The 69,581-nt window shown below is 40.0% G+C and overlaps 4 protein-coding genes and 1 non-coding gene across 5 annotated transcripts; 2 read left to right on the top strand and 3 right to left on the bottom strand.

Annotated features, from left to right (window-relative positions):
* On the bottom strand, positions 13,097-14,188 carry LOC109838886 (myb-related protein 315-like). The gene has a single exon (XM_020407315.1). It carries the CDS (start codon positions 14,186-14,188, stop codon positions 13,097-13,099), a length of 1,092 nt encoding a protein of 363 aa, XP_020262904.1.
* LOC109838885 lies at positions 17,381-19,622 on the top strand. Its single transcript, XM_020407314.1, has 3 exons — positions 17,381-17,621; positions 18,062-19,114; positions 19,246-19,622. The coding sequence occupies exons 1-3, from the start codon at positions 17,381-17,383 to the stop codon at positions 19,620-19,622; spliced, it is 1,671 nt and encodes a 556-aa protein (XP_020262903.1).
* LOC109838883 lies at positions 23,990-25,090 on the bottom strand. Its single transcript, XM_020407313.1, has one exon. It carries the CDS (start codon positions 25,088-25,090, stop codon positions 23,990-23,992), a length of 1,101 nt encoding a protein of 366 aa, XP_020262902.1.
* Positions 25,960-26,764, top strand: LOC109838882 (glutathione S-transferase T3-like). The gene is made up of 2 exons (XM_020407312.1): positions 25,960-26,247; positions 26,327-26,764. Exons 1-2 carry the CDS (start codon positions 25,960-25,962, stop codon positions 26,762-26,764), a joined length of 726 nt encoding a protein of 241 aa, XP_020262901.1.
* Positions 28,939-29,012, bottom strand: TRNAT-AGU. Its single transcript has one exon. It is a non-coding gene; the product is annotated as a tRNA-Thr (tRNA).

Raw genomic sequence — 69,581 nt, 5'->3', positions numbered from 1 at the left:
GCATGATGTATGGTCTAAATTTGACCACCTCACTACCAAGTTCAATGAAAAAACTTGGTACCAAGTTTCCCCATATTTCTCATATATATCACAACGCTTGAAAATATCAAACTGCTAATATAAAAATCAGTACAATAGTTTCTTTATGAGCTCAAAGCAATCCAGAATATAGTACTTGAAAATAAAACAAAACTGCTACTACAACTAAATCTCACTGATCATATAGAATCAAAAGACTCTAAAACACCCATACTAGATACATGTTCCTTGAAGAACCCTGGAGAAATTTCCTTGGTCAAGGGATCAGCATCATTAACTGAGTCGGCAGATGAGGAACCTCAATCAATCTTTGTTCGACCTTATCAAGGACTAACAAGTACTTCACACAAGTTCTTATTCTTTACAAACTGTACGACTGCCTGATTGTCACAATACAACTTTACTGGTCTCTGAATGGAATCCACCACCTTTAATTCACTGATGAAATTCTTGAGCCAAGAGGCATGCAATGTTGCTTCAAAAATAGCAACATACTCCGCCTCCATGGTGGATGCCGTCACTAAGGACTGCTTGACACTTTTCCAGGAAACTGCTCCTCTAGCGAGCAGAAATATATAACCTGATGTTGATTTTCTGCTATCAGCACATCCTGCAAAATCTGAATCTGAATAACTGACGGTTTCTAGATTTTCAGACCTTCTGTAGACCAACATGAAATCCTTGGTCCTTTGCAAATACCGCAAAACCTTCTTTATAGCTTTCCAATGAGCTACACCATGATTTTGCTGAAACCTGCCTAATATTCTCACGATATAACTGATGTCTGGCCTGATGCATGACACCGCATACATTAGACTGCCAACTACAGAGACATACTCCTCAGAGTTCACGAGCCTACGCTCAACTTCATTTCGCGGGCATTGAGATTTGTTGAACATATCTCCTTTGATAACTGGAGCTTCACCTGATGCACAAAACTTCATGCCATATCGCTGAAGGACTTTCTTAATATAAGCCCTTTGAGATAAGCCCAACAAGCCTTTAGTCCGATCTCTATGGATCTTGATGCCCAAAACATAATGAGCATCTCTGAGGTCTTTCATATCGAAATGCCTCGAAAGAAAATCCTTAGTCTCATGTAGGAGATGAATATCGTTGTTGGCAAGCAATATATCATCTACATATAATACTAGAATGAGAAATCGGCTCCCACTGATTTTAAGGTATATGCAGTGATCAATAGGATTCTCTCGGAAGCTATTTGATGTTATCGCTTGATGAAATTTTAAGTACCACTCTTTGAGACCATATATTGACTTCTTCAATCTGTAGACCAGATCTCCCTTAACTGCAAACCCTTCAGGCTGCACCATAAAGATTTCCTCATTCAGATCTCCATTCAAGAATGCCGTCTTAACATCCATATGATGGAGCTCAAGATCAAAATGGGCGACGATTGATGATATATACATCTGTCTTCAATGCCTCACCCCAAAAAACTTTCAGGCAAATCAGAATGACTCATCATACTACGAATAGCATCTTGATAAGTACGATTTCTTCTTTTAGCTACTCCATTTTGCTACGGAGAACTTGGGAGAGTGTACTGAGGAACAATGCCTTGTGACCATGAATGTACCATCCTGATCGCTTTTACCATAGAATTCCCCACCTCGATCGGAACACACGGATTTAATCTTTCTTTCTAACTATTTTTCAACTTTAGCTTGAAAAATCTTGAAAACATCCAGTGCCTCATATTTATGGTGAAGAAGAAAAATATAGGCATTGCGCGAAAAATCATCTATGAAGGAGATGAAGTATCGTTGACCATCATGAAAGGGAGTGGGAAAAAAAAGGTCCACAAATATCTTTATGAATGAGGTCAATGAGACCTTCACTCCTAGAGGCTTTAAATTTTCTCAATTTAGTCATCTTTCTCTTGATACAGTCAACACATGTACCAAAATTAGAGAAATCTAACTGTTCAAGAACACCAGACTTTACTAAGGATTCCAATCGTTTTCTTGAAGCATGTCCCAATCTCCGATGCCAAATTGTGGAAGAATTGTTATTAAGCCTAGGACGCTTTGTACCAGAAGAAGAAGAATTCACAGACATACAGAGAGGGGAAAGCAAAGATGCATCCAAATTTAATCTATAAAGACCGTCAATTAAGAAACCATGTCTGATAACATCCAAATCATTTCTGATAGAAACAGAATTATTCTCGAAAACAAAGCTAATGCCTAGAAACTGAAATAAAATTCCTTCTCATAGGAGGTACATAGAAAGTGTCTGATAAAACTAAGGAAGCTCCAGAATCCAAGCGCAGCCTGAAAGTCCCAACGAGCTCCACCTCCAAAGGCTGTGAGTTTTCCAAAAACAGTTACTCATTTGTCCTTGCCTTCCAACTGTGGATTATTCCCTCCCTTCTTCTTCAGCCACTGCTTATACTTCAGACAGTCTCTCTTCATATGACCAGGTTTCTTGTAGAAGAAACATTCAACCTTTTCACTTGCTGAAGAAGTGCTAGAAACAATGGAAATTTTGTCGAAAGACTTCTTCCCCTTATTGTGCCCTTGATTCTTGAAGGATTTCTTTCCTGCCTTATTTGGTCCAAGCTTGCCATGTGCCAGATTTTTCATCTCAGCTTTTCCTATTTTTAGCCGCTCTTCCTCAGCAACACATACATCAATAAGCTCATTCAAGTCCCATTTCTTGTCTTGAGAACTGTAGTTCACCTTAAAAGTGTCAAATTTGCTTGGTAGAGAAGCGACTGCAAAATGAACCATCAGATCATCCTCTAACCGAAGTCCTAACTCTTCCTGAGACGAATGATCAACTGAGAGACCTTCAAAATGTGCTACCGAACATCACCACTTCCATCATATTTCAGATTAATGAGTTTGACTAGATAACTGGACTGTCTCACTCTAACGAATCCCTCAAACTGCTTCTTGATGGTCTCAAGCAACTCCTTAGCACTCTCGCAAACCAGAATCCCTCCACGAATAGTCTGGTCCACCGATGCTCTAATGATCAGCATTGCAAGCTTGTTGACTTTGACCCACTTAGCATGATATTTCTTTTCAGATTGACTTGATGACTCATCAGGCTCTTTTGGCTTATCTCAGTGAGAACATAGCCGTAGTCAAGACACCCAAGTACTATTTCAACTTGCATCTTCTAGTTGCCATAGTTGGAACCGGTGAGGGGCTCAATCCCAGTCAGATGCTTCTAGATAAACTGTCCGTCCATCTGAATTAAACCATGGATGTAAAATCGAATGAGACCTTTAGTTTTATTAAGTTTAATATTTTCACATCCAATTTAGGGTTAGAATGGATGGGTTAGAGTGCTTTATGTATGCAACCTTCCACTCTGCAGGATAGGCGGATGCATCATCTCATCACACCTTTGGGCAAGTGATTTGACATGCTATTCGCCCCCCAAATATGATATATAATCACCTACAGAACTAGCCTACATAGTGTCAGTTTGATTTGAACACTTCCTAACCTTTGGGTAATAGGGTTATTCTCCTCTCACTGACCTGTTTCAACTATCATGCACCACTTATCCCGTAGGGGATTTCCTAGACACCTTTGGACAAGACTAGTAGTCCACCCACAAGTAAGTGCAACCTTCCAGTCCAAATGAGACTAAACTCAACCTTAGAAAATTAGGGTATTATAGGTTGGTCACCTTTGGACAAGACACTAACCTACTCTACCATAATTTCCAAGTGACTGTTTTACTGATCTTTCTTAACCCCATAGGTTGATCTAATATTGTAATATGTTTTATCATGAACCCAAATATTTACCCCACCTAAATTAATGATATAATCAGGGTAAATCAATTATCTTTATGTGCATACAATAATTTTTTATGAATTGTCCAAATTGCTGTATTAAAACTTTATGAAATTAAAATAAAAATTGTATAGTTGAAAAGTACACAAAATAATCTTTCCAACGACTATTTATGGGCTCAAACCGGACTTAAAATGAATATGTAGCCACCAAAATAAAATGAATGGTCAAAACTGTAATGGGTCGGGTCTGGAAATTAATGGGTCTGACCCATTTCATAATGGGTTGGGTCAGAATTTTAATGAATCTAATTCATTACTGTAGCGGGTCGGGTCTATTACATACTGGATCGGGTTTGGCTTAATGGGTTATAGGGTTATATAACTCAAATAATAAATTAATCTAATTATTTACTAATTAAATTAATTAATTAATTAACTAAAACCCTAATAAAAACCCTAACCCTAACCCCACCTAACCCAAGCAGCCTTCCGCCGCCATCACCCAAGCCTCTTATAGATCCGGCCCTCCGTCGCCGACCGCATCCCCGTCGCCGCGATCCTGGCCGACCTCCTTCTTAAAGTTGGAGTTCGTGAGGAAGATGATGTTGCCTTCATCGGCGAGCGACGACGAGATGTTTCTCAGCAAAAGTTGATCACAAATATTAAAAGCAATCTAATTATTCTAAAGGAGATGCGGCCATGGCTGGAGTTTTCTTCATCTAGTAGCAAAGATGAAATTATTGTAGATAAAAAAGAACTCCAGCAACAAAGATTCATCCGAAAAAAAACTTTAATTAATTACTATTTCAAGTTCTAGATCAGCAGCAATATCCTTTTTTTTTTATCTTTGCTGTGACCATGAGTTGATGCGGCTGTGGTTGAGCAGCCATGGTTGAGATTGATCTTTTTCTGTGAGGATCTGAATCCTCTGGTAGCTCTCTTCGCACCATTTGTGGCCATGATTGAAGCTGGAAAGAAAATTGAGAAGAGTTTGTATAGGAGAGAATTGAGGGAGAAGGTTGTAGGCTGTCTAAAAATCACAATAGATAGCTTATACCCCATCAAATACTGATGATGGAAGTTACAATCTGACGACTTCCAGAAGGCTACAATTTGAAGACTTTTACATAGATCGCTGATGGTTACAATCTGACAACCTTCACGACAACCAATGAGAGCTCTAGTTCAACAGCATTCACAATCAACATCGGGAGTTACAATCTGACGACTCTCATATTCTCAAGGAGCCAAGACGAAGATTACAGAACAATGATCTTTGCAACGCTATGACAAAAGAGATTACTTATTGATAATCTCTCCAAAGCAAGACGCGGAACTCATCACCGCGCTCTAAGACCAAAACACGGAGATCCTCCCCATGTATCAACACCAAAACACGGAGGTCCTCCCCGTGTGTCAACAGTAAAACGCTGGAGTCGGACCCGCGTCACAACATCAAAACACGAGGGTCGAACCCACATTACAACATCAAAATGCTGGAGTCGGACCCGCGTTACAACATCAAAACGCTGGAGTCGGACCCACGTTACAACATCAAAACGCTGGAGTCGGACCCGCGTTACAACATTAAAATGCTGGGGTCGGACCCGCGTTTTTCAATGCCCAGCGAGTACCCAACTCCGCGTCTCCATTCTAAAACGCGGAGTTAGGGTCCTGAACGCCGACGTGGGCGTTTGACTCGTTCAAACACGAGCTGAACGGTTGTAGGAACCGTTTTCCCTCCACGATTTGAGGGATTTCCGCCCCACTTAGGAGCGGATTAAGGGGGCGGTTACACCCCTTAATTCCCTATAAATATGAGTAAACTTAATGGAGTTCAGGCTGGCTTTTTGGATCTGAGACTTGGCAGCGAGGTTGGGGTTTCTTGGCTCGGATTGATCCTCTCTTCAGCAGCGAAGAGGAGATCTTTTGGCTTGGCAGCAAGGGAGAGATCGACGTTCATCCTCAGCAACGATCGACCACCGGAGCTTTCTTCTAGCCTTGGCTTATTAACCGATCTTCGGTTCAAATCAACTCTTTCACAGAGTTATTCTAAACTCGTTCAGAGTTCTCAAACTTGCCACACAAGTTCTCCACAGCGTCTAATCGTGAGGAGAAGACATCGTTCCAGTGAAGCAAAACGTCGGATCGTCAACGGAGAGCAAACTTGACGCAAGCATTCGAGGGAGGCACTCCATCGCTACCGTGAAGAACCCAGTTTTAAACAAAGGGGAGAATCAAATTCATTCTCCTCTCTTTTGTAATCGGAATCCAAATTGTAATCGATTTTGAGAGAATACAAGTCAATTTTTTCTTTCATTATTTTTTTTACATCAAATTTTCCACAAACAAAAGATGGCGACTCCGCTGGGGACTAGCTTCTCTGATGAAGAAGTGGTGACGCAATCCGACGTCAAGCTCGCTGGAACAACGGTCGAAACTCTCGTGGTAGAGTTTGATCAAGCCAAGTTTGAGAAGGCCCTCTCCTCCGGATCCCTTAGCCTCAAGGCTATGCGCAAGATCCACAAAGTCTCTAAGGAGACTAAAGCTCCAATGGTTGCTCCTATGCCAAAGGAAACCCTTTCCTTTAGCCTTTGGCAACCCTTTCCTTTAGCCGAGATTGCTCGAGCAGCCCCTCCTCCGAAGGAGCGGGCTCGGTTTATGCCAAACGCACCCCTCAGTGGCGCGTTGTGTAATCAAAATGCAGCCTTCAGAGGTGCGTTTCAACATCAAAACGCAGACCTCAAAACTATGTTGATCTGGCTGAACGCAACTCTCAGGAGTGCGTCCCAGAACCAAAACACAACTCTCAGGAGTGCGTTCCACAAACTGAACGCAACTCTCAGGAGTGCGTTTCAGAATCCGAACGCAGATTGCAGGACTGCGTTTCACTAGCAAAACGCAAACTTTGGTCTTGCGTTAACCAAGCTAAACACGACCCTCGTGTTCCTTCTTTGGAACACGATGTGATTCGTCGTGTTCAAAATGATCAACATGGATTTAAAATTCATGTTTGCCAAGAACTAGTCCCATCCTTTAACAGACAGGGGGTTCCATCTCTACCCTCACGCTCTGTGAGAGGTTCATCCCAAGTCTCTGACTTGCGGGAATTGCTGTTGATGTTCAACCGACCAACGAACGTCGTTTTGCTCAATAATCGATGACATTCTCACAGGAAGAAGACTTTAGAGGATGAATACCTTGGAGTCACTGCTCAATAATCGATGACATTCTCACAGGAAGAAGACTTTAGAGGATGAATACCTTGGAGTCACTTCTAATATGGTTGGCAGAGGGAGATCATCAATCCCTAGTTCTGACGAGTCAGAGACAGATCGTTCTCCAAGCGTCAGAGCAATCACTAACGAGTTTGAAGGAATCTACCAACGTACTCGGACTCGAACAGGAGCCATTCCTCCTATCAACTATCGGAGTTTAGCTAGAGGAACCAATTCTGATGATGAACACTCAGCCATTACAGAGTCCCAATCATCAAGCTCTTTTGTTGAACATGAGAGCTTCGCTTATATGACGGGAAGCCATGAAGATCTCGCGAAGAGGCTTGATGAACAGGAGGCCATGCTCAAATCTCAGCAAGAGGCCATCAATGAACTCATGGCCCTGTTGACTTAAATCATCACAGACAAGGCCAAATCTCAGGAGATAGATTCGTCGCTTAGGCAAGAATCTTCCCAGAGGAGAAAAGCGTCTTCATCCTGACTTCACACAAGCAAAGGGAAGGAAAAAGTGATTGATGACGCTGCTTCTGACAAAGAAGCTCATAACCTAGAATCTTCCTCTGATGAAGGAAGAGAGACGGGGAACGAGCAAAATCTCCAATCTGCCAAAATGGAAGAATTGGAAACCTGTCTCAACGTCATTGCCAACAGAAGCGATCTTCAAGACGAGGGAGTTGTCAGGCCCTATCCTGCCGAATGGGATACAGCCCCTTATCTTCTGAAGTTCGAAATCCCGACGTTACAAACTTTTGACGGCACGGGATTACCGAACCAACATATCTATCATTTCAAGTCACAGGCTGGAAATGTGATATCAAATGACGTCATACTGGTTCGATTGTTCATTAGCACCCTCTAGGGAGTTGCCTTTGAATGGTTCAGGAAACTGCCTACCGGATGTATCCAAAAGTGGGCAGATCTAGAGAGACTATTCCTATCAAGATTCTTTGAAGAGGATACAGAAGTCTCCATCCATACCCTTCTCGCCACTAAGCAGAAGAAGAGGGAGTCCATCAAAGCCTTCGTCAAAAGGTTCCGAACCATGGCTCTCCGATGTTCGTCAGGTATGACACAGTCTACTTTAGTAGAGACCTGTCGACATAACTTGCAGACCGACCTCCTAGCCCGAATCGGAGTTGCAGAATGCCGTTCCTGGAGACAACTAATCTCTCAAGGCGAACAGGCTCAAAAGATTATTGCCAGGATCGAAGCTGAAGAACAAAGTAGGCATGATCAACCTGAGCAATCGGACCAAGCCCAATCTCCTCAGTCAGAAGGGGAAGATACTACGGCCACTGAAGCTAATCCTCTTCAGTAGGATGCCGGGTCTCCAATAACTATTACGTTAACAATTACCTCTGATAGTCTGACTCGTTAGATAGTGGCCTACTAGGCGATGTGTCATGTCTACTCCTTTTCCCCCCTGCACTTGTTCAAGACTGGGGGTTGGTTTATTTATAGTTCATTGGATTATGAATAATAAACTTTCTGAGTTATCATGTTCAATAGAATACCTTTGTCAACCATAAGATCCACAAAACTATCACGTTAACAGTTACCTCTGATAGTCCCTCAACTTGCCAATCCTCTTCAATAGGATGGCAGGTCCACAAAACTATCACGTTAACAGTTACCTCTGATAGTCCCTCAACTTGCCAATCCTCTTCAATAGGATGACAGGTCCACAAAACTATTACGTTAACAGTTACCTCTGATAGTCCTTCAACTTGCCAATCCTCTTCAATAGGATGGTAGGTCCATAAAACTATCACGTTAACAGTTACCTCTGATAGTCCCTCAACTTGCCAATCCTCTTCAATAGGATGACAGGTCCACAAAACTATAATATTAACAGTTACCTCTGATAGTCCATCAACTTGCCAATCTTCTTCAATAGGATGGCATGTCTAAAAAACTATCACGTTAACAGTTACCTCTGATAGTCAAACTCATCAGATAATGGCCTACCTGGTGATGTGAATCTATTCCGACTTTATGGATAGTGCCCCGCTAGGTGATGTGCCTTGTCTACCTCTTTTTATTCCCCTGCTAAGTCTTAATCAAGACTGGGGGTTGATTACTTGGAATCCACTGGATTAAGAGTAACGAATCTTTCACATCGTCGAGTTAACATTACACTTCTGACGATCATCATCCCCACAGAGTATGTATTCAGTTTGCATCACTCCCAATTTGTCACGTTAACAATACACCTCTGACAATCAACTTATCAATCCTTGACAATAGGATGATAAGTCCTCAGAATTGCTCAAATCGCAATCTTCCCCAGCAAGACACTAAGTCTTATACTATCGCTTCTGATGATAAACTCACCTAGCAAGTCTCCCCAGCGAGACGCTAATCCCCAAAATCTTGTGCAAGTCACAAGTACACCCCAAATTCTTGTCACGTTAACAATACACCTCTGACAAAACCCACTTATCAATCCTCGTCAATAGGATGATAAGTCCCCAAAGTTGCTCCAATCGCAACACATTCCTGTCAAGTTAACATTACACCTCTGACAATTAATTTATCAATCCTCTTCAACAGGATGATCAGTCCCCAAAGTTGCTCCAATCGCAACACATTCCTGTCAAGTTAACATTACATCTCTGACAATCAACTTATCAATCCTCTTCAACAGGATGATAAGTCCCCAAAGTTGCTCCAATCGCAACAAATTCTCGTCATGTTAACACTACACCTCTGACAATCAACTTATTAATCCTCTTCAACAGGATGATAAGTCCCCAAAGTTGTTCCAATCATAACAAATTCTCGTCATGTTAACACTACACCTCTGACAATCAACTTATCAATCCTCTTCAACAGGATGAGTCATGTTAACACTACACCTCTGACAATCAACTTATCAATCCTCTTCAACAGGATGATAAGTCCCCAAAATTACCCCGATCGCAAATTCTTCTTGTCACGTTAATATCACACCTCTGACAAAATCCACTTATCGACTCTCTTCAATAGAGCGATAGATCCACAAACCCGTCAAGTTAACACCACACCTCTGACGACCAAACCAGCTTATCGACTCTCTCCAATAGAGCGATAGGTCCATAAAATACTATTAGGTTAACATCACACCTCTAACAGTCAAACCCCCCAATGAACTTGTTAATTCTTTTTTAATAAGAATAGCAAGTTTTCATTATTAAATCCCCAGTGGATTAAAGATTTTCTGGAATTATCCTAATGATAGTGAAGAAAATTTCTAAATTTCACTCTAAGTGAAAAATCATGCCAAGTTAATACTACACCTCTGGCACTTCCATCTTTCTTTCAGTGTTTCAAGTAACACGGGAAGAAACAGCACCAAAAATCCATCCCTTGTACGCATGGAGGACTTTATCTCGATCCTTAATTAGAGATAAGTCTACGTCTAACACGCGTTGCCGGTTAATCTTTCACCGTGAAAAAGACATCAGGATTCATCCCTGGGGGAATTTATCTCGACCCCTAAACAGAGATAAGTCTGCATCTAACACATGTTGCCGGGTAGCCTATTCCTGCAATAATGGCAAAGTCTACGTCTTCAATATCGTAGCAGGTTGTTATTAATAACACCAGAATCCATGCCTTACACGCATGGGGGACTTTATCTCGATCCCTAATTAGAGATAAGTCTACGTCTAACACGCGTTGCCGGTTAATCTTTCACCGTGAAAAAAACACCAGGATTCATCCCTGGGGGACTTTATCTCGATCCCTAAATAGAGATAAGTCTACGCCTAACACGCGTTGCCGGTTAGTCTTTTCCCGTCAAAATGACAAAGTCCATGTATTCAAAATCATAGCATCAAGACTAAGAGAGTTCATTCTCTTAGCACAACGTTACATGTGGAACGGACCTAGATAATTCACGTGCTAGCCCGACTCAAACGGTAGTCGGTAAAGGCTTATCAAATCTGTTGATGGCTGAGGGTTTGCCAAAAATCCTATGAATGTTGGCGGGCCCATCAGCTGAATGGATGTGAGCCGTGGCGTGGCGTTTGAGAGTTTCTGCTCATGAGTGGCTTGTATCGTCGCAATAGTTTCTATTCGAAGCTCATCCTCTCATAGGTCCTGCGTGTCAAATCTCTTCAACCAAGATGCCTTTGAAGCGGGAGCAGAGGACAACTCCTTATGACAAGGAATCAACAGCTCCAGGATCAGAGTTGAGATCCAAAGTATTCCGAAAATTCGTCCCAGTCAACCGTGAATTTTCGAAAACTTTGGAGGGGTTTCTGTAGGCTGTCTAAAAATCACAATAGATAGCTTATCCCCCATCAAATACCGATGATGGAAGTTACAATCTGACGACTTCCAGAAGGCTATAATTTGAAGACTTTCACATAGATCACTGAAGGTTACAATCTGACAACCTTCACGACAACCAATGAGAGCTCTAGTTCAACAGCATTCACAATCAACATCGGGAGTTACAATCTGACGACTCTCATATTCTCAAGGAGCCAAGATGAAGATTATAAGACAATGATCTTTGCAACGCTATGACAAAAGAGATTACTTGTTGATAATCTCTCCAAAGCAAGACGCGGAACTCATCACCGCGCTCTAAGACCAAAACGCGGAGGTCCTCCCCGTGTATCAACACCAAAACACGGAGGTCCTCCCCGTGTGTCAACAGTAAAACGCTGGAGTTGGACCCGTGTCACAACATCAAAACGTGAGGGTCGAACCCACATTACAACATCAAAACGTTAGAGTCGGACCCGCGTTACAACATCAAAACGCTAGAGTCGGACCCGCGTTATAACATTAAAACACTGGGGTCGGACCCGTGTTTTTCAATGCCCAGCGAGTACCTAACTCCACGTCTCCATTCTAAAACGCGGAGTTAGGGTCCTGAACGCCGACGTGAGCGTTTGACTCGTTCAAACACGAGCTGAACGGTTGCAGGAACCGTTTTCCCTTCACGATTTGAGGGATTTCCGCCCCACTTAGGAGCGGATTAAGGGGGCGGTTACACCCCTTAATTCCTTATAAATATGGGTAAACTCAATGGAGTTCAGGCTGGCTTTTTGGATCTGAGACTTGGCAGCGAGGTTGGGGTTTCTTGGCTCGGATTGATCCTCTCTTCAGCAGCGAAGAGGAGATCTTTTGGCTTGGCAGCAAGGGAGAGATCGACGTTCATCCTCAGCAACGATCGACCACCGGAGCTTTCTTCTAGCCTTGGCTTATTAACCGATCTTCGTTTCAAATCAACTCTTTCACAGAGTTATTCTAAACTCATTCAGAGTTCTCAAACTTGCCACACAAGTTCTTCACAGTGTCGAATCGTGAGGAGAAGACATCATTCCAGTGAAGCAAAACGTCGGATCGTCAACGGAGAGCAAACTCGACGCAAGCATTCGAGGGAGGCACTCCATCGCTACCGTGAAGAACCTAGTTTTAAATAAAGGGGAGAATCAAATTCATTCTTCTCTCTTTTGTAATCGGAATCCAAATTGTAATCGATTTTGAGAGAATACAAGTCAATTTTTTCTTTCATTATTTCTTTTACATCAAATTTTCCACAAATAAAGGTGAACAAAGGTTGAAGAAGAACAGAGATAAGAGTTGAGGAAAAGAAAACTTCAGATTTCATTCATTCCTTTACTGATCATTACAACTCACTATTTATACAACTCAACAATTCAATCCTCTCTCAAAGAAACGTGCACTGTTTGTGCACGTGCACACAGTTTAACTGAAACAACAAAAACAGAAACATTTATACAGTTGCTGAGCTGGACACTTCATATAGGACCCTAGTAATTATAAGTGCTTGCAGATAGCTCCCTAGGCTTTACATATCAGACCAAAGCTTCCAAGTCTTCAGCTTCAGCTCCAGGTTCTCAGCTTCCAAAGCTCTCGACTCAATCGACGGGTTCCCATCCAAAATATTAGCTCCTGACAATTCCCTTCCCCTTAATTTGGACCTTGTCTCAAGGTCAAACGTAGGAAACCTTTAAAAAAAATCCCAATAAGATTCCCAATAAGATCCCAACTATTGATTGTTGTTGTACACATCATACTACGGTTGTGCTTGTGTCACAGGATTAATGTATGGAAAATCTGATGAACCTGTGAAATACACATCCTGTGCATTTTTATGAACAAGTCGGTCATCATAACTCTGAATCCCAGTCCTATTAACGTAATCATTCAGCGTCCTATTTCTTTGCTCCAGGAATTCAGGCTGGCATGAAGAATAAGCATGTGCAGGTATAGGTGCATGATCTAAATCATCAGACCCCCCAGCAAGCAAAGGACTTGTATTTTCTTGTATGGGAATCACTGCATTGCTGTTGTAGATGCCATATTGATGTCGTTCCTGTAGCGCAAGATAACTGAAGTTGTTAGAGTTTATCGACTGTGTTGGATTTGGATTTAGATTCTTCAGATGTTGTAATTGTCGGTTAAGGTTGATGAATTCTCCACGAAGAGCATTGTAGTTGATATTGTAGTCAACATTGGAGGTAGAACATTCTCTCTCGATATATGTGATTCGATATACTCCTTTTATCGAGTTCCAGTAGCTCCTTATTTCTATAGCGCTCCGACCAGGTAGTTGTTCGGTGATGGCAGACCACTTGTTTCCCAATGTATCATGCAAGCACCTGATGGTTTTGAGCTCCTCGTCAGTGAACGGTCCCTTCTTACGATTGGGGTGAAGATGAACCATCCACCGATTTTGACAGCTCCCGCCAAAACGTCGCAATCCAGTGTTCTTCCTCACGGCATTCCACTTTCCCTCTCCATACTTTTTGACATAATCTTCAAGAATCTTGTCCTCACTCGGAGTCCACGGCCAATGGCGTTTATAGTTGTCGTTACTATCGTCAGTGATTATTGGTCCCTTCTTAAGATTATGGCGAACATGGTTTGTCCACCGATCTCTACAGCTCTTGCCTTCATGCTGTAATTCCGTGTTGTTCTGCACCATATTCCAGCTTCCCTCTCCATTCTTTCTGACATAATCTTCAAGAACCTCATCCTCGCTCTCGGTCCACAGCCTCCGAAGGTTAGGACCAACGTCTTTACCATCATCCCTCTGACTCCACGGCTCTTCTGGAAGCTTACGGTCACCGTCGTTACTGTCGCCAACCATGTCTTTGCCAGTCATTGCGGATGGTATCGTTGATGATTTAGTTGTCATTGATCTTTTTTTTGCCTTTCTGGAGAACCATTGTTTTCCAATCTCCACCCATTTATTCTTGACTGCTTGGGACGAACCAATCTTGAAAATCTGACCACCAACTTTTTCCTCGAGCTCGGCCCTCGAGATCCTCTCAGGAGACACCGCTGAAAAAACCTGAGCCTCCGGCGATCCGTTCAAATCATACAACTTTGTCTTTTTAGTCTTCTTCTTCTTGCTTGAGATTGGCCATGGTGGGTTCTTGAGCTTTGGCTTTCTTTTGTTTGAGGATGGCCATGGCGGTTTCTTGAGCTTTGGCTTTCGGTGGAGACGAGAAGACTACGGCTTCTTCGTCTTCTTCTTCCTTTCATCAGATGTTGGAGATCGATGAAGACGTGAAGATTGCGGCTTCTTCGTCTTCTTCTTCCGTGCAGCAGATGTTGGAGAGAGATCAGCATCTTCTTTAGGCGATCGATTCCGGTTCCTCCACGAATGCCTCAAAGACCCCTACAGGTTCTTGGTGGATCTCAACGGCTCACTGAGGCATTTCGTCGAACACCTTTGTTGGGTTTTCTTGGAAGAAGAAATCTGAGTTGAATTTGGAGAGACTGGGAAAGATTGGAGATGGGTTTCACGGGAAGAGACTAGGAAAGATTAGAGAACACCAGTGAAATCAAACTTCCTCTAAGATTGATGGTCATGTTCATTGACTTGATCCCTAACGCCTGATCCCATAATTCCACGGTCGCTTCTTGATTCTGAGCTCAAGATTCGCCGATCGTTCTTCATCCCAGCACCCAAGATTCCTTGGCCCAGATTCTTGGTGCCTAGCCCCAATATTCCCCGATCACTTCTTAGCTCCGAGGTAAAGACCCTTCGTTCATCTCTTGCTCCTGACCCTGTGACTCCTTAGCCCTGATCCTTGGAATTCCTGAGTTCTTGGAGAAGTTTTGCATTCTCTTCCAGCTGAGAAGATATCCTACTCATTCTTGTCGTCCATTGTTGATCGAATAAGCTCGGCTCTGGTACCAATTGTTAGGTACCTATGCTTGTTAGGTACCTAAGCAACTTGGGGAACCTACCCTTAAAAGCTAGCTGTTAAGGGGGAAGAATCAAGCCACTTAAATACCCTATCAAGCACCCTATATTACTCGATGTGGGACTTAGGCATCCCATACTACCCAAGTCCCTATCATAGCACCGTCCCTGAAAGCCGACGTCTCGATGGCTGCACTCTATGACGCTTCACTCGGCGGTGCTTTACTCGGCCTTTTCCGGTCAGCCCCTCCGCCGGTCAGCCTCTCCACAGGTAGTCCTTTTCGTAACGCTGACAACCAGCTCTGATACCAATTGTGAGGATCTGAATTCTCTGGTAGCTCTCTTCGCACCATTTGTGGCCATGATTGAAGCTGGAAAGAAAATTGAGAAGAGTTTGTATAGGAGAGAATTGAGGGAGAAGGTGAATAGAGGTTGAAGAAGAACAGAGATAAGAGTTAAGGAAAAGAAAACTTCAGATTTCATTCATTCCTTTACTGATCATTACAACTCACTATTTATACAACTCAACAATTCAATCCTCTCTCAAAGAAACGTGCACTGTTTGTGCACGTGCACACAGTTTAACTAAAACAACAAAAACAGAAACAGTTATACAAATGCTGAGCTGGACACTTCACCCTAGTAATTATAAGTGCTTGCAGATAGCACCCTAGGCTTTACATATCAGACCAAAGCTTCCAAGTCTTCAACTTTAGCTCCAGGTTCTCAGCTTCCAAAGCTCTCGACTCAATCGATGGGTTCCCATCCAAAATATCAGCTCCTGACGTTTTCCCTTTTTTAATCTTTTGTTCGCTGGCCATGGCCACAGTTTGACGGCAAATAAAGAAAAAAAATTATAGATCTATTCTGACCCATGATGAAATTTCATGGCCATAGCCGCAGAACTTGCAAATTGTTGAATAAATTTTTTTAATCCGAAAAAAACTTTAATTCTAGATCAAAATTCATGCACAAACTGAGCTCTGATACAACTGTTAGATAATTTAACGATCTAGGCATGAATAGTTAAACCAGAAAAATAGATCTAAATTACCGTTCACCGACGAAAAATAATGGAAGTCTTCTCCTCTCTCCTCCAGTAGCCAGCGATGGGAATTTGGTCTCTTTTCTGCGTACGGTTGAGAGGAGTGACTCCCACTCTTAAATAGATATTTGTGATTAACCCTACCCGTCATGGTTTAATCACAACCGTGGGATTACACTCTGGTTGATCCTATCCTTTAGATATTCAAGATAACCACCCAACTTGATAAACATGAAACTGTCTAACTAGACCATGTGGATAGCATCCGGATTCTAATTTGAATCGATGACAACTTTAAATCAAACCAAAAAACGAGTAGGTTGGGCCATATGGGTTCGTTGGATTAATCGAACCCAACAAATCTTTCCTCCAAATTTTCAGTTCCCCAGTTTTTCTTAGGATATAACATGTCCTAATTCATTTCATATCCATTTTCTACGTTTCCCCCAATTTCTTATAAAAATTAGAGACACTTCCGCAATGTCTTTCTCTATTAATATTTCAGTACCATTTTCTTCCACAAAGGAAATCAAATTAGATATTCTCTTGCCATTAGGTATATGATGAAAATAAGCACTATTACTGTCTCCTTTTTTAAGCCAGAGAGTTTTTAGATCTTTATTTCCATAAAGTTTACTGTGGCGAAAGAATATTATTCAACTGATTACATAACTCATATCTTTTAGTTTTCTGTCACAATTTTATTCAAATCTCAATTTTCCTCCAAGACATTAATTTCTAAAATCTCCTCTAGAATACTCTTTTTTATGATACTATGAAAATTTATTGAGGCACAATGTTTCATCTTTTTTCTCAAAAAGCTCAGCTTTGCAATAATATTTCTTGCAGCAGAAAAACACATAGGAGCCTCATTCCACCATTTATGAACATTTTGATCAAAATTATCATGTTGCATCTAAAATTTCTCAAATCTAAAAATCTTTCTCCTAGAAATATCATATTTGATTTCTAAACACACACAAACATGATCTACAAGAGTGCTAGCATAAACAAAAATTTGTAACTCGAGGAGCAGTCCGTGGTGCAAGTTAGCGGGCGATCTAGATGTTGCTAACTTGCACACCTGCTGAGATCAAATGGTGAGGAAAAAGAGAAATAATGGGAAAAAGATCCTTAGCATTGGTCTTAGAGCTGCAAATCCAAATTTAGCTACTCCTGGTGATCATTTTGATACCGATTTTGTTGAAGATGATGAAGAATCTCCCTCTAGTATAATGGGTTCAACTGGACCTAAGGGAGAAAGGAAGAAGAAGATAATGGCGGATATTCTTGAATCTACTACTTCTCTGGGATCTCAGATGATGGATCCTCATTTCGGTAAATCTCCTATCTCTAGTAGATCTAATAGGGTTTCTTGGGCCGATGAAGTTGATTTGGGGAAAGAGTCTTCTCTCTCTCGATCTCAGTAATCCAGTTCATCGAAAGAAGTAAAATTCTTAGCCCATTGATTTCTGCTTCGAATCCAGTTTGCTCCATTGTTTTCTGCTTCGATCCGATTCTTCTGCAAAACTTGATATTATTCCATTGATTTTTGCTCTGCAAAGCCTGATTCAGTTACTGTCAATTTGGATCAAAGTACAAATCTTAATACAGATAATTTGATCTGATTCTCTACCTCTCGGTCTGAAATGTTAAGAAAAGTTGGTGTGAGTCTCTTTTCAGATAATAGGAAACAGGGTGCCTGGATTAGTTTGAGCTACAATTCCTCGCTGGAACTGATACAGTCATTTTTGATGATGATGATGAATGGAATGCAGGGGCTTCTATCTGGAAATTCTCTCTTGTTGGTCAAGTTCTGGGTATAAATGTAAGATTTAAAGCAATGGAAAGTTTTGTTAAAAAAGTCTGGTCACATCTTGCAAATCCAGAAATCTGTCTTCTTAAACCAGGGGTGTTTCTCTTTAATTTCAATAGTAAAGATGAAATGAATGAAATACTTATGAGTGGACCTTGGTTTTTTGGCTCAAGACATTTCTTATTAAAAGCATGGTCTATGGGGGATGATTTTGAAAAAGCTGATGAACACATCTACCCGATGTGGATCCAGTTCCCTGCATTAAAACTGAATCTGTGGAATGAAAAGGGGATAAGAAAAATTGCTAGTCTTATTGGTCACCCTATTGCTACTGATAAGCTTACTGCAAATAGGAAAAGGTTAGCTTATGCAAGAGTTTTGGTTCAGGTAACACTGCCTTCCTCACTGCCTGACCAAGTGGTTATAAAAGGCCCAAATGGGTGTTCTTATACACAGAGGGTTATCTATGAACTAAAACCAAGGTGGTGTGATCATTGTAAGAAAGTGGGCCATGACAATCAACACTGTAAAAGGAAGCCTATGAAACCAAGGTGGTGTGATCATTGTAAGAAAGTGGGCCATGACAATCAACACTGTAAAAGGAAGCCTATGGTGCAAAGATGGATACCCAAACAAGCTCAAGATGGTATTTCTGGTAAACAGGAGGCTCAGATTGATCAGACAGTCCAGGAGCAAAATGCAAAAAGTGTTATAGATGTGGAAATCTCACCTACAGAAAATAGGAAAGGAAAAGAGGTACTGCAGGAGATTAATCAGACCACAGGGAAAGATTTTGGTATTTGCCAGGAAGGTGTAAATTCAATTATATCTGGAGAGCACTATTCCGTGCATGTTGTGCATGCTGGACAAAATACTAGTAGGAAATCTACACAAAATGAAGCCTCAAGAATACAAATGCAAAATCAAGAGAGGAAGAATTCCATGATTATGAATCCTTTTTCTCTGTTGAACAGTGAAATAAATGACTTTGACCACTTTACAATTGATAGAGGGGGTAAGACAACATGAATTTTTCTTTTTGGAATGTTAGGGGTTTGAATAAGTCCCCTAAACAACTTTTGGTAAAGAATCACCTTATACAATATCACCTTTCTTTCTTTTCTCTTCTTGAAACAAAAATAAGAGATACTAAAGTGCCTGAGGCTGCTAATAGGATAGCAAAGAATTGGAGCTGGTTTTCAAATGCTACTTGCTCTGCAAAAGCTAGAATCCTCATTTTGTGGGATCCTGATGTCCTAGACATTCAAGTTCTGTTTTCTTCTCCCCAGCAAATTACCTGCTCTGTAAATTCAAAGGATGGTAATTTCAGTAGCATACTATCTGCAGTATATGGTTTAAATCATCAAGAAACTAGGAAAAACCTGTGGATGGAATTAGCTCAGATCAAGCAAACAATTGGAAATGAAGCATGGCTACTTTGTGGAGACTTCAATGTTATGATTAGTAATGAGGAAAAACTGGGGGGTATCATGTTAACTGAAAATGATACAAGGGATTTTTGAAGTTCATTGAAGACTGTCAGTTATCACATCTCAAAACTATTGGCTGTTTTTATACATGGAACAACAAACAAGACTCAGATTCCAGAGTGTGGTGCAGGCTGGACAGAGCTTTAGTAAATGATCTCTGGATTAACAAATACAATGCAAGTCATGTTGAGTACATGCTTCCAAGTTTCTCAGATCATTCACCTGCTATTATTTCATATATGAAGATAAAATACAGGGGAAAAACCCTTTTAAATTCTTCAAAATGTGGACAAAACATGCTGATTTTCTTCCTATAGTATCAGCTGTTTGGGGGAATTCTGTGAGAGGTTGTAAAATTTTCTCTGTGTATTCGAAGTTGAAGAAACTGAAGGAATCTCTAAAAGGTTTAAATAAAAGACATTTTAGCAATATAAGTGAACAGGTCCTGAGAGCAAAAGCTGAAGTGGATGAAGTCCAAATGAAGCTGCAATCTGATCCCTTAAATTCTATGCTCATCAGGCAAGAAAAGTGCTGCATTTCAAAATACAGTAAACTCTTTGCTTGTGAGTTATCTTTTTATCAGCAAAAGACAAGGATAAATTGGAGTATACAAGGTGACAAGAATACAAGTTTTTTCCACTCTATCATTAAATCCAACAGACAACAAAACAGGGTATTAACACTATATAATAGTGATGGGGGGAAAATCTCTGATGGGGAGGAAATTGTTAATGAGTTTATCTCTTTTTACAAGAGTCTTATGGGCACTGCCAAGCACACTTCAACTGCTGATGCAAATATTATTAGCAGTGGACCATGTCTGATGGAAAATCAAAGGAGAGATCTCTCTATGCCAGTCACTGATGAAGAGATTAAAGCTGCTGTTTTCTCTATACCAGATAATAAAGCCCCAGGTCCAGATGGATATAGTGCCTCCTTCTATAAAGCAGCATGGCCTGTTATTGGAGATGAGGTTATAGCTGCTATCAGGGAATTCTTTAGATCAGGGAAGCTGCTGGGTGCTGTGAATTCAACTTACATTGCCTTGATTCCTAAGGTACAATGCCCTAAAACCCCAGCTGATTTCAGACCAATCTCTTGTTGCAATTGCCTTTATAAATTCATATCAAAAATTTTAGCAAATAGAATTCAAACTGTGATGGGGTTTATCATCAATGAGGCTCAGTGTGCTTTTGTAAAAGGGAGACAAATCTCAAGTAATATCTTGTTAGCACATGAACTTGTCAAGAACTACGGCAGGAAAAATCTTTCACCCAGGGTAATGATAAATATTGACATAAGAAAAGCCTTCGACACTATCAGTTGGGATTTTCTGTATGCTATGTTAAGAGGCCTGGGGTTTCCTGAAATCTTTACAAGCTGGATCATGTCATGTATCACTTCCCCCAAATACTCCATCTCCCTAAATGGCTCATTGCATGGATACTTCAATGGAGAAAGAGGCCTAAGGCAAGGGGACCCCCTCTCCCCCTATCTCTTCATTATTGATCTTGAATATCTGTCCAGGAGTTTTGAACTTCTAAGATATGACAAACAGTTTAAATACCACCCTAAATGTAGAAAGTTCAAAATCTCACACTTAGTTTTTGCCGATGACCTCCTCCTTTTCCGTAAGGGTGATTTATATTCTGTACAAAAAATCTACAAATGTGTCAAAGACTTTGGGGATATATCTGGATTGGAGGCAAATCCTTTGAAGTGTTCAATCTTCTATGGTGGGGTTCAAGAATCAGATAAGAATGCTATTTCAAGAAGCTTGGGGTTCCCTGAGGGTACCTTGCCCATTAAATATCTTGGTATGCCACTCATATGCAAGCGGATGTCTTACCAGGACTGTAATCCTTTGTTCATGAAAATAACAAACCAGTTTCAAACATGGATGAAGAGCAAAAATCTATCATATGCCGGTAGATTACAAATCATAAAGAGTGTAATTCTGGGAGTGCAAATATTCTGGACCTCTAGCTATATCCTTCCAGCAAAAGTCCTTCATAAAATAGATGAACTATGTAGAAACTTTCTCTGGGGCAAGGTTCCTCTTGTTGCTTGGAGCAATGTATCTACTGGTAAAATCAATGGAGGCTTGGGGTTTTTTTCTGCTACCCTATGGAATAAAGCAACTGCACTGAGAACTCTTTGGTATATTTACATCAACAAGGAGTCATTATGGATAAAATGGGTTCATGGCACTTATCTTAAGGATAATAATATCTGGCATGTTAAGAGTAAAGCAGGTGACTCTTGGCTATGGAAGCAATTAATCAAGTCTAGAGACTATGCTGTGAACTTGCTGGGTGGAGTTGAGAACTTGAAGAATCTAATTAGCTCTTGCTATGTAAACTCCAAAGTCCACCTCTCTGCTCTGTATAATGCTCTAAAACCAGGTTCAAAGGTAGACTGGCATGATACTGTCTGGGAGAAGTTAAACTATCCCAAGCATTCTTTCATAATGTGGCTGGCCATTCAAGATAAACTCCTTACACAGGATAGATTACACAAGAGGGGGATCATCCAATCAAATCAGTGTTTGTTGTGTGAAGGTGCAGTAGTTGAGAGCAGGAATCACTTATTTTTTGACTGCAACTTCTCAAATTGTGTGTGGAATGGTATTATGGAGTGGCTTAAATTCAAGTGGAAATCAGCGGATTGGCGTATGCTCATGAACTGGTATACTTCCAGGTTAAGGGGAAAAGGAAGCAAACAGAGAATTAAAAGACTAGCTCTCACGGCTACAATCTACAACATTTGGAGGGAAAGGAATGCTAGGATCTTCAAGGAGGAATTCAGAAGTACAGAACAGCTGATCAAAGCCATAAAAGTTGATACTTGGACCATCTCACTTAATAGCTCATTGCCTGATGAAGCTTATAATTGGCTCTTGTAACAGTATCAGGCAAATCAGTTTTGATACTTTAGTTCCACTGTTTTTCTATTTTCTATTTTAGAATGTTCAGTTTGATACCTCAATGTATTTGAGAGTCTTGATGTACAAAACGTTTACACTTTGGTGAGTGAAATAAAATTTTTCATTGACCAAAAAAAAAGAGTGCTAGCATAACCATGCTGTGAAAAGAGAGGAATTTTATTTTCCCATAAATTGAACATAAATCTGTCTAATCTTGCAAATGAAGGAGAATCTCTTTTGCTTGACCAAATATATTTTATCCCCCTCGTAGATATGTTAGGAAGCTCTAAATCATTGATAGCTTTCCTAAGCTCCTCCTAATTTTTTGTATTGTAAGCCTTTTCCTTTCTTTCAGCATTTAGGTTAGTAACATTGTAGTCACCAACTATAACCCATGCACAGGCTAAAGAAATTTCAATATCTCTCAATTCTTGCTAAAGGATTTGTCTGTCATTATGAACATGAGGTCCATAAACGAATATTCAAGCCCATTAAAAATTGCCAACTTTTGTTTTTCAAAATCACAATCAAAGCATACTGATCTGCTATTTCTCTAAGTTTACTCTATTTATTATCAAACCATCCAATCAACATACCCCTTGCCCCTTGCAGACCACAAGTAGGAAGACAAACTCATTCAGTATATAATTGTCCTCTAATTTTTCTCAAAACTGAATCTGATACTCTATCCAATTTAATTTCTTGGAAACGCATAAGATCAAATTCTATTCATCACATGGAAATCTTTTACCCCATATTTTTTTTCCAATCGTCTTCTAGACCTCTCACATTCCAGGACCAAACACACACTCTAATCACACAGAAGTGCGCATAACAGCTTCACTTAGGGCATCTCCAACCCTTTGCCTCAAAATGGTGCAAAAGTCACATCTAACAGTAATTCATCTCCAACCCATTGCACCATTTTTTGCACCAAAAAGGAATATTCTTAGTATCTTTCTTTTTATCTACTTTTATATGATTATTTTTTATTCCCTATATTTTTAACTATTTCAACAATTAACCTCACATATCAAATTTTATTTTTTCACATATTTTCCAAACAAAATGATTTATTATTTAAAAAATTAAACTAATAAAACAATAAAATATTATATACCTATTATTAATATTGCCAAAATATTACATTCAAGAACACAACAGAAAATAAAATGTAAGAAAATAATTAAACATTAACAACAATGTAAAAATTACAAATTTAGTATGCTCTTAACTATCTGAATTAGTGTATTCCTCCCATAGATGATCTATCAATGCATTACGAAGCGCAATATGGGCATCTTTATCCTTGATTTTTCCGTAACGTGCAATAAATTGAGTAAATCTTGTAGTTTCATCTGCTACCATATTAACTTCTGGTGTTGGTGCTTCCCTCACTTCTTGAATTGGTGCATAAAGATCACGTTCATCCTCGATTATCATATTGTGCATAATAATGCATGCAGTCATTATGTCATGTAATACATGTTTTTTTCCAAAAACGTGCTGATCCTGCCACGATTGCAAATCGTGATTGGAGAACTCCGAACGCACGTTCTACATCTTTTCTACATGCTTCCTGTTTCATGGCAAAATATTTTTTCTTCCTACCTTGTGGCTGTTGGATTGTTTGTACAATAGTAGCCCATTTCGGATATATACCATCAGCTAAATAATAACCCATATTATACTCTTTTCCTTGAATAACATAGTGAGCGGGAGGAGCAATACCTTGAGCTAGGTTAGAGAAAAGATTAGATGACTCCAGCACATTGATATCATTATTGATGCCTGGCATACCAAAATATGCGTGCCATATCCAAAGATCATAATCTGCCACAGCTTCGAGGATAATAGTTGGTGACCCACTACGTCCTGTGTATTGCCCAGACCATGCTGTTGGACAATTTTTCCATTTCCAATGCATACAATCAAGACTTCCTAACATTCCTGGAAAACCACGTTTTTTTCCAATATAGAGTAGCCTAGCAATATCGTTAGCGTTAGGTGTTCGTAGATACCGCTCTGCGAATATTTCCACCATAGCACGACAAAATTTTGTCATACTTTCAATTGCTGTTGACTCACCTATTTTAACGTATTCGTCCGTAGCATCAGCTGGTAGACCGTATGCCAACATGCGAAAAACAGCTGTTACTTTCTGTAACGGTGATAATCCCATTCTACCAAGTCCATCACTTCGTTGTTGGAAGTAATAGTCATGATCTTTCACTGCATCAACAATACGAAGGAACAAACTTCTTGACATCCGATATCGACGACGAAACATATCTTCTCCAAAACGTGGATTATCGGCAAAGTAATCTATGACCAAATTCTGATGCGCATTTTCTCGATCGCGGTTGATCACTGCATGACCGGGAATCGAGCCACCATGGATCGGTTGGTAGTTGTGTTGACGTAAATTGTTAACGAGGATCATGTTGTTGTTGATGTACTCACAAATTACTTCTTCGGTTTCATCAATCTCTGCAATGATATTGGACAGAAAATTATCATCATCCGAAGATGAAGATGATGATAAGTATGATGGACCTCCAACATCGAAATTCATTTTTGAAGTAAGAAAAGAATGACTGAAGTATGCAGAAATGGAGAATAATAATTTTAACACAACAATGAGTAATTGTGTGGATGTACCTAATCTAGTATGCTATTTATAAAACTTTGCTTAGCTGTATACATTGAACAATGTGTAAAGTTGAGCTGATTTTAGGAAATGCTTTCTAGCTGTTATCAATTTGTCACAAAATTCAAATTTGCTTTTAGCTGTATACGTTGGATAATGTGTAAAGCTGACCTGATTTCAAAAATTGATTCCCACTCGTACAAAGCTTTCACACAATTCAAGGAGAGCTGAGCTGTGTATACGTTGGACAATGTGTAAAGCTGACCTGATTTCAAAAATTGATTCCCACTCGTACAAAGCTTTCACACAATTCAAGGAGAGCTGAGCTGTGTATACGTTGGACAATGTGTAAAGCTGATCTGATTTCAAAAATTGATTCCGACTCGTACAAAGCTTTCACACAATTCAAGGAGAGCTGAGCTGTGTATACGTTGGACAATGTGTAAAGCTGACCTGATTTCAAAAATTGATTCCCACTCGTACAAAGCTTTCACACAATTCAAGGAGAGCTGAGCTGTGTATACGTTGGACAATGTGTAAAGCTAACCTGATTTTAAAAATTGATTCCCACCGATAACGTTGGATAATGTGTAAAGCTGATCAGTTTGTACAAAATGATTCAATTTCAAATGTTGACCACCGACAAATTCAAATTCAAATTCAAATTCAAACAAAAAAAAAACAAATTTGGATTGGCTATAAATAACATGCACGAATTCTACTTCAAACCACCCAATTCGAAGTATTCCTTCAAAGTATTTCTGATCTCCAAACCAATCGCTTTTTACAAAAAAATGTCTGTTCGATCAACTGGATACATGGTTACTGAAGATGTGCTCCTTTGTCAAGTATTCTTGGATATTTCTCAAGACCCTATTATCGGTAGAATCCAGTCTCGAGATGCATTTTGGTCTCGTGTGGAGGACAAATACAATGAACTTCGAGATCAGCATTTTGAGATGCGTACGAGCCGATCAATTCGTTCTCGAATGGAAATCATAAGTAATGAAGTAAGGAAATTGAATGCGTGCTTGAGACAAGTAGAGAATCTGAATCCAAGTGGTGCTTCAGATGAAGATATTGTAAGTATTCTATTAATTATCGTTTGAATTTTATTATTATTGTTGAAATACATAACTTGATGTTCACTATAATTTGCAGTTAGTTCGAGCAAAGATGTTATTTATGCAAGAACCAAAGTACAAAAAAGGTTTCAAATTTGATCATGTCTGGAATATGGTTAAAAATTTCGAAAAATTCAAAGATGATGTCCCCACAGCAAGACAAGTTGGTCGAAGACAATCCCAAAGTGTGAACTTCGACTCGTCACAATCAGATAATCCCACTCCGGAATCTCCTATATCAACATCTCCTGGACTGTCATCATTTACTCCATCTGAACGACCTATTGGGGTAAAAAAAGCTAAATTGAAAAGGAAAAATGATGATCATGAGTCAAGTGTAGTGGACTCCATCGAGACCTCCAGCAACCGACTTATAGACAGGTTAGACAAGGCGAGCTTGGACAGACAAGTAGCGTTTGATATCGAACGAGAAAAGATAGCCATAAAAAAGATAGAGATGAATGGAAAATTATAATGAAAGATTTGAATTCCATTGCTGATCCAAACGTGCGTGAGTACGTTCGAGCTCAACAGATTAAAATAATACAAAAAAGAAATCAACAAGAACAAGGGTCTGCTTCTAATTTTGGCAATTATTTCCTTAATATCTAGATTTTAATATTATAATTAATAATAATGTCTTTTAAATTTTAGCATTATTTTTAATTTTAAAAAATAATTTATTTTGTCCAAATTATACAATTGGGGTAAAATTATAAAATTTAAATATTATTGGGATTGTTTTATACATTTAATAAAACAATTGGTGTCAAATTGTAAATACATAAAAGTATGAGGTTAAACAAAAAAAAAAATAATTGAACAGTAATGCGGTGATGAACAGTGCGATGCCAAATATGGCGTTGCGCTGTTCATCACCGCTAAAATAGCGCGACAAATGCCGCTGGGTTGGAGAAGAATCGGAGCGGCAAAATGACGTTTTGCCTCAAAATGACGCGGGGTTGGAGATGGTCTTAGAAGCTCTATCTTTCTCTATTCATCTCATATGTGCAATAGGATCAAAATTATCAGATGCTTTTAAACAACAAAGCATATTGGGCCTGCTAAATGACTAATTTGATTATCATCTAAACAATAAAAAAGAATAGGAACAAAAGAAGAGCCAAGAGAAGCGGTCATACGACCATCTTTAGAGGAAGATGTTGAAGCAACAGCTGATCCAGAATCTGTCTTTGCAACCCTTGTAGACGCTCTATACATAGATGAAAGTGAATGAGTTCCCACCAATCTGGAGCTTCTCCTCACCATAGAAATTTGTTGTCCAGCTTTTGGGACACCTTCCACCTTGTTATTTTCGGTATTGCCGGATTATGTTTCCCATCGTTTTTTCATAGTTGAACACCCATATGAAAGATCAGTAGTACAATCTTCTTCCACATTTTCAACTTCCTTATTCACAGCGCACACAGTTTCAGAATCACTATGAATTTCAGAAGAGTTTCACATATCTTGATGTTCCACTTCATCTTTCCTATTTTACTGTCTTCTTCCTTATCACCAGTATCCTCCACCGTTTTAGAATCAACATGAAACTCGTTCCAAGTAGGATTCTTCCCTTCAAGAGGCAATTGATGTATATTATCAGAAGCTTCCTTTTCCTTGCCCAGCAAGCTCTGTTCTTGAAGTATCTGATCATGTTCATCTTGTTTTTATCCCCTTCCTCTTATTCATTCATAACAATATCCCCTTCAGCATCCTTTTCATCCTCCAAATTCTCTACTTGATTTTAAGACCCTCCCATTGCTTCATCTTCAGCCTTTAATTCTCTATAAAATTTCTGAAGCTTGAGCCCACAATCTGTTAGCAATAGAAATCCTAGGCTGGTCTTTGAAGTCTTGCTTTACTTGTCACTGTCCATCACTAGATAAATATCCACGAGAGCCATCAGATTGTTGATCAGAGGAGCTTTTACTCGTCTGGGATGTTGCACGTGGTTTCATTCCTCCTTGATGTAAATTTGGAATTCTTATCAAGATCACTTATGCTGATTTTTTTTTTTTTTTTTTTTTTTTTTTTTTTTTTTTTTTTTTTTTTTTTTTTTTTTTTTTTTTTTTTTTTTTTTTGCTTTTCAGCATCCAGTACCCATATAATCTACTACACTTTAATATCATATATGAACTTCTCATAATAGATCTTCAGCAACTTGTTTAATGTTGGACTGCATCTTCGAAAAGCATGACAATGCAGATGTGACACTCAATAGTTCTTAAATCAAACCCCTCCAAACGGAGAGGATTTTGTGGGAGTGAAAATTTGTGATAAAGACTCGCAGAAAGAGAAAACAAATCATAATTCCATACCAAAACAGAAAAAAAACACTCAGTTTGAAGTGATAATGTGAACGTACGATTTTCATATTTGCATCGTAAATCCCCAACGTTCATAAAAATGCAACATGCCCTAAATCCTAACGCAGTAATATACTTCGTTAAAATTTGACTCATAAATTAAAATATGAAGGGAACAGTGAGGATATCTGTTCTCAGTGAGGCTTTATTAGGAAGGGTTGCAAAATAAAACAGTCTCTTTAGATGCGCATCGCATGTACGCGAAATTAAGAAGGGCTAATAAAATAGCAAAATAAAATGTAAATTACAATGATTTCACGCAAACGGCAGAGTTAAAGAGTGCTTTCGTTGAGAGTTGAACTCAAGACCTCCCGCTTACTAAACGGGTGCTCTAACCAACTGAGCTACGAAAGCAAGCGCTGTAAACCTCTGTAATACCGAGAATTTATCTTCGACTTTTCTCCGCCTCTAATCGGTCAGATGGTTAGTTTGGCGCTTGTTTAAGGTGATATTTCCAGTTTATAGATAATTGTTGAAGAATGTAAATTCTATACTTTACTGGCTAAAATAAAGGGAAAAACAGAGCGGATTAGGAAATTTCTACCATGATAACTTGCCGTTGTTCAGCGCTAATTATAGGGTTAAAAAAAATATGCAAACTCCATTCTTCCTTGCAGTTTTGTTATTTAATTTCTTCTATGTTTGGGATAACCGCAGCCCTACCAGAAATTTGTAATATGTGCATCAGCAAATAGTCATATTTGTTACTTAATTGAGTAGCTGGGTGACTTCCGTCCAGTTCGTTAAAAGAAAGGCTTTAATTTCTTCTCTCTATGTATGGATAATGAGGAGATCAGTTAATAGATTATGATGTATTTTTCTGAGAAAAATTGGAACTAGATGATATTCATAAGGATATAGTATTGAGCATATTATGAATAAATCAAAGCCATTTATGCATTATCTTATGACTGTAACATACAAAGTCATCTGTCTAACCACTTGATGTAATGCAATTCCAAAAGTCTCTTCCGAACTGAGCTACCAAATTCTACAAAGATCCAGGATTTTTGTAGGTTGGATTAGGCTAACTAATTGGAATTGTTGGGCGCAAAGTCACGTCCTCACGCCGTGAAAGCGATATCACCCGAGAGAGAGCCATGACTTTTGTTGTCACAAAAGTTCAAGTAAACCTCTATATTCCTGTTTCACAAAGGAAACAAGAACAAAAAGTAAAATATCTCAACAAAGTGAGGTATACACTCTTCCTCTCATTAGTTCTAGGACTGACTTGTCGAGGGAACATACAAGCAATAGCCAACTCTTGTTCTAGCTCAACCTCTCATCAGTTATATGACTGACTTGTCGAATGAACCTACAAGCAAAAACCAACTCACAGTTAAGACACGAGATTTACGTGGTTCGGCAAACTTGCCTACGTCCACGGGAGGGGGTTTCACTATGAGGAGAATACCAAACTTGTACAACTCACAAGTTCTTTCTTTTCTTTTACTTCTCACTCACTCTCTTTTCCTCCGCATGGGGGTTCCACCATCTCTTGTCCCCCCATCCCACGTTCATAATTCTCCACCTCGTTCATCATTTGATAAACCTTAAATTTTGGACGAACACTAGAAGAACACCACCAACATCACCAGAGAGATCTGAGACACCAAACCAGGTCAATACCAGGCCAAACCAGCTGCATTATTATACCATGATTGCCTATGTACCCTGTGACCGGGATCAAGCTAACTGTAGTTCTGTAATAATTCTCCAACATAGTCTCCACATCACTCCATCATCGCCCCGAAGGACCATGCCCTCTTGGGCAGATTAACACTGGCTGATATGAAGTAAGTCCAAGCAATGCTGGAACTTGCTACTTGTCACCACCTTGGTCAACATGTCTGCGGGATTCTCATTCGTGTGCATATTCATGAGAGAGATATCATATTCCTCTATGACATCCCGTACAAAATGATACCTGACGTCGATATACTTGGCTCGAGCATGGTGAACTTGATTCTTAGACAAATAAACCGCATTCTGACTATCGCACCATAAGTTCACAGTATGCTGCTCAATCCCCAAATCATCTAGAAGACCCCACAACCACAATGCTTCCTTCACTCCCTCCATCATAGCCATGTACTCGACCTCTATAGTAGAAAGTGCCACTGTAGCCTGTAACATCGATCGCCAACTAACTGGAGCCCCATGTATGCTGAATACATAACTAGTAGTAGATCGCCGTCTATCTAGATCACCCGCGTAATTCGAGTCCACAAACCCGTCAATTTGACATGTATCTTCACCAAAGCACAAACTCGTATCAGTAGAATCATTCAAGTACCTTAGGACCCACTTCACCGCTTCCTAGTGCGTCTTTCTAGGATTCGTCATGAACCTGCTGACCACACTAATCGCCTGTGAAATATCTATGCGTGTACACACCATTACGTACATCAAACTGCCAACTGCACTAGCATAGGGGACACGCTCCATGTGTGCCTTCTCTTTCGCTGTAGTGGGAGATTGTTTACCTGAAAGCCTAAAATGTGGAGCTAATGGAGTCACCACTGACTTTGCACTTTGCATCCCGAACCTCGCGATCACCCGCTCTATGTAGCCCTTCTGACTCAAGAACAATTACGATTCGCCCGCTCTCTTCTAATCTCCATACCCAGTATTTTTCTTACAGCGCCCATATCCTTCATCTTGAACTCTTTACCAAGTTCAGATTTTAGTCTATCTATCTCCACCTTGCTCCTCGAAGCAATAAGCATGTCATCCACATACAAAAGAAGATAAATATAATCACCTTCATGAAGCTTCTGAATGTAAACACAACAATCATAATCTTTTCTGGAAAAACCATGCTTTAGCATGAAGGAGTCAAATCGCTTGTACCACTGTCGAGAAGATTACTTCAATCCATAGAGTGACTTCCTTAAGCGACTGTTCGCGGGGAAAATCGTTTTCATTGAAGTCATTGTTTCCTTGTGCAACAGTTTATCGGTTACAAAAGATCCGGTCTTTTTATAAGATCCGGTTACAACAAAATCAAAGAAAGAAAAAAGATTACAACTTTCCTTTTCTCGAACAAATCGCAAGATCCTGTTTTGCGGTCTCTTGCTTGTGTGGGTTCTTCGCCTGCGCCGGGGTTAATTCGTGGACCACCGCACGATCTTGATCCGGTCGGATCTACACGGTATGACGGGTGCTATTTCACGAAGGAAATAACAGTCAGGGGTATTATTTCACCAAGGAAATAATAGCCCTAAGTAATCGAAATCGACCAAGCGAAATCGATACTCTTCTCGGGATCAAAAACCAAGTTTTGATCCGGAGGATAACCGTGTGGATCTCAAATCTAATCTCTCTCTCGAACTCCTGTCTTGTTTGACGTGGATGATCGCCAAGAACCAGATCTGAAAAGTCCAAGTCTTCCAAGCTTCAAAACTCCGAGGTTTAGCTCTTGATCCGGCAGAGTTTCGGCTCCAAAGTTCCAACTCTTAAACAATGATCCCTCCTTCTCTATTTATAGGCATTTGAAACCGGATCTGGGTTCAGATCTGGGCCCAGCTCCGTGGCTCGGCCACCTGGGTGGCTCGGCCACCTGGGTGGCTCGGCCACCTGGATGGCCGGCCACCTCAAGGTGGCTCGGCTCATGCCGAGCCACCAAGAGGTGGCTCGGCCGGCCACCTTGGTGGCTCAGCCACCGAGCCACCTTTTGGTGGCTCGGTGGTGGCCGAGCCACCTCGGTGGCCGCCGAGCCACCACAAGGTGGCTCGGTGAGCCACCTGAGCGGCTTGGTCTTGGCCGAGCTCTTCTCGGGGTGTGCCATTTCGTCTATTTCGCGGTTTATCCGAGCTTCGTTGTTGATCCGATTTGGTAGTCCAGATCTTGATTTGGCAGTAAATCCGCCTTGGTGTTCGAGTCTGTTCCCGGTCGTTGTTTGATGCGGTGGACTCTACGGTTGGATGACTCGTTGATTCATCGACCCGTTAGCTTGATTACGCACGCGTTTGGATGTATTCCATTGTTTGCGTGCGGTTCGTTAACCTTGTAGCCTCGTTAATCCGCTTTGTCGCGTGTCACTTGGCTTCGGTGTTGTGGTCTAACGATCATGCTTGGATATATTGCCCGATGGTTCGTTGGTTTGTCGAATCACCGTGCCGAGCCATGTTAAGGGACCTATAAGTAGTTTTATACGCCTACAGATACCCCCTCCAAAGTATTTCAGTCTCATTCTTTTGTAGAAGATTCTGGAATACTTTGGATATGATTGTCCCAACCTTTAATCGGTATGACGGGACTTTGGAACAGCTTCTATTCTTGATTCCTTCAATCCTCCAGGCTATTCGGTGCTTTGTCGAATGTCTGCAAGGGTTCCAGTGCTGCATTTATTGTCTGACCGTTGTCGGAATTTTGAACTTGAAGCCAATTCCTGATTTTCTGATTTTGGCTCGTATTTGCTGTTTCAACATAGAACCGACCATCGATTGTTAGCGTTGAGTCTTCATTTGCAACGCGTTGTCCGGCATTTGACACAGTTTATACTCGTACGTCTGCTGGAGTCTTGAGAAGTAGTTTATACTCTTATACTTTTCGGAGTGTTGTTGAGTTATCCTTAAGAATATTTTTTTAAAAAAATACTCTCCTGAAACTTCTCAACAAAAATAGGGAATAGTTTATACTTGTATACCTTATTAGAGTACTTTTCATGTCCGAATGAGTTAAACCGGCCTGGTTCAAGACTGGTTCAGGACTGGTTCAGGACTGGTTTAGCCTGGTTCAGCCTGGTTCAGGCTAGTTCATCCTGGTTTGGTCTGGTTCAGCCTGGAGATATGTTTCCTGAGTCTACACTCCCTAAGAATCCCGAGGATGGTCCTTTTGAAGGTATGTGCCTCTCCTCAAGTTAATTATAGGACTAGCCATTTTTGACTAATGCAGCTATAATATGATGCATCTGAGAATTCCGCTTTGTGTTTGACAGAAGCTTTTGTCGAGACTGATCCTGTTGAGCCGGCTGTGAGACCAGCTACACCAGCTGATACATGCATCCACAGCAGTTACACCTCTACTACCCTCAGTGACTCAAGGGGAAGAAGGTATAAATTAAGCAACTGAGAAATGTTGTTTATTTCCTCGTCAAGGCTTTTGACGGATTTCTCCTTTTTTGTGCAGGGCTTTGTTCTCGGCTTCATGTCCTTGTGAAAGAGTTATTATCAGACAACGACCCTGAGAAGATCGTCATCTGTATAGAAGTCAGCTCCTTCTTCTCCTTCGTGAATACTATGATTGGCAAGCACTTCCATGACGGACTTTTCCTTCACCAATTTAAGCCTTTTCTTGATCCCAGAATAAATTCAATAAGGGATGCAGGATATCCGGATCTGGCGAAGGATATAATTGATGACCTTGATTGCCTGGAGCACGAGCTTCAGATGTTACGTGAGCTCCAGGATGCAGGTGCCTCTTCATTCATTACTGCTAATTTGGATACTCGCTTACAGACATGGCGCGATACCCGAGTTCTTGCTGAGCTCGAGATTCAGGTGCAGCGGGATCGGGTAGACCAAGTTGAGGCCAATCTTGCTGTTAGATCATCTTCACTTGACGATCTTGACTCTTCTATTGCCTCTTGTGAGACCAAGATAGAACAGTTCCTAAGAGGACTTCGTGAAGAAGAGGAGACTTTGAGTATCCTTCAGATGACGAAGGCACAGGATCAGCAAGCCCACACAGCCTTATCTGAGGAGTTGAAATCCTTGAAGCAGAAGCTGGTCGAGACGGAGGGGATTGCTATGAAGACTTTAACCACCACTGAAGAGTCCCTCAGAGCTGAATTGCAGGATGAGCTTAGGCAAGCTTATTATGAGAAGATGTCTAAGTTTAATCAGTAGATTTTTAGCCATAGGCTTGATGTATGATTTCATTTCCTAAATATTTTGACTTTTGATCCTCTTAGTGGAAATGGTTTTACCTTTATCTTTATTATGATTTCTCACTCTGTTTGGAATGATTGACCATAATACTCACAGAATTTTTGGCAAACCCTCAGCCTTCAACGGGTTTGATAAGCCTTTACCGACTACCGTTTGAGTCGGGCTAGTATACGGATTGTCTAAATCCGTTCCGCATGTAACGTTGTGCTAAGAGAGTGAATTCTCTGAGACTTTATGCTATGATGTCGAATACATAGGCTTCGCCATTGTTACGGGAATATGCTATCCGGCAATGTGTATTAGACGCTGACTTATCCCTACTTAGGCTTCGGGATAGAGTACCCCAGAATCGAACTCTGGTGTCTTTTTCTACGGAGAAAGGCTAAAACGGCGACGCGTGTCAGGCATCGGTATATCCTTTCTTAGGATTCAGGATGAAATTCCCCATGCGTGTAAGGCATGGATTTTGGTGTTATTAATAACAACCTGGCACAATGTTGAATATATGGGCGGGTGTTCTTTTTAACGGTTAAGAACTAACCGGCAGCACGGGTTAAGCGCAGACTTATCCCTGCTTAGGTTTCAGGATAGAATACCCCAGAATCGAACTCTGGTGTCTTTTTTTACGGAGAAAGACTAAACCGGTAGCGTGTGTTAGGCGCAGACTTATCCATGCTTAGGATTCGGGATAAACTTCCTAGGATGAGTCCTAGATTGATAAATTCTTAGAAAAGGTTGGTGTGGGAAAGGAAGAATTTTATATTCTATTTTCCGGTCTTCTTTTAGGGTGAAGACGAACCCGAATACAAGGAAGAAAGAATTTTATATTCTATTCCTTGATTCTGGAAAGGAAGAATTTTATATTCTATTTCCAGCGAAGAAGAAACTAGAAGTGGGATGTCCACTCCGAGAATCTGGAAAATTTAGATAAACTTACCTTTTATAGGGTTGGTTATCTAATCTGAAAAATGAGTTTTTCGTTTATCGAAGTGAAATTTCAACTTCGGTTATAACCATGAGAAGGCTTAACCAAAGAGAAAAAAGAAGGGAGTTCTTTCGTTTATCGAAAGGGGACTCTGAACTGAAAGTGGACCTCTTGTTCATGGAAAGAGTCAAGAGGGGAATTGAAAGAGTCAAGAGGGCCGGAAAGACATTTTTGGTGGACTCACTGTCAATTGAAATTGATCAGTGAGGGATTTTGGTGGTGAACAATGATTTTGAGTTATCCTCTAGAATATTAAGTGTAATATTCTTCAAGGAACTTCCCGGTAAATGGGTTATCCTGAATGTACTAGGGATAGTACTTTTTTAGGAACTTCCCATTTATTGGCATTAATTGCCTGGCGCCCTCTTGAGTAATCAGGCGATATGCGCCATTTGAATAGACTGTGTCTATCACAAACGGTCCTTCCCATTTGGGTTTAAATTTACCTTTCTTCTTAGAGTTGAGGATTATCGGTCGGCGAGCAGCGAGGACCAGATCTCCTTCCTTGAAGCTTCTCTGTCGAACTCTTTTGTTAAAAGCCCTAGATATTCTGGCTTGATAAAACTCAATGTGTTGTTGAGCTTCCAAGCGCTTTTCATCCAACATTTCGAGTTCTTCGAGACGTTTTTGATGTTGTTCTTCTGTCGTCATCTTAGTCGCGAGTACGATCTGAAGGGATAGAATTTGGATCTTCAATTGTAGCACAGCTTCACATCCGTATACCAACGAATATGGGGTAGCTCCTATAGGTGTGCGTATAGTGGTACGATAAGCCCAGAGTGCTTCACCGAGTTTATCATCCCAGTCTCGTTTATTGGTCTTCACAAGCTTTGACAGGATCTTAATGATCGTTTTATTAAACGCCTCAGCTAATCCATTCGCAGCGGGATAATAAGCTGTTGACGAAATATCTTGAATTTTGAACTTGTCACAAAACCTGACGTAGGCGTTGCTTATGAACTATGGACCGTTGTCATGAATGATCCGTCTTGGCACGCCGTGTCGGTATATGACATGATGTTTGATGAAATTGATGACGTTGTTCGTCTTTACTTCTCTAAGCGGAATCGCTTCAGCCCACTATGAAAAGTAATCCGTGATTGCGAGAATGAATCGATCACCTTTGACTGAAGGGAGAAAAATAGGACCGACAATGTCCATACCCCATGCCTCGAATGGCCAAGACGTGGTTAACATGTGTAAACGCTCTGGTGGTTGGTGCATATAATTTGCATGTACTTGACAAGCATGACATTCTCGGGCGTATTCGATTGAGTCACGAACCATTGTTGGCCAAAAATATCCCATTCTCCTGATGCGATCATACAGTTTAGGACCGGGCTGATGAACCTCTTCTGTTTCTTTGTTCGAAAGGCATCGGAGTAACAAACCATCGTACCCTCTACGGTATAATGTATGGGTCTCGGTATTATAGAAGAATCTTGGTGCTCTTCGACGGATTGATTCTCTTTCTTTTACATCCTCTGGCAAAATACCATATTGGACGTAGTCAATGATTGGAAAATGCCAATCTCGGGACTCAGACCCAATTTGAGTTGAATTCACCTCCTTGGCGCTTTTGTTTCTATCATCTTCCTTTTCAATATCCATATCGTATATGGGTATGCAGAGTTGATGCGTCCTTACTGTGACTAATAGTTTAGTTTCGGGAGGCTGTGCAAGTGATACCGCTAGTGCTGCCAGTGCATCCGCATAAGCGTTTTGGAGATGAGGGATGTATTCAATAAAAAATTCGCCTCCTGGTGGTACGGGATCAGGTCTTGGTTCCTGACTTCATACTCTCCACGGACTTGGTTGACTATCAATTGAGAACCCCCAAAAGCTTCGAGATATTCGACCCCCAGTTCCTTGGCGAAACTGAGTCCAATGAGAAGCGCGTTGTACTCGGCTACGTTATTGGAACACGGACTAGTCAGTGAATAAGCCCGAGGCATCACATGCATCCCCGGGGAAACTAAGACAACTCTAACTCCGGAGGAGACTTTAGAACATCCGGGGGTTATTGCCCTATTAACTACCCTCGAAGCACCATCGAAGTATGATTGCCATACTTGTTGGTGCGATGTAGTGTTAACCTCGTGGGTTTCATCCGGCAAGTCATCATATACTTCTGCCGTATCCGTTGTCGGGTTTGTCGCCAAAAGATCACAAATCGCTTGTCCTTTGAACTTCTGCTGGTTGAAGTGCAAATCGTATTGGGACAAGAGAAGGGCCCACTTCGCTAGCCGCCAATTCATAGAGGCCGGTTGCGTCATAAATACCCGTACTGGATTAACGTTAGAAATGACGTAAATCGTCTGCCCAACCAAGTAATGCCGCATCTTTTGCATTGCAAATACTAATGCGAGGCATTCTTTCTCAATCATCGGATATCGAGACTCAGCGCCTACCAAGGTCCAACTTAGGTAATAGACTGCCTGTTCGTGACCATTATCATCGTCTTGTGCTAGTAAAGCACTTATCGAGTGGTTCATCGCCTTGAGATAAATCAAGAACGGTCTACCTGATTTTGGTGCAACGAGAACAGGAGGATTCGTCAGATATGTTTTGATATCTTCGAATGCTTTTTGGCAGGCGTCGTCCCAAATAAATGACACCCCTTTCGTGTTCAGTTTAGAGAATGGTTGGTATTTCCCAGAAAGATTCGAGATGAACCGCCGGATGTAAGCTAAACGCCCTTGCAATCCTCTGAGCTCTCTTAATTTCTAGGAGGTTGCAGTTCGTGTATCGCCTTCACTTTGTCAGGATCGATATGTATACCTTTAGTGGTGACGACGAATCCAAGGAATTTTCCGCTGGACATTCCAAGGAAGGATTTAGTGGGGTTCATCTTCAATTGATGACTCCACATGAGATCGAACATCGTCTTCAAGTCCTTGATGTGATCTTCTTTGTTGCGACTTTTTACAACCAAATCATCAACGTAGCATTTGACTGTTTTCCTGAGATGTTCTTGGAAAATCTTAGTCATTGCTCGCTGGTACGTGGCGCTTACATTCTTAAGACCGAAAGGCATCACCGTGTAGCAAAAGACACCGAGGGGCATTCTGAACGCTGTATGCTTCTCGTCATCTGGGTGCATCTTGATTTGGTTATATCCTGAAAAACCATACATAAAAGACATTCTCTCAAATCCGTACGTATTGTCGATAATGACATCTGTGATTGGGAGAGGAAAGTCGTCTTTTGGACATGCCGTATTTAGGTCCCTGAAGTCGATACAAATCCTGATTTTACCATTCTTCTTCATGACTGGAACAATATTGGTGAGCCAGTCTGAATGTTGCTCCTCTCGGATAAATCCTGATTCGATCAATTTCTTAACCTCTGCCTCAATAGCTTCCATAATCTGCGGACGAAACCGTCTTTGCTGTTGTTTGACAGGTTTGGCATCCGACTTGATATCGAGGCGGTGCATTGCCACACTGGGGTCGAGCCCTGGCATGTCTCCCTGATGAGAGCAATTAATTCCTCCTTCTCATTTGAGGGAAGACTATCGCTGATGAATATAGGCTTTGGGTTGGCCTCGTCACCATTGTTAATTTGGACTATTTTATCTTCAGTGGGGGGTTCTCTCTGTTCGAACCTATCACCATACTGCATGTTCAGGTGATGAACCCATGGGTCTTCCCATGTTGGCATTTGATCATCGTTCTCCATTGTGGACGGATCAACTGTAGCCATGTTCACCATTAGGGCTTTGAATGCTTCCCCTAGACTTGTATCGGAATCCCATTCTGAGGAATCTGACGGATACCCATCTTTGTATTGCTCAGATGATTGGTTATTGATTAACCAGCAACATTCGTCTTCTGAAGAAGATTCATACCCTAACCCTCGTCTGAATTTATAATAATCATCCGGTTTCCCTTTTGGTACATACGCTGCTTTGGCTGGAATACGGGGACCTCGATCGAAGTATAAACCTTCTCCGAGTGTGAAATCATATCCCTGTTTTTCCATGAGCTTGCGCGCTTCCGGACTATACTTAGATAAATGCTGACCAGGTTTGTCATCATTCTCATCTTCCCTTAAGAAATGATCTGGTAATGGAAAACCCTCTCCTTTACCGTAAATCACTTCTCTTTCGCCTCCTATTTTGGTAGGAATGACCAGGGTTGTTCCGAAAGAATGCTGGAGGCGTTTCTTTGCTGCATAGGATGATCGAAGCGGCACATATAAATCGGGATTATCATACAATCCCTTTATTACATCATCAAGAGACAGCGAGTACTCTAAATCATTATTTATTTCATTATTAGCAAGTTGCCAGTTACAACTGCCATCTGACGATTGTTCATCATCAAGGTTGATTACAAATGGTACAATGTCGTTTAAAACATAACCTCTATTGTAATCAAGTCCGGCTTCGGTATCAGCTTCTTCTCCGCTGTCCGTGCCATGGACCGATGATTCAGTATCGGATTTGTTACCATAAAGGAGAGAATCAGTGAAATAATTCTCATACCCTTTGAATGGTTGCTTATCCGCGACCACCATCCTAACCTTATTATCAGTGTCGACATATTTCAAACACTGATGGAGAGTGGAGGGGATTATAACGTTACTATGGATCCAAGGCCGACCCAATAGTAAGTTATATAAAGTCTCGGCATCGATCACATAACATGTGACTTCTGTCTTCAAATCACCCATTTGTCATTTTATCCGGATCTTACCCAAGGGTCTTGACCCGCTAGTATTGAATCCATAGATAACAGTGCCTGTGGACGCCAACTTACTAACTGGAATGCCAGAGGATATGCATCAAGCGAAGCGGCATAATACTCACAGCAGAACCCGGATCCACTTGGATTCGGTTGACTTTGCTGGAGCCAATGTACCCAATGAAATATAGGGGTCGATCGTGGTTTGAATTCTTCATCTGCATATCCTCTTTGGTGAAGGTAATGCAGGGAAGGTTTTTAGCCGCTATATTGCAGTGTTGAATTAACGGTTCTGGCTCTTCAAGTACCGGCTTGATCCGAGTAAGGAACACTTCTGAATTGGCCAAGGATTCTTGCAAGGCTTCCCTGGTTTCTTTAGACAACCGTAGCAACTCATACAATGTTATCCGTGCTGGGATGTTAGCTAGTTGAGCCATAATATCGAAGACGTGCGGAGTGTTCGAGCTTTCTGGTTTATCTCATCCAATCAGACGATTAAAACGAGACTGCTTTGGATTCTGAACCTCCTGGGGCCTCTTTTCTTTCTGTTTATTAACCGGTTGTCATCGAGCTTCTTTAACCGGTCTAGGAGTCGTAATCACACCCAGCTCCGTGAGAGTTCTGGCTGGTCCTTGTTTAGTCACCCCCTGCTCAGCTAACTGATCACTAGGTGATGGATAGTTGAAGTGATACTGATTTTTGCTTCTAGTGGCAAAGACTTCTTGTTCTTCTTCTGAGAGCGGGAAGGTAGGAGCTTCGTCACCATCCTCTTCGAAGATCACGGAGGTAGTATTGCAGGACTTGCCTTTACCCTTTCTGGTCGAGGAAGTCGCCCACTGATCGTCTTCAATAAGATCAGGGTGGACCCAGAGGATTTCGCCATTTGGGGCTGTGTGTGGCACAAGTCCTTTTTGACGTTGTCCATATGGGTCGTCATTCACCATCTTCATTCCTACTTTGGTGATGCGTTCTGGTTCAAACCATGTTGTGGGCACTGATCCAAAACTAATTGATACTGTATTTGCTCCGACATTCTTGGACGGCTTTGGGGTTATGACACCTACATCAGTTAACGCCTGGATCTTATCCTTGAGATGGTAGCATGACTTGGTAGGGTGATGGACCACTCTATGGTATGCGCAATACTTCGGATCCGTCACTTTGCTAGCCCCTTCTTGGTCCACGATCGCCGGTAGCTGGATTTTGTTATTTTCCAACAGGTACTTAAAGATGCCAGGAACTTCGTCATCTTTGAAGGAGTACACCTTAGGAAATCTTGGCTCCGAAGATTTCTGCTTCTGAGGCCGTTGTTGCCATTGCGACTGCGATTGTTGTGGTGCTCGTTGCTGCGGCTGTTGCTGAGGTTGCAATTGGAAAGTTTGATTAGCATCAACTGCATTAGCATGTGCCTTACCTTTCCCTCGTGGGACGAAATTCTGTTGCAGCATTCGTCGCCTGTTGGCCTCTTTCCGCCTTCTTCCTTCTGAGGAATCACTCGGCTCGCTCTCCTCGGACCTTTAAATCCTTCCATGTTTTGGACGGTGCTGTCCCCATTGCTTCCAACACGTCCAATGCGAGGTTGTTGTGGCAAGTCTGGAGAATGAACTCCTCAGTGATCGGGTCCCGACAGTTCATCGCCTTGTTCCGGAACCTTTTGACGAAGGTATCAACTAATTCCCCATCTTTTTGTTTCTCATCAAGCAACGACCCGATGGATATCTCGGTGCCATCGTCGAAGAAGTTAGTAAGGAATTTAGTTTCTATGTCGTCCCAGCTATTCACGCTTCCTGGCTTGAGGCGGCGATACCAATCGAAGGCGGCTCCACGAAGAGTGCCAACGAAGGACCGTACCATCAGAGGCTCATTACCAGAGATAACCCCTAGGTGGATGTTGAAGTAAATCAAATGTTGAGTGGGTGAACCCATCCCATTAAACAGCGTGAAGTTAATTAGATTGAACTTCACCGGATACGCGATTGGTTCCCATTCTCTTGGGTATGGACAAGGAATGCCCGTCTTCTTCATCTCTTGAGCGGAAATCAACGTATTGATTTTGCTCTCCAGGTTTTTAATCTTCAAGCTTTCACCTGTGTTTTTGCTAGCATTCTCGTTACCACCCCCTGCATTGACGGGAGGATTATTGGCATTATGAGCTTCATCCGCATGTGCGTCCTCATCTTCCCGATTAACCTGGTTACGACGACTTGAATCGCCTTGCTGGTTTGTCAGTGCTTGGATTTGTTGGTCATGCATTTCTCTCATATTCTGCATGGCCATCTGCATTTCAAACCTGAAGCTCTCCTGTTGTTTAGCAGCATCTTGGCTACTTGTTCCGCACTTATCATAAGTGCCTCGCGGGGTTGTCCCTCGCTGGATACCGTATTATCTGATGCGACCGCCGAGCCGACATCTGATTCTTCATCTTCTGAAGGTAATCTTGTCTGAATCCTACCATAAGTTGCTCGTATGATGGCTCCAGACTGCAGACGTGTTACACGCCGGGGTGCTTCCGGAATCGACTTGGGATTATCCTGTGTCGATGTCCCTTTGCTGGTCATATTAGTGGTGACCCTAGAAAATTCTCCATCTTCAACTACCGTTCTTCTTTTTCGGAAACGCCTAGGCCTTGGTTTTGGCGTTTCAGTATTAAGCCTTTCGAAAACCGAAATTCTTTCGGGGACTGACTTGATGCAGTTGCACTCAGACAATACTGCCCGAATGAGTTTGGAACAGGGGCATTGAGTTTCTAGTTCTCGAGGACTCCTTTTCCTGGTTTTACTCTTACTCCCAACACGATAGTACAACTCGTCTGCTTGAAGGTCGGAGTAACCTATCGTGTGTTGGCACGACTTCTTAGGTATAACACTATCGTCATCAGACGACAATGTTTCCTTCTGAGGGCGAACTGCCTTCTTTGGGCTTTCAAGAGTCACGCGCCTCGAAACATGCCTTTGTGGGCGTGAGTTCTCAGCAGGCTCCTGGACTTTAATGCGCAAATTAGTGCGCCTAGCTGCCCTGATCTCTTTGTCATGTTGAGGGTGGCGGCAACTCCCAGCATGTTGAGTCGTTCGGGGCTTCTTTATCGGGCCTAAACGTTCTTGAACTAGAGCTTTGCATCGTCCATCGGGAAGTGGACCGAGGCGCTCCAAAACTGACTTCTTTCTTCGCGATGATTCTGCGTGATCTCCCGGAGTAGCTATAGGAATTATTGGCGATTTAGGTTGGTTCGCCGGAGGTTGAACTTTTGCTGAAGGCTGCAAATGTTGCTCTTTAGCCTGAATCGCCGCTTCAAACTTCGGCCTCCATACTTGGCGGGTTGGTGGCGGCTTTTTGGCCACTTCCTTCTGCAATCTTCTACGGGCTTCTTGGACTTGAGCCCGTGCTTGCGCTGACAGTGCGCGGCGCTTTCGAATGCGCTCATCAAGTGTTGAACGATTCCGTTTGACACGGATCCATTCATTCGTTGGTGGCTTGGAGGAGCTGCCATTCATTATTTGTTGAGGCTGTTTGCCTCTCCTGTTCTTCAGATCCGCGTTATAGCGGATTCTGTCAGTGGACTCCATTGCCTTCACGAAATTACCGCGCCAGGCGTTGACGTCGCCTCTGGCGGGCTCTCTTTGAAAGAGTCACTACTCCTTCAACGGCGGAGGCATTGGCGAGAACAGATTTGACCTGGTTGGAGGTCGGTGGAGCTTCACCCGATGCAACTTTGATCATCGTTGGCATTCTGCACTTCTTCATACCAACGGACTTTTCTCCTGGAGGAGAACTTCTTGGACTTGCGGGGGGAGGTGGATCCGGACGAGGATGATAGATACTCCTCGAACTTTTGTTGGTCGAATTCATACTCGACCTCCTCCTCGACCGGGATTGAGATCCGCGGCTGCGACGCAACGATCTCGGCAGCGAGATCGGTGGCTCCCACTGTGGTCGCCAGATTATTCGCGGGGAAAATCGTTTTCATTGAAGTCATTGTTTCCTTGTGTAATAGTTTATCGGTTACAAAAGATCCGGTCTTTTTATAAGATCCGGTTACAATAAAATCAAAGAAAGAAAAATGGGTTCTTTGCCTGTGCCGGGGTTAATCTGTGGACCACCATGCGATCTTGATCCGGTCGGATCTACACGGTATGACGGGTGCTATTTCACAAAGAAAATAACAGTCGAGGGGATTATTTCGCCAAGGAAATAATAGCCCTAAGTAATCGAAATCGACCAAGCGAAATCGATACTCTTCTTGGGATCAAAAACCAAGTTTTGATCCGGAGGATAACCGTGTGGATCTCAGATCTGATCTCTCTCTCAAACTCCTACCTTGTTTGACGTGGATGATCGCCAAGAACCAGATCTGAAAAGTCCAAGTCTTCCAAGCTTCAAAACTCCAAGGTTTAGCTCTTGATCCGGCAGAGTTTCGGCTCCAAAGTTCCAACTCTTAAACAATGAGCCCTCCTCTATTTATAGGTATTTGAAACCGGATCTGGGTTCAGATCTGGGCCCAGATCCGTGACTCGGCCAGGTGGCTCGGCCACCTGGGTGGCTCGGCCACCGAGCCACCAAAAGGTGGCTCGGTGAGCCACCCAGGTGGCTCGGGTGGTCACCGAGCCACTAAAAGGTGGCTTCGACACGCGAGCCACCTCTTGGTGGCTCGGCCGATGGCCGAGCACACACTTGGTTGGCTCGGCTTGCCGAGCCGTCCGGTTGTTCGCGCGCTTCGCTCGGTTTTCTGGTTTTGAAGTTAATCCGAACTTCCTCGTTGCTCTGGACTCTGATTTGACAGTCCGGATCCTAATTTGGTAGTAAATCCGCTTTAGTGTTCGAGTTCAAGTCCGCTCCCGATCTTGTTTGATGTGGTGGACTCTACGGTTGGATGACTCGTTGATTCATCGACCCGTTAGCTTGATTACGCACGCGTTTGGATGTATTCCGTTGTTTGCGTGCGGTTCGTTAACCTCGTAGCCTCGTTAATCCGCTTCATCACGTGTCACTTGGCTTTGGTGTTGTGGTCTAACGATCATACTTGGATATATTACCCGATGGTTCGTTGGTTTGTCGAATCACCGTGCCGAGCCGTGTTAAGGGACCTATAAGCAGTTTTATCCCGATGGTTCGTTGGTTTGTCGAATCACCGTGCCGAGCCGTGTTAAGGGACCTATAAGCAGTTTTATATGCCTACAGCGACATACATGATGCTCCTTATCCTCAACCTTGTAGCCCTCAGGTTGATGCATATAGATCTCTTCATCTAAGTCTCCGTGCAAGAAGGGCGTTTTGATATCAAGTTGTTCCAGCTCAAGATCACCATGAGCAACAATACTCAATAGCACCCAAATGGAAGTGTGTTTCACCACCGGAGAAAATATCTCATTGTAATCCACACCCCCTCTTTGTGCAAATCCCTTAGCCACTAGCCTAGCCTTGTACCTTTACCTTGTACCACTGAGCTCTGAAGGATCCTCCTTTATTTTATATACCCACTTACAACCAATAGCTTTTCTTCCTACAGGTAATGAGACCACCTCCCATGTTTGATTTTTTCTAAGAGATTTCATCTCCCCCTCCATCGCCGCCAACCAACTCTCACTATCATTGTCCTGAATAGCTTCTTTGAATGTGAGTGACTCATCATCCTCCACCATGAGTGCGTATTCTACCAAATTAACCTGCCCATAATACTTCAGGGGTTGATCAGACCCCAGCTTCAGTACCTGCTTGTATGCTCGCCTTGGCCTAGTGGAAGCCAAACTATCATCGAGATGTTGTTGTTGTAATGCCTGTGTATTTTCTTGCTGAACCTCCTCCTGTTCAAGCTCATCATCTTCATGATCCTCCTCTTGAACACGACTAGAACCTGGCTTGCTGAACCTCCTCCTGTTCAAGCTCATCATCTTCATGATCCTCCTCTTGAACACGACTAGAACCTGGTTGGTCCTTAGGTTCTATTTCAATCACCTTCATCTTCATGATCCTCCTCTTGAACACGACTAGAACCTGGTTGGTCCTTAGGTTCTATTTCAATCACCTAAGACTTTGAAGTCCTAACAGTCCCAACACCATTAACCTTGGGCGCCCTAGCAATCATGAATTTCTCATCAAATGTAACATCCCTGCAGATCACTAACTTTTAATCTTCTGTACACCAAAGGCGATAGCCTTTTACACCATTTGCATACCCCAAGAATATCACCTTATTGGCCCTCGTGCCAAGCTTTCCTTCATTGACGTGATAGTAGGCGGTACACCCAAAAATTCTGAGCCTTTCATAATCTGCATGCTCCCCTAACCACACCATATAAGGTGTATCACCATCCAATATCGAATGTGGAGAACGGTTCACAATGTAACAAGCTGTAGCCATCGCTTCTCCCCATCATTCTTTGCCCAATCCAGCATATGATCACATACTCATTGCTTTCTTACGCAATGTCCAGTTCAGCCTTTCTGCGAATCCATTCTGCGGTGGTGTAGATCTGAATATCCAGTGTCTAGCAATGCTCTCCTGATCACAGAACTCCTTGAAAGCACCATCTGTATACTCTATACCATTGTCAGATCTTAGTGTCTTTAATTTTTTCCCTTTCCTGTTCTCAACCATTATCTTCCACTTCTTAAATGTCTTGAACACCTCATTCTTATGCTTCAGAAAATAAATCCAAGCATGTAGGTGTCTAAAATTGCATACGGGTCTTTACACGCAGCTCGAAGCATAGAGAATATGATGAACGTCACTATCCGAGTCACAGAAGCTTAATCGATGTCGACAAGTGCATGAAGTGATTCGACGAACTATGTGAAGCAACGGAACTCCAGAACAACGAGGAAACGAACTGATCGGGAGCCATGCTTCGCTTACGAAATACGAAGTGCCCCTCGTGTCCCATCTACAACACATATGATTCAATTATAGAAGCTCATAGATCTCCTCGTCGGCTTTCCAACGCACTTTGAATCACGCAATTTAGAGTTCGGATGACGAAAATACGGTGAAAACGCACAGAGCGTACGAAACTACACTCCGGGCCTCGCCAAGACACCCCTTGGTGTCTTGGCTATATGGCTTTCTTTTTATCGACCTTAACCACCCGGTTTTTTCAACTAATTCTGGTATGGCTTTCTTTTTATCGACCTTAACCACCCGGTTTTTTCAACTAATTCTGGATATCATCCAAGAACGTGGTTAAGTGGTTACAACTAAAGATAAGATCGAATAGATCGTTTATATCCGAAAACGGGGATCCCGAAGCCTATAAATACAGCCCCAGGGCCTTCATTTTTTCAGATCTAGAATTCTCGAGCGTTAGCAAAGCCCTATTGAACTGAAGACTGAAGGAGCATGAATTTCAGAAGGGAGGAGGATATCAGATCGAGTTCGTCCGCTTAAAGAAGAGGAGCTCGTCAGATCTACACTTCCCTGTCCTTTGCCTTGGATTGTCCTGTTCGGTAATCTCGAGAAGAGTGATTATCTCGCTGTTGCCAAGATAATTGCTTCGGTTTCTTGATTCCTTCGCGAATCAACGAAGTTCCGGATCTGATCTGATCATTTGGTGGTCCACAGATATCAACGTCCCCGTCACAGGCTAAGATCCCACGCAAGTAGCGGGTGATAAACACCCGTTGCGCTGTTTGATGAGAGTTGTACTTTTTTGTTTTCATTGTGTAAGGGTCTTATAAGAAGACTAATTTTTGTTTTCATTGTAACGTTTGAAGTTGTAATGAACACAGCAATGAATACATCAACTTTCTCCCCAAACAAGCTGGCGACTACAGTAGGAGCCAACAGCTTTGCTGCCAAGGCTGTCGTGCTACAACTGACGATCAAGATCCCGGTAAATGAAGAGGTCGAATACGAATTCGACCAACAGAAGTTCGAAGAGTACGTCTCCTCCTCCTCCTCCAGATTCGCCTCTCCTCACAAGTGCAGGAAGGTCTCCTCCTCTCGGAAGATCTGCCGATCTTTAGATTTGAAGACTCAAGAAGGCGATCTTCCTGCTACCGCTGCTGCAGTTGCACCTCACAACGATCCGATGGCATTCGATAAAGCCAAAGCTACAGATCCGGACACCGCCTCTATTAAGGAGTCGACTGTTGAAGGCGTGCCAACTTTGTCGAAGAGGGCTCGTCAAAGGCGTTGTCAACGTCTTGCTTGTCAGTTCGCCAAGGCTTTGGAGCAAGTGGACGGACTCCCCTACCAAGCAGATCTAGAGTTCAAAAAGCGCCAAGTGGCTAAGCCATCGCCACAACAAGCATCGGGGTCTTCCTCCCAACCATCAACTAACAAATGGCTTCGTATCAAATGAACCCGTTCTACTCTCGAGGAGCGTATCCAGAAACGCCGCGCACTTCTTGCGTATGCCTAGATCCTCGTGCGAGAAGCATAGCAATTGTAGCAGGAAGAGGTGTTCAAAAGGCCACCAAGATCTAAGCAGGTTTGGGTACCGAAGGCCAAGTCAGCGTTTCTACCCGACAAGAGACACCAGTCGTGTCATTCGCTCGATTCCAGATCCAAAGCTGGTTCTTAGCTTTTGTTAAGTTTAGATCTCGCTCTTTCTAATCCCGCACCTCCGGTGAAGCTCTGTGACAGTATGTACATATCCAGAGGCAGGAAAGCAATAGCGGAACACCTGGGTCCTTTACACGAGGATCAAGGCAAAGCTCCAGTCAAAGAACACTTTGGCAAGATGAATGAACCCAGAGCAACTCATCGAGCTGGGGGTCGCACTTGCCCTTGAAACAAGTTTGAACCTTCTCATAAAGGGAAAATTCTAGTAACCGACCGCATTGAACTGTGAGTCGAAGTCCAAGATCCTGTTGAGGTCCCGCGCTCACAAAGGCGCAACTCTAAGCATGCGACTCTCGAAGATGCTAACAAAGCGTTGTATTCCCGGAAGGAAACATATTCGTCTGATGATGATAACGTTACACCTAGGAAATTATGCCAGCACACGATAGATTTCTCTGGCAATTATATCGATAAGTTATACTATTAGGCTGGGGATACGAATAAATCTCAAAAGAGAAGTACTCGGGAGATGGACTTTCATTGTCAGTGCGTCAAACTTATCAGGACAGTATTATCAGCGTGTAGCTGCCCCAAGACTGCTCCACAGAGGGCCTCGATACTTCAAAGGCTTTCCACTAAAGCGTCAAAACCCAAATCAAGGTGTTTTCATAAAAGAAGATCGGCTGTTCAAGAGGACGAACTCCCAGAAGTCACTATCAATATGGTCGATAAAGGGAAGTCAACACGAAGTTTTAGTCCTCATTATTTTTCGGACGTATCCCAACGTTACGCACAGGAACTACTAGACGCAGGGACTATTAGAGGATGAATAGAGGATTATCCTCGGAGGATGAAATATCAGATGCCAACTCTGCAGTCACTTCTGACAAAATGGTATCCAGTACAGAACAATCCCGCAAAGTGTTCATGGTTAACACCAAGGAAGTAGCCAAAATGGTTGAGGATGCTCTAGCCAAGTAGAAAGAAGCATTCAAAATTGAAATAGAAATGGATATGCAGGAGATGAGACAAATGCACGACCAACAAATCCGAGCTTTGTCGAATCAGCTAGGTGAATCCAGTCGTCACAACAATGTTAGCCAAGCAGCTAGCGATTCAGACATGGATGAATACATCAATGCTGATGACCCTCCCGTTGACCAGAACGCTGGGGGTGGCCCTATTAAAAATAACAACGTTGGGGGTGGTTCCATCGAAGATGATAGTACCAGGGGTGGCCGCGTTGTTCCTCCTGGAAATCATCCAAAGAATGATATAGACGAGGAAGAGAAGATAAAAGACCTCGAGAGCAAAATCAACGCCCTGATGTCTGTTCGAGAGGTGAAGAAGACCAGCATTCCGTGTCCCTACCCGAGAGAATGGGAATCGATCCCATATCCGACGAAGTTCAACCTGATCAACTTCACGCCATTCGACGGGAAGGGTTCCCCCACTCAGCACTTGATTTATTTCAAGTCCCACTTAGGAGTGATCTCTGGCAACGAGTCTTTGATGGTCCGGTCATTCGTTGGCACCCTTCGCGGGCCCGCCTTCGATTGGTACCGCCGTCTCAAGCCTGCAAGCATCAACAGCTAGGACGACCTGGAGAACCTGTTCCTCGCTCACTTCTTTGATGATGACGCCAAGGTGTCAATCAGAACGCTCTATGAGGAAAAACAGGAAGACAACGAGAGGGTCGACGAATTCGTCAAGTGCTTCCGGAATAAGGCGATGAACTATCAAGATCTGATCACAGAGGACTTCATCCTCCAAACCTGTCACAACAACCTCTCTTTGGACGTGTTGGAAGTTATGGGAGTCGCACTGTCCAACACCTGAAAAGAGTTGAAATTACACGGAGAATGGGCCGAACGCTTCCTCAGAAGGAAGAAAGCCGAGAGGAGCTAACCGACGACTAACCCTCTGAATTCAAGCTTCGTCTCCCGCGGTAAAGGGAAGACGCCTATAACAGCTGTTGATGTTAATCAGACATCATAACAACAATCCCGAAGACAACAAAAGAATTTGGGCCCAAGACTCCAAAAAGAGTACTCCTTCAAGGACAAAGACATTCCAGCCATTTTCGAGTCCCTCCTTGAAAACAACAAGATCAAGCTACCACTTATCGTAAATCAGGAGGAAGCTGAAAATACTGTGGATCCGAAGTACTGTGCGTACCATAGGAGGATCTTTCATCCCACTAAGTCTTGCTTTGCTCTCAAGAGTAACATCCAAACCTTGATTGAAGCCGGCGTCATAACGCTCAATTAAGTCGAATGACCACTCCGAAGAGTATACGAGTATAAACTGCTTCTCAATACTTTAACAAGTATATGAGTCTAAACTGTTTTCTTTCTTTCACGGGAAGTTCCTGAAGAGTGTCATGCCTGGTATTCTTAAGGATAACCCGGATATCCAACTAAATACAATGATAGCCCGGTTTCACAAAGGAAACTGGGGGTGGATGATTCATGTAACGGGAAGTTTCCGAAAGAACTCTATATAGTGTGTTCTTAGGGATAGCCCAGTCACTACAAGAAGGTGATGAATAAGAAACTCCCAGGAACCCCCTTTGAGTGATTTGTACGAATCAACACTCTCACTATAATTTGTACTCTCACTCTCATTGTTCACTTGGTCAAACATTCCTATAGTTATGACCACAATCAAAGTCTCCTCTCGATTCTTTCCATGAACGAGAGACACACTTTCAATTTGAGCAATCAAACCTATGAAAGTTAGGATTGCCTCCAACCGTACTTGGTCAAACCTGCAAATAGTTAGGACCAAGCTCGGAATGCCCTTTCGATAAACGAAAGACCTTCACTTTTTTCTTTTCGGCCAAACCTATAAAAGTTAGGGTCGAAATCAGGATTTCACCTTAATGAATGAGGGACTCTTAGATTAAGCGACCAATCCTATAAAAGTTAGGGTCGCTTGAATCTTTCCAATTCTCGGAGTGGAGATCCCACTCCTAGTTTCACCTTTTTCGGATTCTTGGGGTGGAGATCCCACTTCGAGTTTCCTTTGTAGGATCTGAAGTAGATACACTTGAACACTAGAGGGGGGTGAATAGTGTTCTTTTAAAATTAATGCAAAGTATATTATAAATTGCAAAGAAAAATAGCAATCTCAAAAATTCACAATCACAAACACAAGGATTTTATACTGATTCCACCAATCCGGTGTACATCCAGTCCCCAAGCAAATCCCGCTTGAGAGTTTCCACTATGATTTTGAAAAAACTTACAAAATCAAACACAAACCTGACCAATTTGCAAGTCCCTGCAAATTGCAACACCAATTGACAAACACCTTGCCAATTTAAACACCAATCTCTAAACCAAGAGATCAACCCTCTCAAACCCGAGAGAAATCCTTATTGAAACAAGAAAACAATTGATCCTCTAAGCCTTGAATGTGTAGTGAAGTGCAGCAGTGGCTTAGGATTCTTTTAATCTCTGTAAATTGCCTTAACAATAGGTTTTTGAATAATGTACAGAGGCAATTTCAGAAACTTCTATTTTTCACAAAATCTGAATATTTTTCACTTAAAAAATTGCACAAAGATCAAAGCTTATGGGTATGTAAGTCTCTGCAATTTTTCTGAACAAATAACCTATATATAGCCCTTGAAAAGACAAGTTTTTAAAGTTTAAAAACGTTTAAAAACGGCCAAAAACTGTCAGATATTCAAACTTTGAAAACTGGAAAAACTGTATCTGTAGTCGACTACTGTTAACATTAGTTGACTACACTGAGTTCAAACAGACTCTGTGTTTTCTGAAAATTTTCTCAGTAGTCAACTACAAAGCCCATTAGTCGACTACACTGTATTTTGACAGAAACTGATAAAATAAAATTTGAGTTCAGTAGTCGACTACTGTTGACATTAGTTGACTATACTGTAAAATAACAGAAACTTATGTTTCTGTCAAACACTTGAGTAGTCGACTATAATCACTATTAGTCGACTATATTGTAAATTGACAGAAACATGTATTTGAGTTTTATACATGAGTAGTCGACTACTATTCTAATTAGTCAACTACTAAGATCAAAAATTCTACTATAAGGAGTTTTTATAATCAAGTTTTAACTATAATTCTAATGGTTAACATAGGGGATTTCTATAGTTAACCAACACACTAAGCCTGTGTTAGTGTGTTCTAAAATTATGGGTTTGTGCGTGTGTGTGATCAAGGCTTGTACAAAAATTCTAAGTAAAGAAAAATCAAATTACATTATCTTTTGTTCTTCATTTTCTTCACTTCAAAATGCCTTGAAATCAACTTGCACTTGTACATATTCTGATATTGAAATCTGCATATAAAAGTTAGTGCAATCATTTCTCCCCCTTTGTTATCAACAAAAAGAAGAAGAACCTAAACATAACATAATTTCGTCAACATGAGCTAAAATTTCAAACAAATCATCAAGGTTATGAACATAGTCCATAACTTCACCCATCCAAATAGGTAGGCAAAGACTTGCCATAAAGACCAAAAGTTCCATAATGTTCATCACCATGATCTGTTTAAAATATGTAGCACATGTATTACTAACCAAACATTACCATAGATAATAAAAACACATAATTAACATAAGTGACATAGTAGCAACATAAGAAACATATTACATAAGTCCTAACAACACACAACCACATAGTTTTTGAAACTTAAACAGAATAACATATTGTTTTGACGCTTAACATGAAAACATCTTAAGGTGCTGGAGGAGGTTGCTGTCCTTGAAAATACGTATTAAGCTTTGTGTCCAAATCTTCAAACTTATTGATTAGCTCTTCTTGATTACTAATGATGTATGAATTCTGTGCATATAGAGCTCTTTGACCAGTTTTAAGTTCAAGGATACGTGCACTTAAAGTGTTGTATTGCACGTCTGAAAAGCATGAGGGTTCTGTAGGAAAAGGTGGAGGTTGACTTGAAGTCTTGTGGAATTTCTTCTTGTTCAGGTTCATTTTGAGGATTTTGTTCTTGAATTTCAAAGTTTGTCAATTTCATCCTAGTTAGGGCATTTGAATTAAAAAATTCAATTGAACGGACAACAAAATTTTCAGATTGGAGATCGACATGGAATTTGTCAAAGATTTTAGTTAGGAATGCACCATAAGGAAGAAATCCTCTTGGAATAGTCAGAAGATTGTCAAAGTAAACTTCAGCCCAATTAACTTGAATATTTCCCATTATAGCATATCGAGCTTTTGCTAAATCTAGGAAAATGAAATGAAAACTTCTAGTTTTTGGAAACAAGTTATAGGCTAGGATTCGAGCAATGAACCTAGGAATTGGACGAAGTTTGTTTGAGTTATTTAAAGGTTTGCCATATCCAGGAAGAAATATATGATTAGATAATAGATCTGAATCATTCATCCTAACAGACTTAAGAGAAACTCCTTGATAAGGAATATTGAAGATTTTACCAATTGACTTTGTAGTTAAGTCAATCTCTATTCCTTTAACAAGAGTTTTAAGTTTTTCAGAACCACTAATAGTTCCCACACGTTCTATATTAGTATAGAACAGTTACACAAGAAATGGATATGTAGGTTTTTTATTTTCAGCAGAGAACAGTTCAAGCAATCCCACATTTTCAAAATATGAACTAAAATTCCATGGTATAAAATCATCAAATTTCACAAATCGTCCTGGAAGAACTTCAAAAGATGATAATTTGTTAAATTCTTCTAATAAATCAGGACTTTTTAAATAGATGATGATTTCATCATTGATAGAGGTATGGGTTTGCTTAGCTTTCTTAGATCTAGACATGATTAGATAGATAAATAACAAAAGATGTAAAGATCAAGTTTAGAAGCAATACCCCAAACTGTAGAAACCCTAGATTAGTCGACTATAGCTTGGATTAGTCGACTACAGAGCTTGAATGCTTGACAGATATGAAAGATTTGAAGAAATTGACGGAGAAAATTGAGAAAAGAGAGATGCCCTAACCTGGAATCGTTGATTCTGAAGTGGGGAAGATGGGTTTTCGGTTTTGGGTAGAGGTAGTGCGTAGTTTTTGCTTTTTACTTTATCTTTTAAGAATGAAAAACAATGTATGGTTCAGATTAGATAGTAAATTGAATGTAGGGTTAAGATTTAGTCTAAAATATGTGGTTAGGATTGATAAGGATGAAAAAAAATGGTTGAGATGAATTTTACTTAACTGAAATGGGTATGGGTATTGGGTTTTGGGTTTAAATCTAAGAAAAAATCCACTTGGCTTAAAAACTGTAAAACTGAAAGTTCAGAATCAGTAGTCGACTAATAGTGAGAGTAGTCGACTACACTGTGATCGACAGAAAGATGAGTTTCAGATTTTAACTCAGAGTAGTCGACTAATCTGTATTGTAGTCGACTACACTGTAAACAACAGAAAGTTGATTTTAAAATTTTAACATTGAGTAGTCGACTATAAAGACAAGTAGTCGACTATACTGTATTTTTTTCAGAAAAAATTATTAGTAAGACTTGTGCATGTAGTCGACTATAAGTCACATTAGTCGACTATTTAGGGTATAAATTTATATATGTTTGTTTTAAAAATTAATTTAAATCTTCAATTGAACATATACCTAATTCCCTTCTTAATTTAACATAAATTTCTTCTTTTAGGGGTTTTGTTAATATATCTGCTATTTGTTTATCTGTAGGTATAAATTCTAATGAAATGTCACCTTTAAGCACATGATCACGTAAAAAATGATGTCTAATATCAATGTGTTTTGTACGTGAGTGTTGAATAGGATTTTTAGATAAATTAATTGCACTAGAATTATCACACATAATAGATGATATGGGACAATTTATGCCATAATCAGTTAAAGTTTGTTTCATCCATAATATTTGTGCACATGCAAGACTTGCAGCAATATATTCAGCTTCAGTTGTTGATAATGATACTGAATTTTGTTTCTTACTAAACCAAGATACAAGTGAATGTCCTAAGAAATGACATGTTCCACTTGTACTTTTTCTATCAGATTTACATCCGGCAAAATCAGCATCACTATATGATATTAAATCAAAAGAACTATGTTTTGGATAAAATAAACCATAATTTGTAGTATCTTTAATATATCTAAATATTCTTTTTACTGCTTTAAGATGTGAAACTTTAGGATTTGATTGAAATCTTGCACATAAACATACACTAAACATAATATCAGGTCTACTAGCAGTAATGTAAAGAAGTGATCCAATCATACCTCGATAGAGCTTTTGATCAACATTCTTACCATTTTCATCTTTGTCAAGAGATGTTGTAGTGCTCATAGGTGTTGGTTTGCTTGTTGAATTTTCCAATCCGAATCTTTTAAGTAAATCTTTTGCGTACTTGCTTTGATTGATGAAAATTCCTTCTTTCAATTGTTTAATTTGAAGTCCAAGAAAGAAATTTAGTTCACCCATGTGACTCATTTCAAATTCATCCTGCATATTCTTAGCAAATTCTTGACAAAGATTATTGTTAGTAGAACCAAAAATAATATCATCTACATATATTTGAATTAGTAAAATATCTTTATTTATTTTCTTAATAAACAATGTTGAATCAACTTTTCCAATATCAAAACCTGAAGTTAAAAGAAATTTCTTTAATCTATCATACCATGCACGAGGTGCTTGTTTAAGACCATATAATGCTTTCTTAAGTTTAAAAACATGATTTGGAAAACTTTCATGTTCAAAACCTGGAGGTTGTTCTACAAAAACTTCTTCATTTATAAAACCATTTAAAAAAGCACTTTTAACATCCATTTGAAATAATTTAAAATTCATAAAACATGCAAATGCAAGTAAAATCCTAATTGATTCTAATCGTGCAACAGGTGCATAAGTTTCATCATAATCAATTCCTTCTTCTTGATTATAACCTTGAGCAACTAATCTAGCTTTGTTTCTAACAACTTGACCAAATTCATCTAATTTGTTTCTAAAAATCCATTTTGTTCCAATAATGGATTTATTTTGAGGTCTAGGTATAAGATCCCAAACATTATTTCTAGTAAATTGATTAAGTTCATCTTGCATAGCAATTATCCATGAATCATCAAGAAGAGCTTCTTTTATATTTTTAGGTTCAATAGTTGAAATAAAAGCATTACGAGCAATCAAATTAAAATGAGATCTAGTAGTTATTTTATCAGAAATATTTCCTATAACTAAATCATGTGGATGATTTTTAACTTCTACAAAATCTTTAGGTAATTCATTTTGTACATTTTCATCTTTTGTAATATCTATCATTGGAGTATCATGAATAGTATCAATTATATCATCATCATTATTTAATATAATAGGTGATTTTGAAAAATTTTCATCAAAAGAAACATGTAAAGATTCTTCAATAACTAATGTTCTTTTGTTATATATTCTATATGCTTTACTGTGATTAGAATATCCAACAAAAATTCCTTCATCGGATTTAGAATCAAATTTATCTAAGTTATCCTTTGTGTTTAAGATAAAACATTTACAACCAAAAACTTTAAAGTAAGATACTTTAAGAATTTTGTTATAAAATAATTCATAAGAGGTTTTCTTTAAAATAGGTCTTAATAAAACTCTATTTAATACATAACAAGTTGTTGATACAGCTTCTATCCAAAAATATTTAGGTAAATGCCCTAAAATAATTTGGTAAATTACTATCACATAACATAGTTCTAGCACATTCTTGTAAAGTTCTATTTTTCCTTTCTACAACTCCATTTTGTGGAGCAGCTCGAGGAAAAGAGAATGTGTGTGATATACCATGTTGATCACAATAATTTGCAAATAATTCATTTTCAAATTCACCTCCATGATCACTACGTATGGAGATAATAGAAGTAGATTTTTGATTTTGAATTCTTTTGTAAAATATAGAAAACTCATTAAAAGCATCATTTTTATGTTTAAGAAAAATTACCCATGTGAATCTAGAATAATCATCAACAAGAACAAATGCATATCTACTTCCATTTAAAGATGCTACTCTAGATGGACCAAAAAGATCTATGTGAATTAATTCTAATGGTCTATTTGTAGATATTATGTTTTTAGATTTAAAAGAAGATTTGTGCATTTTTCCTTGTTGACATGCATCACAAAAATTATTTTTAAAAGACATCTTAGGTAAACCATTTACTGAATCATTTTTAGAAATCTTAGACATATGTTTAAAGTTAACATGTCCAAAACGTTTATGCCATAAAATAGAATCATTAGATGATGCAATAAGACAATGTTCATTTGAAATATTTTTCATAGATAAAACATATATGTTATTCTTTCTATGGCCTTTAAAAATAATAGTTATTAAATCAATATCATAAATTAAGCATGATTCTTTTTCAAAAACAATTTTATAACCTTTATCACAAAGTTGACTAATACTTAGTAAATTATGTTTAAGACCATTAACTAATAAAACATTATCAATGATAGGTTTGTTTGGATTACCTACGGAACCAATACCGATGACTTTTCCTTTGTTGTTATCTCCAAAAGTAACGGTACCTCCATCCTTGTTTTGAAAAGATGACAACAATTGAATATTTCCAGTCATATGTTTAGAGCAACCACTATCTAAAATCCACCTATCTTTCTTGGGTACCTGAAAAAATAAACATTTACATTTTGGTACCCATACTATGTTGGGTCCTTTAAATTAGCCTTTAGGAAACCAAACCCATGAAGAGTTTGATTTACTTAAATAATTAGATGATAAACAAATATTTTTAATAAAATCAGAAATATAAAAATTCTTATTAAAAGAAGATAATTCTTTTGGAACCCAAATAGAAAAGAATTTTGATTTCTTTTTATACAAATTTTCATATTTATAATCATGCAAATCACAAGAAGGTTTTACAAAAATTGTATTCTTTGATTTGTTTTTATTAATTTGAAAACCTAATCCTTTTGTCTTTTGTGATTCTCTTTGAAAAGAAAGAATATTATTAAGATTTTCTTTTCCTTTATTAAATTTGCTTACATTTAAACATATATCTTCATATCTTGATTTAAAAGAAGAAATATCTTTATCTAAACTATTAATTCGAATATTTAACTTATTACATTCTGATTTTAAATATTTATTTTCATTAGATAAATTATCATTTTCTTTTAGTAAAGAAAAATTTTCTTCTTTTAATTCAACTAATTGAGAATTAGTATAAGTAGAGGAATTTAAATCTGAAATTTCTTCACGTAACCTTTTATTCTCACCTTTAAGAAAATTATGTGAAATTTTTAATCTTATAAAAGTTTCATATATTAATAAAACTCTGTTTAATACATAACAAGCTGTTGATACAGCTTCTGCCCAAAAATATTTAGGTAAATTACTATCACATAACATGGTTCTAGCACATTCTTGTAAGGTTCTATTTTTCCTTTCTACAACTCCATTTTGTGGAGCAGCTCGAGGAAAAGAGAATGTGTGTGATATACCATGTTGATCACAATAATTTGCAAATAATTCATTTTCAAATTCACCTCCATGATCACTACGTATAGAGATAATAGAAGTAGATTTTTGATTTTGAATTCTTTTGCAAAATATAGAAAACTCATTAAAAGCATCATTTTTATGTTTAAGAAAAATTACCCATGTGAATCTAGAATAATCATCAACAAGAACAAATGCATATCTACTTCCATTTAAAGATGCTACTCTAGATGGACCAAAAAGATCTATATGAATTAATTCTAATGGTCTATTTGTAGATATTATATTTTTAGATTTAAAAGAAGATTTGTGCATTTTTCCTTGTTGACATGCATCACAAAAATTATTTTTAAAAGACATCTTAGGTAAACCATTTACTGAATCATTTTTAGAAATCTTAGACATATGTTTAAAGTTAACATGTCCAAAACGTTTATGCCATAAAATAGAATCATTAGATGATGCAATAAGATAATGTTCATTTGAAATATTATTCATAGATAACACATATATGTTATTCTTTCTATAACCTTTAAAAATAATAGTTATTAAATCAATATCATAAATTAAGCATGATTCTTTTTCAAAAACAATTTTAAAACCTTTATCACAAAGTTGATTAATACTTAGTAAATTATGTTTAAAACCATCAACTAATAGAACATTATCAATGATAGGTTTGTTTGGATTACCGGCGGATCCAATACCAATGATTTTTCCTTTGTTGTTATCTCCAAAAGTAATGGTACCACCATCCTTGTTTTGAAATGATGACAACAATTGTATGTTTTCAGTCATATGTTTGGAGCAACTACTATCCAAAATCCACCTATCTTTCTTGGGTACCTAAAATAATAAACATTTACATTTTGGTACCCATACTATGTTGGGTCCTTTAAATTAGCCTTTAGGAAATCAAACCCATGAAGAGTTTGATTTGCCTAAATAGTTAGATGATAAACAAATATTTTTAATAAAATCAGAAATATAAAAATTCTTATGTAAAGAAGATAATTCTTTTGGAACCCAAATAGAAAAGAATTTTGATTTCTTTTTACACAAATTTTCATTTCTATATTCATACAAATCACAAGAAGGTTTTACAAAAATTGTTTTCTTTGATTTATTTTTATTAATTTGAAAACCTAATCTTTTTGTCTTTTGTGATTCTCTTTGAAAAGAAAGAATGTTATTAAGATTTTCTTTACCTTTATTAAATTTGCTTACATTTAAACATATATCTTCATATCTTGATTTAAAAGAAGAAATATCTTTATCTAAACTATTAATATGAATATTTAAATCATTACATTCTGATTTTAAATAATTATTTTCATTAGATAAACATTCATTTTCTTTAAGTAAAGAAAAATTTTCTTCTTTCAATTCAATTATTTGAGAATTAGAAAAAGTAGATGAATTTAAATCAGAAATTTCTTCAAGTAATCTTTTATTTTCACCTTTAAGAAAATTATGTGATGTTTTTAATCTCACAAAAGTTTTATATAATTCATTGAAAGCATCTAAAAGTTTTTCATTGTCACTTACTTCATCTTGTGCCATAAAACACATGTGAGCACTTTCCTTTTCTTCAATTTTTTCATCCGAAGATGATTCATCACTATCATCCCAAGTGACTGTCATTGCTTTCCTTTTCTTGTTATTTTGAATATTGTTGAAGTTGTTGAAATAACTTGATTTTTGCTTATTCTTCAACATTGGACAATCTTTCTTCATATGACCTGGTTTATTACACTTAAAACAAAGAGGGTTTTGAATTCTTAGATTTAAAATTACCTCTTTTTATAAATTTTCGAAATTTTCGTGCAAACATGCCCATTTCTTCATCATCATCATCTGAATCTTCTTTATCGGAAGTAGTATTGAATGCAAGAACTTTCTTGTTCTTTAATTCTTCATCATTCTTTCTATCTTCAATTTGAACTTCATATGCCATAAGATTACCAATAAGATTTTCAACCGTAAGAGTTGACAAATCATTGGCTTCTTCAATTGCGATAACTTTCTTTTCCCATTGTGGAGTAAGTGAACGAAGTGTCTTTCTTACCATCTCCACTTGAGTATATGTTTTTCCAAGACCAATGAGAGAATTTGTGATGTCGGTGAATCTTGTGAACATTTCTCCAATAGTCTCATTTTCCTTCATCTTGAATAATTCAAATCTGTGCACAAGAACAGAAATTTTAGATTCTTTAACTTTAGTAGTACCTTCATGAGTTACCTCGAGTGTGTGCCAAATATCATATGCGGATGTGGCCGTTGACACCCTATTGAACTCATTCTTGTCAAGTGCACAAAATAAGGCATTCATTGCTTTAGAATCCAAATTCGCATTGTTCCTTTGAGATGTAGTCCATTCCGCGAAAGGAGTTGTTGGTTTCTCATATTTTGTTTCAACGACGTTCCAAAGTTCGTAGCCAAGAGATTGGAGATAGATCTTCATCCTACACTTCCAGTAGTTGTAGTTCAAACCATCGAACATTGGAGGACGATTTGTAGAGTGACCTTCCTTGAATTGTGATGTATTTGATGATGCCATCTTTCACCTTGCTCTGATACCAAATGTAGGATCTGAAATAGATACACTTGAACACTAGACGGGGGGTGAATAGTGTTCTTTTAAAATTAATGCAAAGTATATTATAAATTGCAAAAAAAATGGCAATCTCAAAAATTCACAATCACAAACACAAGGATTTTATACTGGTTCCACCAATTCGGTGTACATCCAGTCCCCAACCAAATCTTGCTTGAGAGTTTCCACTATGATTTTGAATAAACTTACAAAATCAAACGCAAACCTGACCAATTTGCAAGTCCCTACAAATTACAACACCAATTGACAAACACCTGGCCAATTTGAATACCAATCTCTAAACCAAGAGATCAACCCTCTCAAACCCGAGAGAAATCCTTGTTGAAGCAAGAAAACAATTGATCCTATAAGCCTTGAATGTGTAGTGAAGTGCAGCAGTGGCTTAGGATTCTTTTAATCTCTGTAAATTGCCTTAACAATAGGTTTTTGAATAATGTACAGAGGCAATTTCAGAAACTTCTCTTTTTCACAAAATCTGAATATTTTTCACTTAAAAAATTGCACAAAGATCAAAGCTTATGGGTATGTAAGTCTCTGCAATTTTTCTGAACAAATAACCTATTTATAGCCCTTGAAAAGACAATTTTTTAAACTTTAAAAACGTTTAAAACGGCTATAAACTGTCAGATATTCAAACTTTGAAAACTGGAAAAACTGTATCTGTAGTCGACTACTGTTGACATTAGTTGACTACACTGAGTTCAAACAGACTCTGTGTTTTCTGAAAATTTTCTCAGTAGTCAACTACAAAGCCCATTAGTCGACTACACTATATTTTGACAGAAACTGATAAAATGAAATTTGAGTTCAGTAGTCGACTACTGTTGACATTAGTCGACTATACTGTAAAATAACAGAAACTTATGTTTCTGTCAAACACTTGAGTAGTCGACTATAATCACTATTAGTCGACTATACTGTAAATTGACAGAAACATGTATTTGAGTTTTATACACGAGTAGTCGACTACTATTCTAATTAGTCGACTACTAAGAGTAAAAATTCTGCTATAAAGAATTTTTATAATCAAGTTTTAACTATAATTCTAATGGTTAACATAGGGGATTTCTATAGTTAACCAACACACTAAGCCTGTGTTAGTGTGTTCTAAAATTATGTGTGTGCGTGTGTGTGATCAATGCTTGTACAATTATTCTAAGTAAAGAAAATGTAAAATACATTATCTCTTTTGTTCTTCATTTTCTTCACTTCAAAATGCCTTGAAATCAACTTGCACTTGTACATATTCTGATATTGAAATCTGCATATAAAAGTTAGTGCACACACTGTATAAATTATTATCATCAAAACACTATCATGGAGATATGATATTCAACATCCTTGACAACTGGAGATAGAATATAAAATTCTTCCTTTTCGGTTTTGGGAGATAGAATATAAAATTCTTCCTCTCCCATTTTGGGTTCGTCTTTGCTCCAAGAGAAGACACCATCCGTCAACTCCAAAATCCGCCTCTTACACGCTCGGAGAATTTTATCCTAAATCCTAAGTAGGGATAAGTCAACGCCTAACATACGTTGCCGGTTAGTTCTTGACCGTAAAAAGAATAAATGTCCACATATTTAATATTGTGGTAGGTTGTTATTAATAACACCATAATCTGTGCCTTCGTGTACGGGAAATTTTATCCCGAAGCCTAAGTAGGGATAAGTCAACGCCTAACACGTGTTGCCGGTTTAGTCTTTCACCGGGGATAAGTCAACGCCTAACACGTGTTGCCGGTTTAGTCTTTCACCGATTGAAGAAGACACCAGAATTCAAATCTGGGGAATTTTATCCCGAAGCCTAAGTAGGGATAAGTCAACGCCTAACACGCGTTGCCGGTTTAGTCTTTCACCGATTGAAGAAGACACCAGAATTCAAATCTGGGGAATTTTATCCCGAAGCCTAAGTAGGGATAAGTCAACGCCTAACACGCTTTGTCGGTTTAGTCTTTCACCGATTGAAGAAGACACCAGAATTCAAATCTGGGGAATTTTATCCCGAAGCCTAAGTAGGGATAAGTCAGCGCCTAACACGCATTGCCGGCTAGTGTTTTGTCGTAAAAAGGATAAAAGCCCACATATTCAACATTGTGGTAGGTTGTTATTCATAACGCCAAAATCTACACCTTACACGCGCGGGGAACTTTATCTCGACTACTAAATAGAGATAAGCCTATGCCTAACACGCGTTATTGGTTTAGTCTTTCACCGATTGAAGAAGACACCAGAACCCAAGTCTAGGGACTTTTATCCTGAATCCTAAGTAAGGATGAGTCAGCGCCTAACACGCGTTGTCGGGTAGTCTATTCCCGTAAGAAAGACGAAGTCTACGTATTCAATATCGTAACACTAAAAGAGTTAACTCTTTTAGCACAACGTCACATGTGGAACGGATTTAAACAATCCACATGCAAGCCCGATTCAAATGGTAATCGGTAAAGGCACATCAAATCCGTTAAAGGCTGAGGGTTTGCCAAAAATCCTAAGTCTACGTCTAACACACGTCGCCGGGTAGTCTATTCCCGTAAGAAAGACGAAGTCTACGTATTCAATATCGTAGCACTAAGGGAGTTAACTCTCTTAGCACAACGTTATATGTGGAACGGACTTAAACAATCCGCATGCTAGCCCAACTCAAACGGTAGTCGGTAAAGGCTCATCAAACCCGTTGATGGCTGAGGGTTTGCCAAAAATCCTATAAGTGTGAGAGTCATTGACGCACCAGCTTTATTAGTTAGTCTCGTGACTCGAGCATCTAATAACTTCGGGATAAGATCCATATCTGCAGACGAATCAGCTTTAACCGTTGGTCCTGCAGCCCCAACTGTTAGGACCGCCACACTTTAATGCCTTAAGAGTTTAAACTGTGTAGACTCCAGCAAACGTACGAGTATAAACTGTGTTAACACCGATCAATGCATCACTCTAGGTCAACGCCAGTCAACGCGTTGCGATCCAAAACCCTAGGTCAACGTTGGTCAACGCGTAACCCTAGGTCAACATCGGTCAATGTGTTACGATGAAAGTCAACGCCAAGCAATCTGTAACCCTAGGTCAACGCCGGTCAACGCGTAAACCTAGGTCAACGTAGGTTAACACGTTATGACAAAAAGTCAACACTGGTGATCCGAAACAACGCTGTTCAACGGGTAACCCTAGGTCAACACAGGTCAACACGTTACGACGAAAGGTCAACGCTGACGATCCGAAACAACACCGTTCAACGCGTAGCCCTAAGCCAATATATTGTGGCAGAGGTAGTCAGTTCAAAGTCAACTCGACAGTACGAGCCAAAATCAACTCACCAGTTTTTGATTCGAATCTTCGACGACGGCTAGACGATAAACGCAGCGCCGGAAGAACTTCAGCTATTCATCAAAATAGACTAAAAATCAAAGGAGTTAAGAATCAAAGCTAACTACAGGTCCTTTTACACGGACTGAAGGTTGGACCGATCACATCCAAAGTTTTCCAGCCTCCTCTATAAAAGAATGATGATGAAACACTTTGGAAGGGGTATCTGTAGGCGTCTAAAATTACCTACGGGCCCTCACACGCAGCTCGAAGCACAGAGAAGATGATGAACGTCACTATCCAAGTCATAGAAGCTTAATCGACGTTGACAAGCGCATGAAGTGAGTCGACGAAATATGTGAAGCAACGAAACTGCAAAACAACGAAGAAATGAACTGATCGGGAGCCATGCTTCGCTTACGAAAGATGAAGCACCCATCGTGTCCCATCTACTCCATATATGATTCAATCATGAAAGCTCGTAGATCTCCTCGTCTGCTTTCCAACGTACTTTGAATCACGTAATTCCGAGTTCGGACGACGAAAATACGACGGAAACGGACAGAACACGAGAAACTATGCTCCGGGCCTCGCCGAGACACCACTTGGTGTCTCGGCTTGGCCGAGACACCCACGAGTGTCTCGGCCACGCAGAGACACCCACAGATGTCCGCAACCTAAAATTGTAGATTTGACAGTTTTAAGATATTTTTTGACCGTTAACCACTCGGATTTGTTTCAACTGATCTGATATCATCCGAGAACACGATAAAGTGGTTATGATTAAGGATAAGATCGAATTGGTCGTTCTTATCCAAAAACGGAGGTCCCAAAGCCTATAACTACAGCCCCAGGGCCTTCATTTTTCCAGAGCTGGAATTCTCAAGCGTTGGCGAAGTCCTGTTGAACTGAATACTGAAGGAGCATGAATTTCAGAAGGGAGGAGGAGATCGGATCGAGTTCATCGGCATAAAGAAGAGGAGCTCGTCAGATCTACACTTCTCCGTCCTTTGCCTTAAGATTGCCCCGTTGCGGTAATCTTAAGAAGAGTGATTATCTCGCTATTGCCGAGATAATTGCTTCGGTTTCTTGATTCCTTCGCGAATCAACGAAGCTCCGGATCTGATCTGATCGTTTGGTGGTCCACGGACATCAACGTCCCCGTCACAGGCTAAGATCCCACACAAGTAGTGGGCAATAAACACCCGTTACGTTGTTTGACGAGAGTTGTACTTTTTTTGTTTTCATTATGTAAGGGTCTTATAAAAAACTAACTTTTGTTTTCTTTGTAACGTTTGAAGTTGTAATGAACACAGCAATGAATACATTAACTTTCTCCCCAAACAAAGCATGCCTAGAATAATCATTTATGAACGAGACAAAATATCTAGAACCACCCTTGGAAGTTGTCTGAGTCGGACCCCACACATCTGTGTACACATAATCTAATATACCTCTGCTCTTATGCTTGCTTCTCAAAAACTGGACCATGTGCGTCTTTCCGTACACACAATCCTCACAAAAATCCACGCAAGGTTTCTTCAGATTCTTCAGCAAACCCTCTTTACCAAGCAGATCTAGACCCTTCTCTGATATGTGCCCAAGCCGTCTATGCCATAACCGTGTGTGCTCACATGGGTCTCCACCACTTCCATCAGTTCCAACTGATGCATTCCCTATCACTGTCGTACCCGAGAGAGTATATAGATTACCGTGACAAACACCTTTCATCACTACTAGGGAACCTCGAATAACCTTCTTCACTCTGTTCTCTATAACAATTTTGTAACCACCGGAGTCCAAAACACCAACTGAGATAAGATTCTTCCTCAAGTCGGGAACGTGCCTTACATCCGTCAGGGTTCTGACCACTCCATCATGCATCTTGATTTTGATATCACCTAGCCCCATCGTTTTACAAGCATGGTTGATCCCCATCAGTACGATTCCACCGTCAATGCTTCTGTAGGTAGTAAATAACTTCCTATTTGGACACACATGGTAAGAGCAACCCGAATCAAGAATCCACTTCCCGAAGATATCCTTACCTCCCGTGATGACATAGCATTTCTTCTCGCTCCCTTCCTCTGAAACATAGCTCGCCTCTTCCTTGCCTTCTCTCCTCCCAGTCTTATTGTTGTTCTTCTTCTCACCTACTCTCTTGTTAGGACAGTCAACTTTGAAATACCCTAGCTCACCGCATTTGAAACACGTCCTTCCCGCAAGAGGTCTCGATTTCGATCTAGACTTTCCTCCCTTACCTTTTCCTCGCTCATTGCCTCTTCCTCTAGCAAATAGTCTCTGAGCTTGCTCCTTGTTACCACTTGTGGCCATATCACTAGTTGTAATTTTTCGAAGATCATCCGTCAGAAGCGTTGTTCTAGTCTCATCCATCGTCAAATTGTCTCCTACAAGCATCAATATTTGTACCAGGTTCTCATAAGACTTCAGTAAAGAAAGAAGTAACAGAAGTGATTGATCCTCATCTTCTACTGTCACATCAATGTCCTTTAAATTCGATATGATCCTATCGAACTTGTTGATGTACTCCCGGATTGACGAGCCTTCCTCTATTTTGCAAGTATACAATTTGGATTTCAAGTATATCTGATTTGTTAGACTCTTCGTCATGAATGTACTCTCTAACTTTGACCACACGCCCGCAGCCGTTTCCTCTCCATCTACTAAGAAAGCAACATCCCTCTCAAGGCATATGATAATCGACGCTCGTGCTTCGAGATCTAACTCTTCCCAATCCTCATCGGACATTTCTTTGTGGTTCTTCTCTTTTCCTACCAAAATCTTGTGCAATTTCTGCAAAATCAGCGAATTTTCATTTGTATCATCCAATAGGAAAAATCATTCTTCCCATTGAATTTTTCAATCTCACACTTTCTAACTTTAACTGTTTTACTTGTAGACGTTATTTTTCGCTTGTATTAATAAAACCGCTTCTCTCAGAAATTTTAACAAATACATTGTGTTTACCACACAATAATCAAGCACCACATCAGATCAAAAATTTTACCACCTCCAATCTGGATAAATAGCTCTGATACCATTTATTGGACGCAGAGTCACGCCATCACGCCGCGAAAGCGATATCACCCGAGAGAGAGCCCTGGTTTTTGTTGTCACAAAAGCTCAAGTCAACATCTATATTCCTGTTTCACAAAGGAAACTAGAACAGAAAGTAAAATATCTCAACAAAGTGAGGTATACACTCTTCCTCTCATCAGTTCTAGGACTGACTTGTCGAGCTAACCTACAAGCAATAGCCAACTCTTGTTCTAGCTCAACATCTCATTAGTTCTAGGACTGACTTGTCGAGGGAACCTACAAGCAAAAACCAACTCACAGTTAAGACACGAGATTTACATGGTTCGGCAAACTTGCCTATGTCCACGGGAGGGGGTTTCACTATGAAGAGAATATCAAACTTGTACAACTCACAAGTTCTCTCTTTTCTTTTACTTCTCACTCACTCTCTTTTCCTCCACACTACTTTTTCTTTTCTTCCCCACACTTTCTCTCTTCCTCACCTCTCCTATTTATAGGCAAAGAAGAGGGGACAAGAGAGTATGGGTGAGCATGGGGGAGCATGGGGGCTCCACCATCTCTTGTCCCTCCCATCCCACATTCACAAATTTGATATAAGTATGTCATTATCAAAAATATTTGGATACATGCGAATTCATTTTACTTTTAACCTATAAGCAATTAGAAATGTAATAGTAAAAATTTATCTGTATAGTGTCATAGTTATCCATACTACAAAGGTAAATTGTAGCAAAGATTGCAACAACAAATGTTGCATGCAAGGTGTAACATTTGTACGAAATTAATTTAAAATCTACTATTTTCATATCTCTAATTTTATTTCAGGAAATGTATTTCTAATGCACATTTTAGTGTTCTTTTTGAAAAAAAAAACAACTTGTATAAAAGCTCCGCTATTTCATCATACAAGAAAACAATGGAGATGATTTTTCTATTAGAGCTGAAAAGATTTCTTGATGAGGTGAAATAATTTTTTTATTTTCAATTTCCTTTTTCGGGTATGCTCCCACCAAATTGGTTGCAACAGTTCCTATATCTTTTTCCATCGAACCGGAAGTTCTTGAGTAAAAGTGGTGGACAACTACCCCCACAATCCATTAAAAAGAGTTTAATGAAACGTAATTTGTAAATTCATCTACCTTCATTAACAAGTTCTTTGGCTGCTACTAATTGTGAGCTATTCTTTTACGAGCGCAATTTAGCTCGAGAGTGACTATGTACGCAGATTGTATTGGAAATAGACTCTGAGAAGTAGGGGTGCTAAACCGTATCCGTATCCGAGGAAATATCTATAACCGTATCTGTTAGGATACAGATATGGTTGCTCAAATCTATAACCGATATGATATGGTTACAGATATGGTTTTGTAGTGGAATATCCGTATCCGTATCCGAAATATCCGAATACATATTAGTCATACTCTT

The sequence above is a fragment of the Asparagus officinalis genome, chromosome 4 (assembly GCF_001876935.1).
Source record: "Asparagus officinalis chromosome 4, Aspof.V1, whole genome shotgun sequence".
Classification (NCBI taxonomy): Eukaryota; Viridiplantae; Streptophyta; class Magnoliopsida; order Asparagales; family Asparagaceae; genus Asparagus; species Asparagus officinalis.
This window is presented reverse-complemented; position numbering and strand designations above follow the sequence as displayed.

Excerpts from the sequence above, each read along its gene's own strand:
- LOC109838886 (XM_020407315.1), bottom strand. The coding sequence starts at position 14,188 with ATGACTGGCAAAGACATGGTTGGCGACAGTAACGACGGTGACCGTAAG.
- LOC109838885 (XM_020407314.1), top strand. The coding sequence starts at position 17,381 with ATGGTGAGGAAAAAGAGAAATAATGGGAAAAAGATCCTTAGCATTGGT. Across the intron at positions 17,622-18,061 it reads GATGATGGATCCTCATTTCG|GGGCTTCTATCTGGAAATTC; the intron begins GTAAATCTCCTA and ends AATGGAATGCAG. Across the intron at positions 19,115-19,245 it reads CTTTACAATTGATAGAGGGG|ATACTAAAGTGCCTGAGGCT; the intron begins GTAAGACAACAT and ends CAAAAATAAGAG.
- LOC109838883 (XM_020407313.1), bottom strand. The coding sequence starts at position 25,090 with ATGAATTTCGATGTTGGAGGTCCATCATACTTATCATCATCTTCATCT.
- LOC109838882 (XM_020407312.1), top strand. The coding sequence starts at position 25,960 with ATGTCTGTTCGATCAACTGGATACATGGTTACTGAAGATGTGCTCCTT. Across the intron at positions 26,248-26,326 it reads GTGCTTCAGATGAAGATATT|TTAGTTCGAGCAAAGATGTT; the intron begins GTAAGTATTCTA and ends TATAATTTGCAG.